We start from the raw sequence: 72,089 nt of genomic DNA on the forward strand, positions 1-72,089 counted from the left end.
TCTCTCTGTCTCCCTCTTTCTGTCTCCCTTTGTCTCCCTCTACCTCGCTGTCTCTCTCTCTCTGTCTCCCTCCCTCACCCTCCCTCTGGCTCCCTCCCTCTCTCTCTCTCTCTCCTTCTGTCTTCCTCTCTCTCTGTCTCTGCCTCTATCTGTCTTTCGGTCCCAGCCTGCTGTAATTACCATATTGTAATTTGTCACTGGGCCACCACTGGATACACATCATATCCTATCTAAGAGTCAGATAGTACCATGATCCAGCTTACCTGTACTCGCCACCGCCACTGTCTCCTTCCTCACAGTCTGTACTTCTTCTTGGTCCGACTCCTCTAGCGCCGCCTCCTCCCCAGATTGACCCTCGGACTCCGAGTCAATGATGACCACATCCGAGCTGGCCCCGCCACCAGATGTTCCACCTACAAAGTAGATTTAAGAATGTTAGATTACACCACTCCACTAGTATTTGGTCTATGAATGAAAAAATGTGAAAACAACTGAAAAAGTAATTGACTGTCTACTCTAGTCTAAAGTAAATGTCCCTCCTTCCAGGGAAAGCTGTTGTCTTGCTTAATTTTTTTGTCACAATTGTTGAATGCTTGCTTAATTTTAACACACATTATTTTTCTCTGAACAGACAGAAACTGGACTTCTAAGGACAAGAGGAACATCAACTTGAAACCAGGTGAAAGCTCGGCTCGACCACAAGAAATTTCTACCAATCCAGTACTCATCAACTCTGCACCAAGCACTTTTCCATTTCCAACTAACTTTATTTTAATATATGTGTTTACTTAAACTTTTAATAAAGCTTTTAAACTTGAATTGACTCTGTAGTTTTTCCTCCAGAGAGTCCAGACTAGAGTGACTGAGCGAAAAGTTTTGCAATTTTTGGAAGGAGGAATCTGTGCTGCTGACACTACCAGGTTTATTTATACAGTGTGCCAAACACGCCACTCTGAAATATTATTACTCTGGTCTTTGGTGTCCATAGTTCGGTTTGTGGAGAAGTGTCCCTGCAACAGTAGTATTATGGATTTTGCTCCTATCTAAACACTATTTCGAAACAATTAAATTAGGAATGCTTGGACAACAATAGGTCCTCTATATTTAAATGAAAACTTACTGGGGCCAGCAAAGGAGCACTCGCCGCCCTGGCCTGCATCCTCCTCCTTTGGAGCCACTGCTGCATCCTCCTTTTCCGCCCGCTTGCCCCTGGGCGGACCTGACGTACAACATGAAAGAAATAACAGAAAACATTGATGATTGCTGCTTGCCGATGTCCTTGTCAACCAAATCAAACATTTAGAAAGAACAAGAACCTACTATTTCAGCCAAAAAGAGGGCTACAATGGAAGGACTGCACCTGAGCCTCTACTCTAGGGGCAGATTTACAAGCCCCTTGCAGCTCTTCTGCTCCATTCTTGCGTCAATTTTGTGACGCAGCGCCACAAGAGAGGCGCCATGGTCTGGCGTATATTAACAACGTGACGCATATGGGAGATGCATCCCATTCTAAAACCCTGCGCCATTAGGGAGCATTCCATCGCAAGGGATGGCGTTCCTGCGCAGGAACGCATGCTAAAAGTGGCTATGGGGAATATATAAAATTTCAATCAGTCATTTAGGACAATGATGCGTCACTGAAACCCTGCGCCTGCATGAAGCAGACTTACGGCTTGACGCAGCATTGCTGGAGCTGCGCCATCGTTGCAACGCAACTCCATCAAAGAGCCGCCTTTACGGCACCGATGCGTAACGCTTCGGTGACGTTGTGGGACCATGGTGTGCCGCATTGTAAATACGGCGCACCATGGGTGGTGCTGCCGTGCCACACACTTTGCAGGGATGCGCAGGTAATTGCTAATCTGACACTTACGGGCATACTTACGAGTTCTGAGCTGGACACCTCCAGATGTGCACCAGAACAAATACGTAACGCAAAACTAACCTTGCGTCACGGCAGATGCGCCGCTATTACAATGCGGCAAACCCTGGCGCAAGGGTAGGCAGATGCGTAACGCATCTCGTGACGAAATAGGGGCGCATCTCTAGAGTCGCTTCGTGGGCGCAATGCAACTATAGCAGTGCTCAGGGCTGCCCAATACTCTACATACCGCATCAGTCCTTACGCCTGCTTCAAGCAAGCAGGCATAAAGAATTGACATAGCAGCGTCGCGGAAGTGCCTGCGCTAAATCTTGTAGATTTTACGCAGGCACTTTTGCGAGGCACACATCTGCCTGACCGGCACCACCCACCCCCCACAACCCCCCTGCGTGGGAACGCACCCATTGAGGCGCAGGCCCAGGCATTCACGTGGCGCATCTCCTTAGATGCATCACGTTGTACATGACTCGCAGGGATGCGCCACGTTTACGTCGCTGTGCGTCAGGTAAGGCAGTGTAAACGTGGAACAAGGGGCTTGTAAATCTGCCCCTTTGTGTCTAGCATTACGCAGTTCTGTAAAATACACTCATACTCAGCCCAATTAAATGAACACAAAATAGATAACAAATAAGCAGTGGCACCGGCACAGAGAAGGAGAACAGTGCACCTGAAATGCACAGAAGATTTTGAAATATTAATGAAAAAATTGCTACTACTACTCACCAAGACCGGGGACCTCCACTCCCAGCACGTCTAGCAGGTCACGCTCTCGGTCAAGGATGTCGGTCCAGCGGTGGGTGACCTGATTGTAGGTGCGCTGGACCCCCGTGATCTTAAAAAGGGCCCGGCACACCTGCCCCCACCGCTTCCGTCGCTCCTGGCTGTTGGTGTAACCAGCAGCAATCCTGCCGCCTGCCGCGATGGTCCTGGGGAGACGGCGCTGCACGTAAAAAACAAGTGCGCCCACCTCCTCAGGGCTGAAAATCTCCCGGGGCACCACCATTTCCGCCCTCAATCGACCACACGGGAGCCGGGCACGGGCTGCGGTGCCCGTCTTGGGCAGCTTGACTGCTGTCTTCACCATGTTCTGGGCAGGTAAGGAGATAAAATGAAAAAGAATAAGAGTAGAGAAGAAGGAAAGTAAAAGTTTAAAAAAGTAGTTCAAAAGTAAACAAAAATAGCCTAAAACACAAAAATATAGATCTAGAAAAATACAGGGATAGAAAATAAGTTAAATAGATCAAAAAAATAGTAAAACAAGCAAAGGATGGCAGAGATATAGAGAGGATAGAAACACCATACCCAGACACATAGGAATGAATGAAAAACAAGATGGCGGCCCGATCACGTGCGCGTAAGTAAGTTCGCACGCGATTTCTCTCGCGAACTCGTGCGAACTTGTATTCGCAAGGCGCGAGTCGGGCGAGATTACACTTAGCGGGCGGAAACGGAAATACGTCACGCAAACAAAATGGCGGCGCCCATACTCAACCTTGAGGTAACTCGCACGAGTTCGCGGCCTCCACGGGCCAGTTCGCACTACGACGCGCCCCGCGAATAGGGCGAAATTACCGAAAAACGAGTTTTGCAAAAGCAAAACGAACGAGCAGGTGCAAAAGTTCGAGCTCATCATTTGTAACCATTTACCTGTAGTGCTTCCTGAAGGGGCCCTCCAAAATCCGGTTGCCTACTTGCAACTATTGTGTGACCCTGCTCTGACAGTCACAGAATAGTTACAAGTATGCCATTGCATCCTGTTAAAAAAAATTATTTACTTTGCATTTGCAACAAAAAGGAAAGGGAGCAGACAAGCAGGTGCCAGCCTTCATTAATGTCAGTTGGGGCAGGGCAGGTGTTGTTGTTTGCAAAACTTAAGGCACTTAGCAGGTGTTTGTTCACTCAGTGGTCAATCAGAGGGTGTTGTGATGACACTGAGGGTGGCATGGGTGTGCCAGCCAGAGGGTGGCATGGGTGAACCAGAGTGCCAGTGTTGACAGAGGATGGCAGTGCTTTGCTTTGCCCCAATAATGTACACTGGTGAACTAGAGGGTGATGTGATGACACAGAGGGTGACATGGGTGAGCCAGAGGGTGGCATGGGTGACCAAAGAGAGTGCCAGTGGTGACAGAGGGTGGCAGTGATGAAGAAAGCTTAGCAAACAGGCTGGGCATGTAGAAACAACAAGTTCGCTAAACTGGCGACCCGACAAGTAAGTTCGCAATTTGCGAAATAGTACAAAACCCTCGCGAACTTGCAGAAACCCGTGCGAACATACACACCCCCAAAAAATCCGCTAATCCGCGAGAATTCGCGGATTTCGCGTATTTTCGCAATCCGCGAATACGCAAATCCGCAAATTCGCGGATTGCGAATCCGCAAAATCCGCCCATGCTTAATCTATTTCTCCTTATTCATCACCCGCATGCTGGTCTTGTCCCTGTGTAGATGCTGACCTAAAGCACATGCTTTTTGACTGCCCTCCCATTTCTCACTTCTGGAGCTTGGTCTCAAGTTACCAAAATCTTTCAAACCAAAATCTCCTTTTCACATACTAACATTTTCTTAGGTTCTTTATCACCTGGCCTGGCCTACTTCATCTCCTAACTGCAAACTAGTTGATTTATTATTATCAATAGCTTTACATCTGATTACCTCTAACTGGAAACAAGCAGACAAAGTCAGTTTCAACGCATGGTGGAATGCTGTTTGCTTTCATCATAGACTGGACACTAACTATGTTACTCCCATATCTCTTTCCATTAAAAGAGACCTTCTATGGCTCCCACTATCCTCCTATCTAACCTGTGTTGCATCTACCAACATTACGCCTGTCAACATTTCAGAATAAGGTCGCAAACCGCCTTGATGTACTTATGTCTTTTTGCTTTTCTCACATTTATACTTATGGTTATTCCTTTTGTTGTATTGTTTCAGTTAATCTATACATTTTACATTCTATTTTCTATGCTTATAAGTTTTGAGCTCAGGTATTATGTCTAATTTTGATGATGTAATACTTATTGTTTTTGCTTCCCTTGTTCCTCTTTCCTCCTTGACACCCCCTGTTTACCTCTTCTTTTTCCCTTTCTATCGATTGTTATTGATGAAGATTGTAATCTTATTATGTTTATATCTCATTTTACATATGAAATCTTCCTGTTATTCAATTTGTTTTCTTCAATAAAAATGTAAACTTAAAAAAAAGCAAAGTGCCACTAGCATCAGAGTTTGTGATGCACATTCAGTCACTGAGCATGTACAGATATATCTAAAATTATCCCATACACTATATCAACAACACTATAACATCAAATTAAGTAGATGTAGAGTTAACAATAGTAAACACATACTTAACTTATATTATATAGAGAAAGGCCTATACTGGATGAAATGAGTTTGTAGGTCAATATTGTTGACCTTGATATAACCTATTGTGACCTTGTAGACTCCTTCCCTTCCCATCTCCAATCCTCACAAATCCAACCAAATCAGCTGAGTGGATTATAGAGCTCTAAGTTCAGACACGTATGTATGTATCTGAAATTAATTGAGGTGCACTGACACCTTCATTTGCAAGCATAAACCTCCATTTGCTATTCCCAAAATGTGAACTTATCTGGTAAATGAGTATTCTCAGATGTAAAATAACACCTGTGGTTCTGAAGATTCTGGACTCGTGTAATAATTCTGGACTTGTGGTTCTGAAGATTCTGGACTCGTGTAATAATTCTGGACTCGAGAATTATACTTCATCGAAACATGACGAATTTGGTATCAAAAGACCGAAAATGACAAGTACACTATGTACAAGCATTTTCAGCATATTCGAGTGACGATTTCACCTCGAAATCGCCATTATCGTTCTGAACCCTCGGCTTCCATTTTGTGTATGGCAGCCATTTTGTGAGTTGCCCTTTACATAGGCTGTAATCCAGCCAGATTCGATCCCAGAAGGACACGTACACCTTAATCGACTTTCCTATGACCTGTGCAAGTTGGAACCATTGCCCCAGGCCAAACCTGTTAGGTCAGTTCCCTCCCAGTGGCCGAACAAGATAACATCAAAGCTCCACAAGCCATAAAACCTTCTTATCGCACACACACCCTGCCGAATCTTGCTCACATCTTTTCTCTCACTTGCTTTATGATGGGGAGGTGCCCGTTTTTATTGGGGGTCCACTGATATCTGATGGAACTACCGGACCTTGCCGGGTAATTTATTTTGGGCTGGATGAAGTTAAATATGGGCTTGTCACCATGACTCTGCTTTCTCTTTGTAAACTAAAGTATGTTAATAGTGTACTGTAAATTCCAGAATGTTTGCCTGAAGCTGAATATTTTGTATAAAAAGAGAAGCCTGGTTTTATGAATTCGAGCAGTCTCCTGAGAATATACTTCCCGTGTGTTGTACTTCTAGGACACTTGTTACCTTGGTTGCAGCCAATAAAATTGATCCTTGACTTCACCTAGAAGACTCTGAGTTTCTGTGGTCTGAATCAGGAAGGACTCGAGGTCTCTGGGTGTACCCTGACACCGCTGGGTTACCGGTTCTATACCGGTTCTTAAAAACCCAGTACCTCAGCTGGCGCCCAACGTTTGGGGCGATTCCAGTGGTACCAGCCCAGCCAGATGTTCGTGAGGAGCTTCATGTGAAAATTCCGGAGGACAGCCAACCACCTCATCGACCCCTGCATGTCGACGTGGTCCGAAGGTCTTTGCTGCGAGGTTCCCCGCTTCCTGACGGCTACGAAGGTCTGCTGCCCTGGCTATCGCCCTGATTTGGACCCTTGAAGTTTGGTAGAGCGAAACACTAAGACGAGTCTTCTGGTGACATCATCGATATCTCAGTTAAGTATAAGTGGAGCGTCTCCCAGTCCTTAGTTGGTTCTTAGTTTTGGGTATCCTTTGGGATAATTTTTGGAGCTTGCAAGCACCAAAGCGGAAGGACTCGTGTATTCACGAGAAATATCGTAATCGATAATCCTTTGAAGTTTGGAGCTAGACTAGAGAGCGAAGATGCCTGGTCTTAGACTTGGAAATTTGTTTTGCCTTGGTTGTAATAATAGGGACTCCCGATTGGAGGACTCATGTCCGGTTCCTCCGGTTGGAACTCCAACTTACGAGCTATATGTGAAACATGGGGTAGGCCCCATCACATACAATGAAGTGTGGATCAAATACACCAGAAAAGATGGTGTTTTAAAATGGCCCCAATATGGTAGCTTTGATACCGAAATCCTAGATAACCTCGAAGTAAAACTCTTTAAAAAGAAAGCCCGGCCGGCGATGTTTGACTCTTTCCGCCTATGGCGTAAGGAGGCCAAACAGAAGGAAATCAAATTAGCAAAGAAAAACAAGAGAGAAGGGGGAATTTCGATAATGCAAGCTGCTATGCAGTATAAAGACAATGAAGAAGAACAGATGAGTGAGCAGTTGCACAGGCAACGTAAAATGGTAATAGATAAATGCTATCCAGTTTTGCCACCTACTCAGCAAGATGCAGCAAAAGGGCTTGAAAAAGATCCCTTAATGTCGCATTTATTAAGTTCACCACCTCCCTATGCGCAAAATGCTACAGCGCCCCCGCAACCTTTAGTTGCGCAACCTGTGATTGCTGTGCCTCCTGTTCCTCCACAGCACCCACCAGCTGTTCTTCAGCTGGCTCCTACTCCTTCGGTGCAGCCTTCTCCAGGCCCACCGACCACATCTGCTTCACCTGTACTTTCTACTTCTCCTAATGTTCCCTCTACTATTTTGCCTAGTGCACCTTCTATTTCTCCTGATGCTTCCTCTGCTATTGTCTCTGCTCCTGCCTTATCTCACCCTGTTTTTGCACCCGTTCTCCCATCAGTTTCTCCTTCCGTTCGACAGAGAATGGCCAACACTGTTACTAATCTTTTCTCACCTCTTTTCGGGTCGCCTACTACGACCCCTAACATGGGACGAAGACAGTTGCGAAGTCAACTGCCTGACTATCAAGAGAGAGATTCACTGAATCGTTTAGCGCATAAATGGGTTATGGACACTGTAAAGTATGATGTAGAGTCTGTCATGGAGGTCTTCCGTCAATGGGAAGCACCAACACAGAGATATGTTTTTGAACAAATGTGTGTTTTTCTCTGTGGGGATTTGGAAGACAATGATCTGGAATACAACCCGCAAGAGTTGTGTCGTGTGCGGTTCAATTTCGCAGAGGGCATGATTGTAGGTCGCGATGTCGAGAGAGCGCTTGAGATATTGTTGTCATACCGGAGTAAGGGAGGCCCTTCTCAGTCGCTATTTGAGCAAGGTAGGAAAAAGGCACGACAGTACCCCATGAGAGAGGTTCCTCCACAATGGAGAGAGGGTGACACAACTGCTGATCCACCTATTCTGCCACACTTTCAGCGTGTGTGGGTACATGTCCCGTGGAGGCGAGCTGAAGTTTTAGGCCTTAAACAGACATTACCCGATCCCCGTAAAAATCCTGCAGGGTATTACAAAGAGTTGTCACAGACTGCTGGGTCTTGTATCATGAATTTAGCGGATATCGACATGTTATTTGGGAATGTTGTTCCACAGCCTTTATGGGGTAAAATTCGTCATACAGATCATGATCAGGAGTTAGGTGACTCATGGGCTAATATTACCGCTGCAGATGCCCGACAAGTTGGTGGTGCTAAACCTGAGCCTTTAGTAGCTGAACTGCCTGGTAAAATAATCGATTACATGAAAACGATAATGCCTGCAATACGTGTAAATTGGGACAAGTTGTCTGCATGTAAGCAGAAGAAAGATGAAACAGTGTCAGATTTCTTCACCAGGTTTGAAGAAACATTTGTCAACCACAGTGGTCAGGATATGAGCACAGAAGGTGGTCAGCGTTTGTTCGTCGATAAATTCGTGCACAATCTGCTTCCAGAGTTGTGTAAAAAGCTAAAAGATTCAGAGAGTTCTTGGGCAGTTTCGTCTTCAGCACAGATATTGGCTACTGCACAATATTACGAAAATAGAGACAAAGACGAGAAAGATAGAGCAGAAAAGAAAACTAAGGAGCTGAAAATGAAGGTTTTGTTACAGCAAGCATATCCGCCACGTGGTGGTGGCGGTCAGAATAATGGTGGTCAGAATAACTATCAAAATAATTTTCAGCAGCCTCAACAGTATCAGAGGAACTCGCAAAAAGTCGAGTATACTCAACCCCGTGTTCCTGTAGGCCGCAATCAGTGTTCATATTGTAAGGAAGAGGGTCATTTCAAGTATAGTTGTCCTATTTTGCTACAGCGTGCAAATGCTGCTTCTGGTGTAAGAGGTCGTGGTGTTCAGCAAGCGTCTAGAGGTAGAGGACGTGGAAACGTCCCCCAAAACGCACATCCCCTTCCACCTCAAAATTCTATGAATAGGTTCGATCAGCAGAATAACGCATCTGGTAGGACAGCTCAGTACTATGCGGATGATTACTATACAGAAGATGAGCATTGGGTAGGTAATGATTGCTAGGACAGCCATAGACAAAGAGAGGGAGTTGTTTCAGTTCCAGTAGATCAGAACAGACCATACGTTGAGGTGATTACATCCGGTGTGTCAGAACCTTTTCTGTTGGATACCGGTGCTACAAAGAGTTCTATTATGCACTCTAAACTCCCTGGCGTACCTTTGTCTGGCGAAATGAATGTTTCTGTAGGTTTTTCTGGCGCCCCGGTTAGGAACCCGATTTCTAACCCTTTGTCTCTTTCTGTTGGTCCTTGTGAATTCGAAGCACCCCTTATTCTGACAACAGGTTTTGGTGAAAACTTGTTGGGATTAGATCTGTTAAAAAGGTTGTATGCAACTTCGTACTGTTCTCCTTCTGGAGTACAACTCACTTTAGGTAAGAAAGTGGTTTCTCCAATGTATTTGTCAAGGGACAAACTTCCAACAGAATTGTCATCTCTCCCTGATATTCTTTGGGCTACTGGTCCTAATGATGTGGGTCTTTTAGAAATACCACCATATGTTGTAACATTGAAAGCCAATGTTAAAATACCACGAATTCCCCAATACAAAATCTCTAGTGAAGGTGAGAAGGCTTTGTTAGCGATCGTTTACGATCTAATTGGAAAAGATGTGATTGAAGAAACACGAGGCAACGTTTGCAATAGTCCTGTTCTGCCTGTTTTAAAGCGAATTGATCCCTCTCAGCCACCTGTGTACAGATTTGTGATTGATCTCAGAGAGGTGAATAAAATAGTTGTGCCACAATTTCCAGTCGTCCCCGACATTACTGCTTTATTGACTATGATTCCAGCTTCTGCCACCTGGTTTTCGGTGATCGATCTGAAGAATGCTTTCTTCAGCATCCCGATTGCTGAGGAGAGCAGGGATATTTTTTCCTTCAGTTTAGGAGGACGCAGCTTCCGCTTTAAACGCGCTCCTCAGGGCCACTGTGAAAGTCCGCCAATATATAGTCAATCTCTAAAAACACAGCTTGATACAATTGTTTTACCTGAAGGTGCTGCCCTTATTCAGTATGTGGATGATTTGCTTATTGCTGCAGACACTGAGGAAATCTGTAAAAAAGCCACATTGTCATTGTTGCGTCATTTGTGTGATTTGCATCACAAGGTGTCACTTTCCAAACTGCAATATTGTCGACAAGAAGTGACCTACTTAGGTCACCTCTTATCAAAGGAGGGAAGGAAACTGACCCCAGAAAGAATTCAGGCAATAGCGAAATTGAGTGTGCCAAGAACACAGAGAGAAGTGCGTGCTTTCTTGGGCATTACATCGTACTGTAGACAGTGGATTCCAAATTTTTCGTTATTAGCCAAACCTTTGGTGGCATTAACGTGTAAAAATACACCCAATCCCATTCCTTGGTCTGAAGAGTGTCAGAAAAGTTTTTCTGAATTGCGCACAGCATTATGTTCGGCTCCTGTGTTAGGTACCCCCAACTACAGTAAGCCTTTCACATTGTATGTCCACGAGAAAGAGGGTTGTGCATTGTCAGTATTGACTCAGTTGTTTGGAGGCAGGCAGCGTCCATGCGCATATTTTTTGTCGACTTTGGATCCGGTAGCTAGAGCATTGCCAAGTTGTTTAAGAGCCACGGCAGCAGCAGCTGTTTCTATTCGACAGTCTGCTGGTCTAGTAATGAATAATACACTGATCGTGATGGTCCCACATGCAGTAGACACGTTGTTAAATAGAACCAAGACACAGCACTTAACTAGTGCTCGATTGTCAGGTTACGAATTAACATTGTTAGCGAGTCATGTGCACATAAAAAGGTGCAACACCCTAAACCTAGCCACATTGTTGCCAATTGTAGAGGAATCAGGTGCTTCAGAACAGCATGATTGTTTTCTTAGAACGGAAGAAGAGACAAAAGGACGAGTTGATCTTTACGATACTCCTCTTGCTGAATGTGATGGTACATTGTGGGTGGATGGTTCATGCTTCAAGCTCTCGAATGGTGACACGACTGCAGCATATGCTGTCACGACTTTGCATACAATTGTTGAGGCTGCACGAGTCCCACATAATTCAGCTCAAGCAGCAGAATTAATTGCACTCACGAGAGCATGTGTGTTGTCTAAAGGAATGAAAGTGACTATCTACACTGATAGTCAGTATGCATTTGGTGTGGCTCACAGTTTTGGACGATTGTGGAGAGAACGTGGGTTCCTGACTTCGCATGGAGCTAAGATTCAGCATGGTCAGTTGGTGAATGAGCTTCTTGAATCACTGACAATGCCTCTGCAAATGGCGATTGTGAAATGTAGTGCTCATAAGAAGGTGACTGATGATGTTGGTCGTGTAAATGCATTTGCTGATGAGATCGCGAAAGAAACGGCAAGGAATGTAATGAGCCGAATGTATGTTGCAGGTCCTGCAAGATGGGTTGGTGATGTTGGAATGTGTGAAGACACGATAGAGAGTGTGAAGTCCATTCAAGCTGAGGCCACAGAGAAAGAGTTGAGCACGTGGAGAGAAAGTACGGGTAGAATGGATGCAAATTTTGTTGGGTTGAATTGTCAGAGCATCAGAGATGGTTGTTACCCGATGCATATGTGCTTGCAGTGGTTACAATGGCTCATGGAATGGCTCACATCAGCGTGAAAGGGATTTGCAAGTTGTTGGCTCCAGTATGGCAGAATTCAGGGATTCCCAAGTGTGCAGAGAATGTCGTCAAGAATTGCATGGTGTGTCTGAAACACAATCCTGGTAGGGGAATCCCAACTCCAGCTGGTCATTTTGCACCTCCTACGTATCCGTTCGAGGTTTTGCAGCTAGATTTCATTCACATGGAGAGGTGCAACAATTTAAAATACGTACTCGTTGTTGTTTGTGCCTTCTCAAGATGGGTGGAAGCCTATCCCCTAAAAGACAACACTGCCTTATCCACAGCGAAAGCCCTTGTGAATGAGTTCTTCCCCAGGTTCGGAATGCCTAGAATGGTCTGGAGCGATAATGGAAGTGAATTTGTAGGTCGAGTGATGAAAAGAGTGTGTGAAGGGCTAGGCATTCAACAAAGGTTCCACGCTGCAAATCACCCCCAATCAGCTGGATTAGTAGAATGTTACAATGGCACGCTTAAGTTAAAACTGGCCAAAATTCAAGCGAGCACAGGTCTTAAATGGCCTGATGCTCTACCCTTAGCACTCCTGTCCACCAGAATGACTGTGCATTCACGAGTGAAACTTAGCCCCTATGAAATCGTTTTTGGCCGGCCAGCCAACAAATGGGGAGTGCCTAGGCCCACCAAATTCAGCGAACTTGAACACCCTGTTTTGCTTGATTATCTGTATGAATTGACAGCTAAATTGCGTGTTTTGCATCAACAGGTTCACGACACCCTGCCTCCGGTCTCTGAGACTCCGGGTCACGCCATTGACCCTGGTTCCTGGGTTCTTGTTAAGAACTTCCAGAGAACGAAGAACGACCAGCCCAGGTGGACCGGACCGCACCTCGTCCTTCTTTCCACAAGATCAGCCGTTCGCGTGGAGGGGAAGGTGAACTGGATCCACGGGATCCACTGCAAACGGATCCCCCTGCCTCTGCCATATGACCAGTGGGTCCAGAAGGGTGTCGCTGACTCAGAAACTGACACCGTGCCACGTTTCCTACCTTTCAGCGATGCACGTGTAAAAGGAACACTGACTGAACAAGAGAGCGATGAACTTTTGCAACCAGCTGTATCACTGTCAATCCCATTGGACACTACAGAACCTGAACTTTTGTTCCAAGACAACACCATACCAGGAAAACAGCGGTACAATTTGAGGCCGAGACCTATGGACAAATAAAGTAATTATTTTTCCTTCCAAGTACTTTTTTTAAGTGCAGCTCTCCCATCTGAAGAAAACTTGCTTATTTTTGTTTTTTTGAACCGCCATCCGGGTTCCGCTGCTAGGGCCGCGATTGCTTAAAGTCTTTTGAGTGCAGCTGACGACGTTAGGTCGGCAGTTCTGGTTGGTCTAAGGGAGTTGCCCTGGACTGACAGAAGCATTCCTTAGCAGAATCAACCTCCCGTCGCGGGCAGCACTTTAGAGAGGATGGAGTTTTCCGAGATGGAGAGACCTGCCAAGGAAACAAACTTTAAAACAAGGATCTGCAATATCATGACAAAGAATTTTTTATTGATATTGTGCATTTTCATGCTATTCAGTCTAATGATATTTTTAATAAGTTATGTATTATTCTCTTTTCGAGTAACGTTTGCACCCACTTCATCGCCTATACCTCCCCCTTCTACTGTTTCCCCACATTCTTTTCAACCACTTCCTGAACACGAATCAGCTAGGAGATTAGAGTTCATTAATAACTCCTTTGTTCAGCTCCTGCACCAACACCAACTTGTAATGAACACAACTAACTGCTGGGTGTGGCCTTATGCCTCACACAACGGATAAAGGTATCCCTTATCTGGTCCTGCCCTTCAGCCACAATGGTTCTGTGTGGGCGTACAGAACAATGTTCATATATGCGCATGAAGTTCACCCCCTACGTTCTGTAACAGACAATCCTAGAAAAAGTGCTCTAGTCAAGGGTATAGTAGACATGATTAAGGAAGGTATTTCTTATGAGACTATCCCGAGAGATGAGACACTAGTATACATAGGATGGAACATGACTGGATATGGAGCTACTCTGAGTGAGAAACAGCAAGCTAAAAGATCTTCCCCGATGTGGATTGTACCCCATCAGGGTCATCTGTATCTGCAAGGTAATGGCACGAATCCCAGAGCTCAGTTAGAGAAGAGTATCTGCACTAAAACGTATGTTTTTGCAGCCCAGACTTCCCCTCCGTTTTTAGCAGCTAAGGATACCTATTTCATCTGCCATGATAGAGCCTATACATGGTTGCCCCCTGACTTTTCGGGCTCATGTTTTGTTTCGTTCCTGTTGCCTCCCACCTACACAGCAGCGGCAGATTACCACAAGACGAGGATAGTTAGAGGTGCCTTGAGTGAAGAAGACACTGCCGGACAAGAATTTGGGGACTTCGTAAAGGGTTTTCTGCTTTTCTGGGGACCGATGGCTAACAGCAGCAACATAAGGCAATTGACAAGGGTGGTTGAGTCCACCGTTATGGAAACTGCTGGTGCCCTTAGTAACTTGACTGCTGAGCTCCAGCCGGATCGACTTATGACCCTTCAGAACCGGGTCGCTTTAGATGTCATACTTGCAGACCGAGGTGGGGTATGCAGATTGATCCAATCGAGTCGCTGTGTTTTCATCCCTGATAACTCTCCAACAGTGTACCAGGCCATCTCTAAACTGCATAAGATTTCAGAATCTATTCATGTGGATAAAGGAGATTGGTCATTAATGGGATGGTTCTGGGAACTGCTGTCCGCCTGGGGATGGAAAATTCTGATGGTCATTGGGATGGTCTTAGCCATTCTTTTCCTGTTCTGTCTGTGCGTACAGTGTGCTCCTGCAATATGTGGCCTCTGTGTTACATCATGTGTAAGGAAGCCTGTATCAAGAGACGAGCTAAGTACTAGAATGATGTTACAGCAACATCTCAATGACTTTAGGAATATAGATCTGGACTCAGATTAGCATGAGGATAGATTAATTGCCTATGTAAGGGCAAAAGGAGGGATTTGTGGTTCTGAAGATTCTGGACTCGTGTAATAATTCTAGACTTGTGGTTCTGAAGATTCTGGACTTGTGTAATAATTCTGGACTCGAGAATTATACTTCATCGAAACATGACGAATTTGGTATCAAAAGACCGAAAATGACGAGTACACTATGTACAAGCATTTTCAGCATATTCGAGTGACGATTTCACCTCGAAATCGCCATTATCGTTCTGAACCCTCGGCTTCCATTTTGTGTATGGCAGCCATTTTGTGAGTTGCCCTTTACATAGGCTTTAATCCAGCCAGATTCGATCCCAGAAGGACACGTACACCTTAATCGACTTTCCTATGACCTGTGCAAGTTGGAACCATTGGCCCAGGCCGAACCTGTTAGGTCAGTTCCCTCCCAGTGGCCGAACAAGATAACATCAAGGCTCCACAAGCCATAAAACCTTCTTATCGCACACACACCCTGCCGAATCTTGCTCATATCTTTTCTCTCACTTGCTTTATGATGGGGAGGTGCCCATTTTTATTGGGGGTCCACTGATATCTGATGGAACTACCGGACCTTGCCGGGTAATTTATTTTGGGCTGGATGAAGTGAAATATGGGCATGTCACCATGACTCTGCTTTCTCTTTGTAAAGTAAAGTATGTTAATAGTGTACTGTAAATTCCAGAATGTTTGCCTGAAGCTGAATATTTTGTATAAAAAGAGAAGCTTGGTTTTGTGAATTCGAGCAGTCTCCTGAGAATATACTTCCCGTGTGTTGTACTTCTAGGACACTTGTTACCTTGGTTGCAGCCAATAAAATCGATGCTTGACTTCACCTAGAAGACTCTGAGTTTCTGTGGTCTGAATCAGGAAGGACTCGAGGTCTCTGGGTGTACCCTGACACCGCTGGGTTACCGGTTCTATACCGGTTCTTAAAAACCCAGTACCTCACACCATTAATTCTCAAAACACTTGTCTTCACTAAGCATGGGCGTAAAATCCGCTCCGCTCGCGGATTTTTCGGATTTTCGGCAAATCCGCAATCCGCGAACGCTCGCGAATTTGTCGAAAATCCGTGAATCCGCTCGCGGCGGATTTTTTGCTTGGTTGCGGCGCGCGGCGTGGTGCACGGCGTTCACTTTCCGTCATATTAGCGTTTGCCGAGTTGTTTTTCTTTGCGAGTGACGCGCCATTTTAGATCTTGCTGCGTGTTCCCGCGGGAGTTTGTCGCCCGCGAATACGTACTCGCGGCTTGCCACCTTGCACAGCACACCTCGCGAGAGTTCGCAATTGCGAACACGTAGTTGCGGCGGAAAGGAACAATCTCGCACTTGCGAAATAGAGATTTTGCAATTTCGCACAAGAAAATCACCAGCAAACAGGATAAACCTTCAGAAAATTATGATTTTTATCAGAATCACTCCTCAGGTTGACATTTGCATGGCCTTTTTTTTTGCAAGGAGTCCATTTTGGGGGGGGGGGGAGTAAGGAAGTGCCCCACAGTCTCCAACTTCCTGTTCCTGTCCAGCAGGCTCCTCCCAGTGCTTTGTCCATCTCCTGGTCACTTTCATTTGGATCTGGAGCTGGAAGGATTACTTTTTGTGGGTGCTGCTGGATATTTGGATTTGAGGCCTTTTTGACTGTCTTTGGATCACTTTTGGATTAGAAATCAACTTTCACAAGTAAGTTTGTTTGGGGCATTACAGTTGCTGCAAGTACAATTTTTGAACTTTTTCAGAAAATTAAATAAATTATATTGTGGGTAGCCACAGTATCCAGTAGGACCAGGGTTGGTTATGGGTGCATGATACAACTGTTTTGTTGAATTTAAACACCATTGAGGCCATGGATGGGCTGGGATTGTGCAGATTTTATTGTTTTTTGTCGTTTTTTTGGGCCTGCTGGTGTGGCCCTTTGCCCAGGGGTGGTGAGTGTTGCATGGGCCTAGTCTTTCTGTGGGGTGTCTTCTTGAATTTAAACATAATTGAGGCCATGGATGGGCTGGGATTGTGCTTATTTTATTGTTTTTTGTCGTTTTTGGGGGGCTGCTGGTGTGGCCTTTTGCTTGCCCAGGGGTGGTGGTGGTGCATGGACTGAGTGTGCCTGTGGTGTGGTCTCACTCTCTTTGATGTAAACATCATGGATGGCATTGGATTGTGGTGATTTCTGGCTGTTTTTCTGTTTTTTGGGGGTGTACTGTTGATGTGGACTGGCCATGTGGGTGGTGGTGGTGGCCATCTTGAGTGCTGGCTGGTACAGGCAACATGTGCTTGGGGTGTAAGGGGGCCATTTTGAGGAGAGGCAGTGTCTGAGGCCTGCACTTATTTTGCCTACTTTTCATCCCTTATGCCCAGGGGTAGTGAGTGTTGCATGGGCCTAGTGTTTCTGAGGGGTGTCTTCTTGAATTTAAACTCTATTGAGGCCATGGATGGGCTGGGATTGTGCAGATTTTATTGTTTTTTATCGTTTTTTTGGGCCTGCTGGTGTGGCCCTTTGCCCAGGGGTGGTGAGTGTTGCATGGGCCTAGTCTTTCTGTGGGGTGTCTTCTTGAATTTAAACATAATTGAGGCCATGGATGGGCTGGGATTGTGCTTATTTTATTGTTTTTTGTCGTTTTTGGGGGGCTGCTGGTGTGGCCTTTTGCTTGCCCAGGGGTGGTGGTGGTGCATGGACTGAGTGTGCCTGTGGTGTGGTCTCACTCTCTTTGATGTAAACATCATGGATGGCATTGGATTGTGGTGATTTCTGGCTGTTTTTCTGTTTTTTGGGGGTGTACTGTTGATGTGGACTGGCCATGTGGGTGGTGGTGGTGGCCATCTTGAGTGCTGGCTGGTACAGGCAACATGTGCTTGGGGTGTAAGGGGGCCATTTTGAGGAGAGGCAGTGTCTGAGGCCTGCACTTATTTTGCCTATTTTTCATCCCTTATGCCCAGGGGTAGTGAGTGTTGCATGGGCCTAGTGTTTCTGAGGGGTGTCTTCTTGAATTTAAACTCTATTGAGGCCATGGATGGGCTGGGATTGTGCAGATTTTATTGTTTTTTGTCGTTTTTTTGGGCCTGCTGGTGTGGCCCTTTGCCCAGGGGTGGTGGTGAGAGTTGCATGGGCCTAGTCTTTCTGTGTGGTGTCTTCTTGAATTTAAACATAATTGAGGCCATGGATGGGCTGGGATTGTGCTTATTTTATTGTTTTTTGTCGTTTTTGGGGGGCTGCTGGTGTGGCCTTTTGCTTGCCCAGGGGTGGTGGTGGTGCATGGACTGAGTGTGCCTGTGGTGTGGTCTCACTCTCTTTGATGTAAACATCATGGATGGCATTGGATTGTGGTGATTTCTGGCTGTTTTTCTGTTTTTTGGGGGTGTACTGTTGATGTGGACTGGCCATGTGGGTGGTGGTGGTGGCCATCTTGAGTGCTGGCTGGTACAGGCAACATGTGCTTGGGGTGTAAGTGGGCCATTTTGAGGAGAGGCAGTGTCTGAGGCCTGCACTTATTTTGCCTACTTTTCATCCATTATGCCCAGGGGTAGTGAGTGTTGCATACTTGCATGTCCGTAGTCTTTCTGTGGGGTGTCTTCAATGTAAACATCAAGGAGGGCATGGGATTGTGCTCATTTTTCTGTGTTTTGTCGATTTTTTGGGGTGTATAACTGAACTGATGTTCCTCTGTCTTCCATTGCTTTTAGGTGCACAAGAAGACTCAAGAGAACCACCAGTGCCAGGAAGAAGTCCTGCAGCGGTGTGTGCAGCATAACGTCACGCGACGTCACGTCTGGACACAGAACCCTCTGCAACTCGTGCAACTGCTGCCTGCTGACCTGCTCTGAAGAGGATGGCCCCAAAAAAAGTAACCCGTAGCTCCTCTAGCAAGAAAGGTGCCAGTAAGGAGCAGAAGAAGCAAGTTACCAAGGAGACTGGTGTGCCGCCCGCCCCTTTTTTTGGGAGTAAAAAAAAAAGTATGCCTGCAGCAGCAGCAGCGGGATCTGCTGGGGACCAAGCTGGCAGCAGCACCCCCGCTCCATTGGGCTCAGTGCCACCACCACCACCACGCCAACTTAAGTCCAAGCCCTTGAGTGCTGCAGAGGCAGCCAGTATAGTTGTTCAATCACCATCGACCAGTGATGTTGGCTCATCGCAAGAAAGCAGCAGCAATGTCCCTCAATCAACACAGGTTGTTGTAGCTCATCTGACGAGTGTTGAACAACCACAGCCGCAACAACAATCACATGTGCAAGTACAAGCCCAAGTACATGTGGAAGGAGAGGCAGCGCAAGGAGATGCGCAAGCAGAGGTGCATGGAGGGTCACAAGTGCCCACAATAGTTGTTCCTCCCGAAGTAGGGGCACATCAGGAAATCGACAATCAAGGCGAGGTATCATTTGAGGAAGCCACTCCTCCTGCTGATCCTTCATTGTCTTCCACAACCCTAGCAAGGAAGAGATCAAGGGTGGTGTCTACATCCTCTTCAAGCACACCTCCTTCTGATGATACGGATCAAACTTGGGAACCAGCACCACAGCCGTCTGAGAGTGAGGCACACCATGATCCAACAAAGGTACTTAAGCGTAAAAGGAAGCTCGTCCAAAGTCTCAGACTTATGGAGTGTGATGAGGCTCAACAAGAAGTGGCGGATACTGCTGCTGATGAAGACTCTGCCAACGACGACCCAGTCATCATAAAGGTCACTGCAGCCCCAGTGGGCATGCAGCAAACAGACATTTTGACCCTAGCCCGAAGAGCTGCTGCGCGTGATGATGATGATGATGATGTTGTCGATGAGGAGGCAGTGGAAACACCACAATCATTGGAGTTAAGTAGTACACCAACTCGTCCCGCTTCCATATTTCTTTCTGGCAAGAAGAGACCTGCGTCAACCTCGACCTTAATTAGTGGCGGTGAAAGTGGAAAACGTACAAAAGTTGGGCAATCCAGATCCTCCACTTCATCTGGCATTAGCTTCATGACCACCACCACCAGTATCGCCGCCTCCTCCAGGTCCCACAGACACTTCAAGTCCCCAGTTTGGGACTTCTTTACTGTTTGTCCCAAAAATCCAAAGTTTGCCATTTGTACCCTTTGTAAGCTTGCAGTTAGTCGTGGTAAGTCAGGTACCAACTATGGTACCGGCGGCCAGAGTGGTCATCTTGAGAGAAAGCACGCTGTCCAATGGTTTGCGCACCTAGCTGCGATCAAGAAAGGCCAAAATCAAGGAAACGTTGATGTTTCATCTGATGTTGACGAGCAGGAAGAAGACGTGTCAAACACTTCCCTTACACCCAGTACCCCTGTCAGCAGCACACCCAATGTGAGGCACACTAAGAGTGTTGGAGCGAGTGAGACACCAACGCACAAAAGTTCACCAGCGAGCAAAATTGGGTCAACGAAGTCATTATCAGCCCGTAAATGCTTGGTCCAGGCCAACATTAGAACAATGCTTACTTCAGACGTGCCATATGAACGCAACCACCCACTGACGCGTCTGTATAACACTAAGCTGGCTAAAATGCTAGCTGTGGACCTTCTACCTTTTTCTTTTGTAGAAGCGGTAGGTTTTCTTGAATTAGTTGCAACGCTCTGCCCTAAATGGAAGGTTCCGAGCCGGTTCTATTTTGCCAGAGTTGCGGTTCCAGCACTACATGAAGATGTGCTGCAGGCGATTGGGGCAGCTTTGCAGAAGAGTGCTGTTCACACAATACATCTGACAACAGACATGTGGACCAGTGGCCCAGGCGATGATTACATGTGCATCACTGCACACTGGGTCTCTTTTTCAGGTGTTATAGCAAAGCTAAACGCAGGTGTTGACCCGGACCAAGTTTTCAAAGCTGCTCGGAAACATGCAACACTAGCCATGTTTGCCTTGGAGAAAAGTCACACAGCAGAAAACCTTTTGGAAGAGTTTAACAAAAAGGTCTTGACAATGCTATCCCCCCTAAAACGCAAGATTGGTTATGTTTCCACGGATAATGGCGCCAATGTAGTTAAGGCCATGTTCATGGGTGACCATGTTAGAGTGCCGTGTTTGGCGCACTGTATCAACCTGGTAGTTCAAAAATTCTTGAGTGATAAAGAGAGTCCAGCGTTCGAGGTAATGGCCACCTGCCGCAAAATGTGCAACCATTTCAGCCATTCTTTTAAGGCCCGGAAGCATCTGCGGAGACTGCTACTTCAACGTGGAATGCCAGTGAAAGCACTCATCCAGGAGGTGGCAACACGTTGGAACTCAACCTTCTACATGCTTGAGCGTCTGCATGAGCAGTATACGGTACTCGATCACTATTTCTTGACAGAGGCTACATCTCAGAAGGAGGACCTGCGGATGAGTAAGGCGCAATGGGCCATAGTTAAAAGCCTGACAGACATGCTTCGTCCTTTTGAGTTCTTCACGCGTGCAGTCAGCCAGGAGGACTGTAATTTGGGAAAAGCTATCCCATTGTTGTGCATACTGGAGCACCAACTGATGGCGGTTTCTTCTGAGTTTGAAAAAGATGAAAAAAAAAAAAACCATTTCATTTTGTCTGAGAAATTATTACATCGCCTACGTGGTGATGAACGTCTTAAAAACATCAACTCAGATCAGCATTACATTTGTGCTACTATTCTGGATCCACGCTACAAAAAGGCGCTGGCAGACAACGCATTCTTTCCTTTCGCTGATGCAGATGTTCAAAAGTACAAACATTGGTTAGCCTGGTCAGCCAAGAGGTTTGAAAAAGAACGGCAGGTTATTGAAGGAGAAGCCAGTACATCAGCATCAGCATCAGCAGGCCATCCGCAGTCACAAGAATCCACTTCTGCACCTGTGGCTGGGGCACAAGTGACCTCTCAGCCGTTAAAGACACCGGCAACTGGATCATCTGCACCACACACAATGACAACACTAACAGTGGCTGGGGAGGAGGATTGGCTAAGTTTGATGGGGTATGGTTCTCGAAAAAATGTCACAGGCACAGCTAAAAGTAAGCAAAGTGGAGGAACAGTTGATGACCTTGAGTCGATGGTGCAGGACTATCTGAATGACTCAACAGTGGTCTTTCTTAATGAGGAGCCATTGCAGTATTGGCATGGCAAAAAACAATTGTGGCCACAGCTCTACAACCTGGCTATAAACTATTTGTCTTGCCCACTCGCAAGTGTGTCTTCTGAACGTGTTTTCAGTGCTGCTGGTGGCATTGTAACTGCCAAACGGAGCCGCCTATCGCCCAAAAATGTGGAGCGGCTGACAATGATCAAGATGAATCAGCACCTCATACCACCAGATTACAAAGTGCGAGAAAGCACGCCACATGAAGACGATGAGGACAGCAACGTAGATGAGGGGATTTTTTCTCTGTTCGGTGCCACTGACCTCATCCAGCCTGAATTCGCAGAGTATGATGACGAAATCTTGTTCTTATTCCCTGACACCGAGCCCTGAAAATGAGACAATCAATCAAGAACTTTCTTTTTCGTCCTTATTCACTTTTATTCCTGTGTGCTTTGTGTCTCTCTTTCTTTGTTTTGCACAGTTAATTTAATTCAAACTTTAATCACCTAATCCCAAAAACAAGACCATCATCAGAACTGTCTTCACTTGTTTGCTTATTGATTTGAAGGTGCCGCAGTCTACATTCCTCAGGTTCACAAGTTCTGAAGAACATGCTCCTCTATCCTCCTCCTCCAGACTGCGATTTCCCTCCAAGCAGAGTGCTGGATTACGCACAATGAAGAAAGACTCAGCACTTGTGGGGGTGTTGTACTTCTTTGCGGGTGAGTTGACGGTTTTGGGCCCATTGCTGTGAAGCTCTAATAATGGACAAAAGTGTTTTGGACCAAATATGAGGTGGAAATTTCTTGCCGTTTTTGCTGACTTGCTTGCCTTTGAGGTGCTCTTTGGCGGGGTTCCGGGGGTTTGTGTGTAATTTTTGGTGTCTGTCGAAGCACTGCTGCGACAGTCTAATCTTGATTGCATTTGCTTTTCAGGAAATCCGTGGTGGAAAACAGGAGTTATGATGATTGATGATGATGACCTAGCTGAACAGCGCGGCATTTGGAACGAAGGCCGAGAGATATTGTAAGTATGAGATTTAGCTTTTTCGCTGTTTGGGGGTGTTGTCGGGTGTTTTTTTGCGGGTGGGTTGGCGCCGGCGGGTCTTGCCTGGGGCATTCCTGGGAAGGTCTAATACCGGATACAAGTGTTTTGGACAAAATCCATAAGGAACAGCCTTTTTTTTGCCATTTCTTCAGACATCTTGCTCAATGTAGCGTTTTGGGGGGCTTCCTGCTGTTCGTGGGTGGGTTGCGGCCGGGGTCTCTGTCGAAGCACTGCTGCGACAGTCTAATCTTGATTGCATTTGCTTTTCAGGAAATCCGTGGTGGAAAACAGGAGTTATGATGATTGATGATGACCTAGCTGCACAGCGCGTTACTTTGGACCGAAGGCCGAGAGATATTGTAAGTATGAGATTTAGCTTTTTCGCTGTTTGGGGGTGTTGTCGCGTGTTTTTTTGCGGGTGGGTTGGCGGGTCTTGGCTGGGGCATTCCTGGGAAGGTCTAATGCCGGATAGAAGTGTTTTGGACAAAATCCTTAAGGAAAAGCCTTTTTTTTGCCATTTCTTCAGACATCTTGCTCAATGTAGCGTTTTGGGGGGCTTCCTGCTGTTCGTGGGTGGGTTGCGGCCGGGGTCTCTGTCGAAGCACTGCTGCGACAGTCTAATCTTGATTGCATTTGCTTTTCAGGAAATCCGTGGTGGAAAACAGGAGTTATGATGATTGATGATGACCTAGCTGCACAGCGCGTTACTTTGGACCGAAGGCCGAGAGATAAGTATGAGATTTAGCTTTTTCGCTGTTTGGGGGTGTTGTCGCGTGTTTTTTTGCGGGTGGGTTGGCGGGTCTTGGCTGGGGCATTCCTGGGAAGGTCTAATGCCGGATAGAAGTGTTTTGGACAAAATCCTTAAGGAAAAGCCTTTTTTTGCCATTTCTTCAGACATCTTGCTCAATGTAGCGTTTTGGGGGGCTTCCTGCTGTTCGTGGGTGGGTTGCGGCCGGGGTCTCTGTCGAAGCACTGCTGCGACAGTCTAATCTTGATTGCATTTGCTTTTCAGGAAATCCGTGGTGGAAAACAGGAGTTATGATGATTGATGATGATGACGACCTAGCTGCACAGCGCCGCGTTTGGACCGAAGGCCGAGAGACATTGTAAGTATGAGATTTAGCTTTTTCGCTGTTTGGTGGTGTTGTGTCGCGTGTTTTTTTGCGGGTGGGTTGGCGGGTCTTGCCTGGGGCATTCCTGGGAAGGTCTAATACCGGCTAGAAGTTTGTTGGACAAAATCCATAAGGAAACACCAGTTTTTGCACTTTTTGTAAGTTAGGGTTCGTTAGGGTTAGCCCTAGCAGCAGGATTGCATGTGTTTAGGGGGGTTCTATTGCAACGCGGTTCTGTTGTTGTAGAGCACTGTTGGAGCGATGCTGGCTATGGATACTTTTGCTTGCAGGCAAGTGGTTTGAATACAATCCACGGTCTGTATTTGGGTCTACTGTTACTTTCAAAGTACGTTTTGTAACCATTTTTCTGCTAGGCATCGTTTTTGGAGATATGATTGGGTTCTTCTACATTTTTGCGACTGGCTTTAGTAAGGGTCTTGGTGGGAGCATTGCTGGGAAGGTCAAATTTTGTTCTAAAACACAGTAGTACACCCACCTTGAGGGGAAAGATCCGCTATAATATTTTGGCCATACTTATTGATCCTTAAAAAGGTGACTCAGACAGAGCACGCAATTTCAAAAATATTGTACTGTCTATTAGGGAAATCAAAGTGTCACTTTTTGAACCACACAGCGTACATACCTTTTATTTATTTATCAGTGGTATTGTAATAGCACTTCCTGTTTTCCGTTCAATAATTACAGGCCGGGTTTCAGTCAACATCCGCCAGGCAGGCAGTGGACAGGGTGTCTCTTCTGTCAGTGGTCACCACCACATTGATGGACGAAGCGTCAGCTGGAATGGAGGAGTGCCGCCAATAAGAGGAATTGTTTGCTGCATGCAACTTACTTACCAATTTCAACAGGACAACTCCAACAACATACGCAATACAGATACAGTATCCATTGTTGTCTTTTATTCTATGAGTGTGACTGCATGTGCTTACCTTTACTTTGTAACCAAAGATTGTCTGTAAACTCTGTATCTTCAATTATTGTTTGTCCATGCTCTGCTTTTTTTTTCTTCTCTCAACAAAACCTACCCAAAAAGAAACCCCCATTCCCATCCATTTTACAAACCCTAACCCTCTTCCCCCGGGCTGTGTTGTTTTGCTTGATGTCTGACTAAAATGACATCAATAATTCCACACACTTGCTGGGGAGGATAAGGTGATAGCAGCAACAGGCTGGTGAAGGAATACGAGGATATCTTCTAGACTTACTCAGCTTCAGTACTATATCTTCTAGTAGTAGTAGCCAATGTCAAATAAATTCAACGCAAGTACTAGTTATACTTGCAATACTTTACCATTTGTTAGGCTACATTATGGCACTGTTCTAGTGTACTGTCACCTGCTATTTTCTCGATCGTACCGTAACCGTTGTAATGCTACAGTAAGGAGTACAAACAAGGTTTCGTTTTCTTTTTTTCCATAGGCATGCAACTGCCACTGTGTCACACCACTAGTAACACCGCAATGAGGAAATGTCACCCGCCCAGGAATGACAACGTTAATCCCCATTTCACCTGGAGCCAGCCCTGGGCCTAGCCCTAATTTCTAACACAAATTACAGGTAAGATAAGCGTTTGGTGGGAGGTAGTATAATGGAGTATTATTTCGGAGTAGACAAGAGATTGACGGTTGTACTACTAAAGTCCTACGACTGTTCAGGAAAACAAAGTTACTGTTACACTCCCGCCCCCCACCCACCAGACTGAAAAGCAGTAAAAAACAGGTATGGTCAGATAAAGTTGAAAAATATATTTATTTATCCCTAACAAAATAATCTCCCTCACCCACCCTAACCCCAACGATTGTCTCTGAAACGTCCCAAAACGATCCCAACTCCCAAATCCCACCCCTCAAAAGTCTATAAAAAAAGGGCAAGGGACACTCCACTACTGGAGGGTGCTGGTGCTGGTGCATGATGCGGCATGGGCATCATACTCCTTGCGGAGGGTGGCAAGCTCGGAGCGGAGGCCCTTAACCAAGGTCTTATACCTCAGGACCTCCTGCTCCAGGTTGGACATGCGGACTCGTAGGCGGCGTTGGCGTTCCTTGCAGCTCCTGTGGGGGGCAGCTGGTATTTCGGGTGCTTGGCGGTGGCGGTCGGCTTTCTTAGCCCGGCTCGGTCCCGCTGGTTTAGTCACGGAGGAGGATGCAGTGGTCACAGTCGAAGATGTTGCCCCGCTCGACTGCGTGTCCTCCTCCTCCTCCAGGGCCACCAGCCGCCGATACTCGGCGACTGTGGCCTCCAGCCTCCGTTGCCGGGCCAATCTAGCCTGCTCCCTCCTTGTTGTTGATTTGGAAGGAGCAACTATATGAAGAAAGAAAGACATAGTCTGTAACCAATGCTCCTTATTAATAACACAAAGTGATTGAGCCGAAAGTTGGGTCACAGAGTACAAGTAGCAAATTGAAAGCACAGTACATAACTATTGAGGACAGTATCTATGTAACCTCCCACTTCTGCATCCTTGCTCTAACAGTAGTGGTAGTTTAATGAACTAATTCTACGACCACTATGGACTTCCATTACAGTCGACTATGACAGTACACCAGTCTTATTCTTCTTCTTCTCTCTTGTTTAGGGAAATGGGTACGTTATCTTATGCAAGCCGGCAGAATGACATGGACACAGCACAGTGAAGTTGCACCCGAGAAAAAAAGTTGCACACCATGATGATGGAGACAGACTTGCGTTACTGTACCGGTCCAGTACATGCAGGTGGTGAAGCTATTACTTTTCTATTACGGGTGGCACTGAGAATACTCTGTTACAAGGGCTACTGCTTAATTAATTTACCTTTCACCCTACAGTGCAAATGAGTACTAGAAAAGGAAACTGAAGAAGCTAACTAATTTGATTATCTATCACTTCACATGGGACGTATTTAATGACAGATGAGATGACTTTAGGTGCTTTGCTTAATATTGAGTGAACACAGTGATACACCCACACATGAATGACGTACTACAAGTAAACTAAAGTTATTAAGAGAGGTACGGAGTGTCCACCGTAATAACCAGATATATGCTGTGAATGCAAACGCAATACAAAGTACTGCTACTATTCATGGTAGTATTGGACACATTTACAATTTCTTTTCCTTGCCTTCCCTGCACTGGGACGGACGTGCGGGTGCGGTGGTACATGCTCTTCAAGGTAACACTTACTTCACCTGGCGACCATCTACTCTCTCTAGATACACATTTGCTATGTAAGAGTCAGAGAATACCATGCTCCAGGCATCCATTCATTCAAAGTATACGCACACATAGAGTTTCTGTTTCACCCACCCAGGCTGCTGTCCTTCCACCCATCCTTGCTTCATCATTGACCCAGTCATGCACCATACCATATTCTTTCCTTCCCAGCCACCTCTGGGTCCAAGCAAACACATATCGTTCTTCTTTGCCAGCCATCATACAAGTTCACGTCCCACTTACTTACACCCTTCTTTCGCTTTTCGTTCATCCCACCATCACGTTCGTCTAAGAACTTATTGGGATTCTTCTCACCAAAAACTTCACAGCTAAGTCGAAGTACATTTCGAGGAGGCTACTACCTGGTTGATTTGTAATTGTAATACACCCGTGCAGAAAGCACACTATGCAGTCTTCAATCTCAATAAGTAAGGAATATATAGCTTACCTGTTTCCGCCACCACCGTTTGATCCCCCACAGGAACGGCCACCAGCTCTTCTAACGCCGCATCCTCCCCAGAGGCCTCCGAGTCCAAGTCCAACACAGCCACCTCCGCGCTGGCCCCGTCACCAGATGTTACACCTACAAAGTACATTTAAGAAAGTTAGAATACACCACTCACTACTATATAATATTTGGTCTAGGAGAAATGTTAAAAAAACAGAATACAATGTAATAATTTGTGACTGTCTACTCCATAGTAAAAATGTCCCATTTTCCAGGGAAGGCTGTTGTCTTGCTGCACTTTTATGCACAACTGATGAATGCTTGCTTTTGATTTTTAACACGCACCACTTTTTCTCCTAACAGACAGAAGCTTGACTCCTGAGTCCTAAGAACACGACCAGGATCAAGTTCAAAGTAGGTGAGAGTTCGGCTCGACCACAAGAAATGTGTCCAATTAATCGTCAGCACTAACCACTGTTCCGTTTACAGTTAAATAGTTTTATGACAAAGTAGATTTTAATAAATGTGTTTACTTTTAATAAAGCTTTTACACTTAAATAGACTCTGTGGTTTTTGTTCCTCTAGACTAGAGTGGATGAGCTAAAGGTTTTGGAATTTTTGCAAGCATGAGTGCCTCTGACACTTCTTGACTGTGCTGTGACTCCGTACTACTCTCTTGTCCTGCGTACGATAATCTAGAGATCATTGGGGATCTATAATCGGTGACTTCGGGAGCTGAATGACTCTGCCACACTATCTAGTCAGTAAGGAGACAGTGCATAGAGGTATTGCTGAATATAATGGGAGTCCAATGGAATTGCCAAATGTCCAATCTTAGTTAGCTACACAGACAGACTAATAAGAATAGTCTAGTAATACCACAGGGAGTCATATTCGAGGCAGGATAAGAATTTATATCCAGTCTACAAGAAGATCAAAGACGATTTAGAAAAAATCGAATGAGGAACGCTAGGAAAAAATAGGTACTGTTTAGTAAAATGTAAACTTACTGGGGCCAGCAAAGGAGCCCTCGCCTGCCCGATCCTGGCCTGCATCCTCAGCACCCTCCTCCTGTGTCCTCTTGCCCTTGGGGGGAGCTGATGTACAACATGAAAGAAAGAAAAACCATAAAACATGGATGAGATTTTTCAACCAAATCAAACATTTCAAAAGAACAATAACAACATATTTTGGAAAAATAGCAAATAGATAGACAACTATTCCACGGGATCTATCTCATGTGGTATACTACGTTATTCGTATTGCCTGATTTGCGGAACGTTGACTTAGAAAGTTCCTATGTAACTCAATAAACAGACTACTAAAGAGGTTTGCCTAGGCCTGGCACTGCAGGCAGTAGTGCGCAACACGTGACAGACAAAGTCCATCCTGCTTGCAGATCAGTGAATACTCAAACTATCAATCCACCCGCCACCACCGCCACTATTTCTTCTGATAGCCATGTGACTGTCTAAAGGAAGGACACTGGACTTCAGTCTGTTGGGGCTGATTTATAAGTCCCTTGCGGAAGTTGCGGCTGATTTTCCTCCATTGTTGCGTGCCTTTTCTGACGCAGCGGCAGAACAAAAGACTCGCCATGGTGTTGGTGCGGCGTATATATTAAAAAAAAAAACACATATGGGCATATGGGCGATGCATCACGTTGTAAAGCCCTGCGCCATCAGGGGGCGTTCCGGCGCAAGGGAGGGCGTACCTGCGCAGGAACGAACCCTAAAAGTGGCTGAGGGAAATCTACAAGATGTCAATCAGTCACTTTTAGGACAATGATGCATGACTCAAACCCTGCGCGCTTGAAGCCGACGTACGGCTTGATGCAGCATTGGGGAGATAGGGTACCCCAGAGCATTGCTGGAGCTGCGCCATCGTTGGCACGCAACTCCAGCAATGCGCTGCCTTTACGGCACAGATGCGTAAGGCTTCTGTGACGTTTTGGGCCAATGGGTGGTGGTGGCATGGCACACAATTACTGCCGCATCCCTGCTACTTTGCAGGGAATCTGCGCCGGTAATTGAAAATATGACCCTTACTGTCTAGCATTACGCAGTTCTTTTCTTTACAGTACACTGATACATAATTTCTCAGGCCAATGAAATGCTTCTGAACACAACATACAAAACAAAGAAGCATAGTAGCAAGCAAGGCTACTGAGAAGGAGAGCAGTGCACCTGAAAATGAAATGCATAGAAGATTTTGAAATATAATTTACCTCAATGTAATCGGCAGCATTATTGCTCTTGGTAAAGAACAAAGATTTGCAAATAACAGAGCAGGATAAAACAGAGTAGTAAATGTACTACTACAACTACTCACCAAGCCCGGGGACCTCTACGCCGAGCGCGTCCAGCAAGTCCCGCTCCCGGTCCATGACATCGGTCCAGCGGTGGGTGGCCTGGTTATATGTGCGCCGGACCCCAGAGATCTTGTACATGGCCCGGCACACCTTCTCCCACCGCTGGCGGCGCTCCCGGATGCCATAGCCGGTCGCGATCTTGCCGCCTCCCAGGATCGTCTTGGGGAGGCGGCGCTGGACATGGAAGATCAGTGCCGCCACTTCCTCCGCGCTGAAGATCTCCCTCGGGACCACTTGCTCCCCCCTTAAACGCCCGCACGGGAGCCGGGCACGGGGTGCGGGACCCTTCCCCTTCTCAGGGTGCTTCCCGGCTCCCTTTACCATGGTCTGGGCAGAAATAAACTTAAATGATAAAGAAGAAATAGAATAGTGAAAAAGAAAAGAAAAGAGTTTAAAAAAGTAGTTTAAAAGTAAATAAAAGCTGCAGAAAACACAAAAATATAGAGCTAGAAAAATAGAGGGTTAGATAATAAGTAAAATTAGATCAAAAAAACTTCAAACAAGCAAAGGATGGCAGAGATTGAGAGAGGATACAGAAAGCATGCCCAGAACCATAGCAATGAATGAGAAACAAGATGGCCGCGCCAGTTCACGACCGCGTGGGTAAGTTCGCGCGAGATTTTCCTTGCGAGTACGCGCGAAATTGTACTCGCGAGCAGCACACTTTGCGAGATTACACATAGCGGGCGGAAACGGAATTACGTCACGCCAACAAGATGGCCACGCCCGTGTACGACCGATAGGGTAACTTGGCAAACGAATAGCTAGAAGCGCCTCGCGAACACGCGCAAGATCACGCGAACATACACGTCGCAACAAAAACAATTTTGTATTCGCACGTATTCGCGGCTTCCGAAATCGATCTCGCACGGATTCGCGCCCCAAATAACGCGCGAAATTGCAAAAAAAACGATTTTAGCTAAAATGAAAGCAATGAGCAGGTGCAAAAGTTCAAACTTAACATTAGTAACATTCAAGGTAGTGCTTCCTGATGGGCCCCTCCAGAGTTTGCAACAATTCTATGACCCTGCTATGACCCAAACAGCAGGCTCATAGAATAGCACCATAAAGGTCCTGTAAAAAAAAAATTTCACTGCAACAAAAAGCAAATTACAGATAAGGAAGGAAGCAGGTGCCAGCCAGACTGGAACTTTCAAAATTACTGACACATTAATGAAACACAAATTAATTGATGGCAGTTGAAGAAGGGCAGGTGTGCTAGCTTTTTTCAACCACCATAATCTACAGTAATAAATAAACCTAATAGGTGCCTGTGAGGATGTACTAGAGGGTGGCATGGGTGTCCCAGAGGGTGGCAGTGGTGAAACAGAGGGTGCTGTGAACCTGTGATGATAAACCAGACGTAGAAACAACATAGTCGCGGCCGTTGCAAGCCGAAAAGTAAGTTCGCAATTGCGAACTTGTCCCAAAATCGGCGCGAACACGCGCCAACACAAAAAACGGAAAAATCCGCAAGTCCGCTAGAGTTCGCGGATCTTCGCGGATTGCGAATCCGTAAATACGCAAGTTCGCGGATTGCCAATCCGCAAAATCCGCCCATGCTTAGTCTTCACAAACTCCTGATATTTACATTTCCACCCCAGATGCAAATGTAGACTTACTACTTTTCAGGGCAGAAATCCGCTTCTATCCAAGGTAGAAATAGGGAAGGGACACCGCCAAAATTGGTGGGATGCTGGTGTAGGCATTCCTCCATTGGTAAAGGACTGTTTTGCTGTGGAGAAAAGTAAACTGTGAAGTGCACTATTATGGCACATTTACAAATTGGCGAGTGCAATAGGTTGAGTTCCATTGTTTTGCACAGACGTCAATAAAGTTAGCAGGCTGGCCAGCATATCGTTTTGCAGTAGTCAATCCCAGTGGTGGCTGGTGACATTTGAAAGTAGTGAGGCATAAAAGTTCAGGATGAGTGCTCTGTGGCGAGTGAGCGTAGTGAGCGAGCCCAACCATCTTCAAGGGGGTCCCCCCAGGAAATGTTTTAAATAGAGTGGACAAATGGTTCACTTTCAAGCAAATTTGAGAAAGCAAGAATGTTAATAAAGCAAATGTAGTAAGGACATGTTTAGGACACAAAGGTATTTATGCCTATAACATGTGACACAGGCTGATACTACTTTGCATATCATGGGGCCTCTGGTGGTCTTTTAATTAAAACACCTCTGTAATACGAACAGCATCCATAGTCCTATTGTAAGGCAGAATACAAAACCTATGTAACAGAGGGACCAATGTCAACTGGCCCATGCAGATGAGACCATGGGGGAAGATATTTACGAGCCTACACTGTGAGCAAATGCGAATGGTCTGCTCACAATTTCCCCTCAGAAAAGGTTTGAAAACCTTGAGCTTCACACAGTGGTGTAACAAAGGTGCCATGCATATTCTAACTTGTCAGCTAGAAGGAGTAGGGTTGCGGGGACGGAGCGCACAAGAGAGAGAGAAAGAGAGAGAGAGAGAGGGGAGGGTGGGGGGGGGATCAGGAGTCAGAGAGAGAGGTGGGCAGAGAGACAGTAAGGCAGAGAGAGCATCATGTGTGTGTGAGGAAGAGAAAAGAAGAGAGCAAGATAATGATAGGAGGAGAGAGAAATTTTAATTTACCCCATCTTGGTATTAGGCGTGCTGACATTTCAAAACACTGACCGCAGGTGAGGGTGCAGAGCTCTGGGCACCAGCATTCATCCCATTACAAATTAAGTACTAAAGTCACTGACACATGGATGAGCATCTATTCATCCAGCCAAAGACTGGTCTGCATTCCCCAAAAGCACATAAAAAGACTTTAGGTATGAAGCACATTTTACATATGAACATCCATGCGGCCCTCCTAAAAGCAAACCCTACGGACAGCCACTGAGACCGTCACTAAGAGTGTCTGTAATTGATTTTAAAGAGCAATCTTGTATGCCAGTGGTGTTGTGATCACTTCTAAGGTGCCACAACACTCAATTCACAGCCCCCGGGGTCTCCAGCTGCACTTACCACACAGCAGTACCTGCAGCAGCAGCAGTGGGACAGCTCCTGGCTCCATGATCTTCTCTCCCGGCTCTGCTCAGCCTTCTGTCCCATGGTATGGGGGTCCTCGCTTCCCTGGAGTCCTCGTCCTCCTGTGCCAGGGGGGCAGGCTGTAATTTGTGATACACAGCCCATTAGCCCATCATCACAGGAAAGAACACTTGTGGTGTGCTGCCTCTAGGTGAGCAGCTCACCTCCCCCAGGTTCCGTTTCCACCCGCAAATCCAGCCGCATGAGGATTGGCTGAGCGTTGGCAAGCCCCATACCCTTCCAACAGTCATTTGGAGCCTTGGCGACTGCCGCAACAATCCCCCTTGATCCAACATTGCAGAGCCTGGCGATGCACATGTCGGGCTGGTCGGAGCAAGGCACCTGCCCAACCCAAAATGTGGCCTTCACCCCACGGGGGCTAGGCACCTGCAAATCATCTAGCAGACTCAGAATAGAGGCTTCTTCCTATATTCCACCCTCATGTAACTTCTTTGCCCAAGTGATGGCCATGCCACACACTGCAGAAAAAAAGGTGGAGTCATCTATTGAGTAAAGATTTTTAATCTGGCAAAGAAACAGGGGGGTAACGCTCCTCGCCCATATAAAGACTCTACCATAGAATAAAGTTGCTTATTAATACTGTTAAACCTACACTGGCAGACTGAGACACAGGAAGTCACTTTCCTGAAACATTCGAAGTGATACAAGTTTACCCGATGGCCGTGTGAATAGGCCGGAGATTGAACGCGCAATACCCGATACACTTTGATCCCTGAATGGGACAGGGATCATGGACCATTACACTTTGAATTTAAACGTCTTTTAGACTCTGCATTTTGAAATAAAAACACTAAAGAAAGTGCTGATCGGTTTGGGCTTATATCATTTGGAATTCCCTTTCTGGATGGTGGGAACTTTTTCATTTCCCTGACGAAGCCCGCAAGGGTGAAACACATTGGCTGTTGTATATTTAATAAATAATAAAAGGATCTACAATACCATCTAGTGAAAGACTGGCCATTTCTGTTGTCGGTGTCCTTCATCATTTGTGAGATTTAAACCCTATGAATTCTTGCCCTTGTAACAATGCCTCTCTCAGTTTTGGTGTTTTCATGTTGTATTTGAAACCATAGTAGGTGGCAGGTTTCGGGAGGAGGGCATTGATTGCTAAAAATTATATGGAACATTTTCTGAATTAATTACAACAAACACTGGCAGTTAGTGCAGCAAGTTATACCCTGCTGCTGTTCTTGTATGAAGAAGATGAAACACAGGAAGTGTGAAAGACTCAGATATTTGATGTGACAAAAGGTCTCACGACAACTTGTCAGAAGACTGAACAGAAGCAAATGCAAGACCTTTGAAAATATCCTTAGACTATCCTTTCCTTATCATAAATCAGATTGAGCTTAAAACCTTCTTTTTGAGATATGTGACGCAACAAGATAGCAATACAGTTAGGAGATATGAGAGCAGATGTGTCACTTGCCAGGCTGCTTTTTAGAGCTCTCGTAATGCAGTATCTGCAAAGCAACGTGGTATCCTTCTGTCACCCATTTCGCCGGCACTGTACAAAATACCAGAACATTGTGGAATAGAATGCCGCAGCGAGGGTGCTTCTTCATATTCCAGGGCGTACTAGTATATCTGAGCATTTGAAGAAATTGCATTGGCTGAAACTCACCAACGGAGTGAAATTTAAAGCACTCTGTTTTATGTTCAGGATCAGTATGAATGAGGTCCCCTCCTATTTGTGTAGATTGGCTTTGAAATATACACCATCACGCGCTCTCCGATCCATGACACAAGCTAAATTTTTTGTTCCTAGAGTCAAGCGAGTAAGCATGGGTGGACGGTCATTTTCCTATCTGGCTCCTGTCCTGTGGAATGCCCTTCCCCTTAATTTGCGGTTGGAATCGAACTTCCTCAAATTTTGTAGGGGAGTGAAATCTTGGCTTTTTGATCAGTAGCTCTTCCCTCTATTAAGTTTCAGTTCCTTCAATTAAATCCAAGGCGCCGGGAAACCCTCTGGGTAGCTGTTGCGCCATATAAATGCACAAAAAAAAAAAAAAACTAGAACAGCGGAAGTTGCTGTCATATAATTCTAGAATGTAGAGTGAGGAGCCTGTGCAATCAGGAATTAGCAGTTGGTGTGCTGTGACTGAGGTGTATGGAATAAACCTGAAGCTTCTCTTCTCTCTATGATCTACATAATGAGTAACCTTCTTTTTCAGCGACGAGGACAGGATCCGTCCAGGTATACCTCAACATGCACTGAATGCAACAGGAAAATTGAGTGTGGCCCCTCTTAGGAACTGAACAATATTCAGGGAAGTACCCTGGTCACACGACTGAGTCCAGGATTGTGTGTCAAACCGACTCCAGTATATAGTGAGTACATTTGCGGATGGTCTCTGGCAGTGAGCCTGAGAAGCGAGTAAGTCACTACTGGAGGCGGCAAAAGTGGTGACTTAACAGTCATACCGACATGACCCCTTTTCACCACTTGAGTTATTGACCTGGGAGAAAACTGTGTCCCAGAGAGATGTGGGGATTTTAACTTTCATCTGGCATGTTGACATTATGAGAGAGAGCTAACTGTCTGATGCCACTCTCCACTCCTGAAGTCAGCATGAAGGCACCTACAGATTTTTGATGATTGTGCGCACTGTACATAGGGAATCTCATGCTGTTGTTCTTACGAACTTAAGCAGCTACAGGCGTTTGGGAGTGCGTATGATGCCTTGTACATGCATCAATTAATTGTTGTGAGTGTGAGGGCAGGGGCAGCTCCTCCACTATGCTTTTAAGCAGTGAAAAACATAAAATGACAATAACTTTTAGATATTGTCATTTTATGTTTTGTGTCCTGCTGCTTTGCGGTGGGCGGGTGGCTGGGGCTGCTCTGATCTCCAAACAGGACAGGGGAAGAGTGGTTTGACAACTCCTAATATGCACAATGACTGCCCAACCCAGTCATGCACAATTCCCTGTTCTCCATGCAGGCTGGAGAACATGCCCACCCCTCCAGCTCCTGACTGAGCGCTGTGTCACGGCACTCAGACCAATCACAATGCTGCATTGCAGCCTGGCTGCCTACTTCCTGTTCCTGTTGGAGGCTGGAGAGCAGGAGCAGAGAAGAGGCGAAACCCGGCCTTGATGTAAGCTATTCATTTTCATTTATTTCTGATCCCCACCCCCTGCACCCGCCCCACCACCCGCGAGCCTTGCCAGCCAGTAAGGTTTGAGGGGTGTGTGCTGAGCACAAGAATTCACAACAGTTAACATTCTTCACTCACTGGAGGTGTGCGTTGAACATGAGAATCCGTCACACAAGCGATTATGAACTGGTTTGAGGGATACATCACCATTAACTTATTTTGATCCGGGTACAATGAGGAGAATTCAGTGCCCAATTACCCGAAGTAGAGTCTTTCTCCAGTAGGACCACTCACCTTCCTTAAATCTGCCTTCTGGTGTGCAATCGGTGAACGGACATAATATTGAATAAAAAATATCGATATGAGATAATATCAAGATTTTAATATCGAATGGGTTAAAATATCAATGTTCTGTATATCGAATGCAAAAACATTGTTTTTCTATTTCAATAAAAAATATTGAATCCTATAATATCGAGTACAAAATATCGTGATGACAAACTATAGTTATATTGTAAAGGTAAGTAATATCGAAAATGATAATACAGAATGTTAAAAATATCGAAATTTTTAAATATTAGAAATGTTAAAAATGTAATAATAAGCAATGTAAAAATAGTATAAATATTATTTGTTACTTTTTTTAGAAAATAATTTGTAATATACATTTTAGGAGCGGGATGTTGGGTTATTAGGGGATAAGGGTGGACAATGTTTGTTTTAAAAATATAGAGATTGATAAAATGATATAAAAACATGTATTTTGGTGACAGTAAATAAATATTTATGAAATGTAAAAATTTTTAGTTTATTAATTTTAAATATTTAAAAATTAAGAAATGTAAATTTCACAATTAAATGTGTTGATAATTAATACAGTTTTGTAGAATTATTTGTAAATTGTGATGTAATATATGTTAAGATTATTAAAAAATTAATATTATAATATACATTTTAGGAGCGGGATATTGGGTTATTAGGGGATACGGGTGGGGCGTGTTTTAAAAATAGAGAGATTGTTAACATGAAACTCAAACATTTATTTTGCTAACAGTAAATGTAAAAAATTTACATTTTATTTTTTTACTGTTTAAATAATGTAAAAATTTGGGGCAATAGATATTTTTGACATTGTTGAAATTTCCAACTTCTACATGTTAAATATTTTAAATTAAGAAGTGTAAATTTCAAATTTTATTTTTTGAGAGTAAATGATTAATTTAGAAATAATAGTAAATTGTTATATACATTTAAAAAAAAATGTAAACATTTTTAAAAAATCTTTTAAAAACATTTTTTTACATGTAATTGGATTATTTAACTAAATGTGTTATTTTTAATGATGTGTTTTTGAATGTATAATTTATTGATTAAAACATTTGGGAATGTAACATTTTTTAAAATTGTATAACACTTTAGCGTATAATTACAATATAAAATGATTTGTTGAAATCCACATTGTGGGTAATTAAAGTAGTCTAATATAGTTGTTATAAATTTAAATTTGATTTTATATTGTCAACATAGCACATTTTAATTAGTTAATTTTAGCTGGAGTGGGAATACTAAATTATATTTTTTTTACGATCCAGCACCTTCCTTGATTTTATACTGACTGGAGTGAGAATAGTAAATTATATTTATTTACTATCCATCACCTTCCCTTATTTAATACTTATTGGAGTTGGAATGGGAAATTATATTTATTTACTATCCAGGACCTTCTCTGCTTTCATACTGCCTGGAGATGGAATATTAAATTATATTTATGTACTATCCAGCACCTTCCCTTATTTAATACTGACTGGAGTTGGAATAGTAAATTATATTTATTTACTATCCAGCACCTTCCCTAATTTAATACTGACTGGAGTGGGATTAGTAAATTATATGTATTTACTATCCAGCACCTTCCTTTATTTAATACTGACTGGAGTTGGAATAGTAGATTATATTTATTTACTATCCAGGACCTTCCCTTATTTAATACTGACTGGAGTGGGAATAGTAAATTATATTTATTTACTATCCAGCACCTTTCCTGATTTCATACTGACTGGAGTGGGAATAGTAAATTATATTTATTTACTATCCAGCACCTTCCCTGATTTAATACTGACTGGAGCGGAAATAGTAAATTATATTTATTTACTATGCAGCACCTTCCCTGATTTAATACTGACTGGAGCGGGAACAGTAAATTATATTTATTTACTGTCCAGCACCATCCCTTATTTAATACTGACTGGAGTGGGAATAGTAAATTATAGTTATTTACTATCCAGCACCTTCCCTGATTTAATACTGACTGGAGTGGGAATAGTAAATTAAATGTATTTACTATCCAGCATGTTCCTTGATTTCATACTGACTGGAGTGGGAATAGTACATTATATTTATTTACTATCCAGCACCTTCCCTGATTTAAGTCTGAATGGAATAGGAATAGTAAATTATTTTTAATTTCTATTTTTTACAATAAATAAAAAAAAATGGGTTGAAATTGTTATTGATGTATAATAGTTATTTTGGTATATACAAAATGCATGTGTTTATAATGAACATGTAATACAAATAGAAAGATTGTTAAATAATCAGACATTGAATTTGGATGAACAAAGGTTTAATTTTTTTAGGATTCAGTTAGATGAGATAGTTATTTTTTATCAGGTAAATCATATATTGATGAAGACATATGTTGAACATGTTTACATTTATTTTTTGGCATTACATTTTTGCAACATATTACAATGTTTACAATACATATTTTTACAGATATAATTTATACATTGTTATGTTTACTAATACATGTGCAGATAATTAGTAACATAAAATTGTTTTTTTTAATGTTTGTGAGGAACATATGTTTAATACAAAATAATGTTGGTACATTATTATCAGTTAATTGTTCCATTTTTCATATTTTCCAATGTAAAATAAAAATATTGGTTTACAGAATATTGCATTTTAATATCCTTGTATTTCAGAAAACATATTCTTATTTTTACAGTAAATTTTTACATATATAGAAGAAAAATGCCTTTTTAATATGTGTATTATTAATAATATTATTAATTACATTATTTACATTTTTATTATTGTTGTAAGAAGAATATTGCATTTTAATATACTTCCTTTAGCAAAACATAATATTAGTTTAATAGTATTTTTTTTTAATATACACAACATATTTGTATTACTTATATTAATATGTTTTTTATTAATAATATTAATAATGACATAATTTAAGTTTCTATGTGGCGATTACGATGGCTGCAATAGGGAACACCCGCCATAGTTGTGGCGGTCCCGCCATACGAATTATGATGCGCCCGACAGTGTGGCGGGCACATCCTGTATATTTTACATTGTGGCAGGCGGTGCTGTAAGCAGCACCTACAGCAATGTAAAAAATACATGTCGTGCTTTTACATGCACAATGTGACAGGCACCGCTCGGTGCCTGCCACATTGTACATGCAAACATTGGTACCCCCCATGTGCACCCCCCAACACCCTGGGGGCCTGCAATGGGCCCCCAACAGCAGGAACCACCAAGCCTTTCCAGGTCGGCAATGCAGCCATGGAAAGGCTGATCAGAGCCTGCATTCTAATATGGATGGCGGTGTCTTCCAGACACTGCCACCATATTAAACCTGTTTTCCGCCAGTCTGTGAGTCGACTGGCGGAAAAGCGGCGGACGGTCTTTCCATCTGCCGCGGACCCCCCAGCCATCATTATATGGTGGGAGTCTTTGCAGTCAGGATGGCAGGTGAATCGCCCCCGCCGGGCCGGCGATAACCACCACCGGCCCGGCAGGGGCGATCCGCCCGCCATCATTATCGGCCCCTATGTTGTTTGTCTAAAGGTATGTATTAATTTAACATTTTTATATATTTTATGCATATATTTCAAATGTATAGTAAGTAATACAATTTATTTTTAATAATATTAAATAATATATGTGGTACATTATTTATTAATTAATTAACAATGTTGCAAAAGTTTTACAATACTTTCTATTTATTTATAAAAAAATTACTTTTTTAGAAAATATATTTGTTCAATTTTTGTAAGTTTAGTGCATGTTTTTATATTATTTAAGTTTTCGAATTATATTTATTCAGCCATTTTTGTTTAAAGGGACTGCTTTTGTAATCGCTTACTGTTGCTTTGGGTCATTTCTCAGGGGATTAGATCGCGGTTGGGAGCTGTGTCGCTTTGAGCCAGTTTAGACTTATTTATTGTTGTTTAAAATAAGTTTTAATTTAATTTGGATGTAGTTAGGTGGTGTGTATTGTCTTTAGTTCTAGGTAGTTGTGCTTTTGGTGTGTTTTAGGTGTAGGCCCCATTAGGATGACAGGCGGGCTTTGTCTACCCACCATCCCATCGTACAAAGGGACTGCCCGCCATAAGGGCGAGGGTCCCGTGGCTGCCACTCAGCACCGCCCGCCACAATGCCAGGAAGGCATGTTGTGCATTGAACTGCTGAGGGGTACCATAAGTACCCCCATGTGCACACCCCATGTGCACACCCCCACCCCCCAGAGTCCCTGGGGGCCCGCAACGGGCTCCTGCAGTCTATTCCCACATGTCTATCCGCACCCATGGTAATATGGCTGATGGTGTCTAACAGGCACCAGCACCATATTAAACCCTTGACCGGGCGTAAAAGCGGCAGACGGTCTTTCCGTCCTCCGTGGTCCCCCCTCCATAGTAATATGGCGGGGGAAATGGATGGCGGGCGGGGAAGGATCTCGGGTGGAGCACCACCGCCATGCAGACGGTGGCGATTCGCCGGAGATCCTAATGGGCCTCTTGGTGTTTGAGGCCAAGGGCCCCATTAGGATGTTGGACGGATCGCCACCGCCATGCGGGTGGTGGCAATCCACCCGACATCCTTCCGTGCCCGCCACCCATTTCCCCCCACCATATTACTATGGCGGGGGGACTGTGGCGGACACAAAGGCCGTCCGCCGCTTTTCGGTCCGCCGCCCGGTCAACGAGCTGACCGGGCGGAAAAGGGTTTCATATGGAGGCGGTGTCTGTTAGACACCGCCATCCATATTAGGATGTGGGAGGGAATGTATTGTGGGGACCCGTTACGGGCCCCCAGGGACTCCGGGGGGTTGAGGTGGTGCACATGGGGGGCACCTATGGTACCCCCTGCACTTCACTGTACAATGTGGTAGGCACCACACGGTGCCTGTCACGTTGTGCATTACAGTGCGCTATGTGCATTTTTAGCATTGCGGCGGGTGGTGCTTTCTGCACTGCCTGCCGCAATGTAAAAAATGCAGGATGCGCCCGCCAGTGTGGCGGGCGCATCCTAATGGCCCCCACGGGACAGCCGCCCTTATGGCGGGCGGTCCCATTGTCCGCCTGCCATCCTAATGCTGCCCCTATTGTTTCGAGTGTAGTATATGTCAAAAAATGTATGTGTATTGTTTTTAAAAGTTATTACAATTATTTTGAAGTTGTATCTGTGTATTTTTGTGTGGGTGGGTATGTTTTTCTTTTTTCTTACAGAATTTCGATTTACGACGTCACGTTTTGTAGAAGTTTGCCGTTTTTTTTAAGAGGTGTGTATTAGTTTTGTAAACTAATCGTTATTTAACACCCTCTTCATTTTTTGAGTTTTCATGGAGCGTTTTTTACTTTTACTACATTTTTGGGTTTTTTATGGGATTTGCCAATTGGACTTATCGAAAGAGAAATTATTTTTGGAGATATTTGCATTTTTTGGGGGGTTTATTTTCAATTATCTTCGAGAAATCGACAACTGGATGGATCTTGAAGTTGTGTTCTGTTAGCTTTGGAGCTACAACAGCTGTAAGTAATTTTTAAAATGGTATGTGGGAGGAAAATTTAATTTTATTATAATATATGTTATATTTTGTAAAATATTATTATTTTGTCAATATATATTTAGAATTTTATCAATCATATATATTTGACACATTATTAATGTTTAGTAAAATATGAAAAGATTTTATATATATGCATATGTTGTGTTTTGGAAGAAAATGTTTTAATTACTATTTGATTTTGAATTAAAGTATGCTTTTTGCAATTAAGGATAAGTATTCTAAGCCTCTAGTTGTAGGAACGAGTATGACTTGACTTTGTAAAAGGTCATACATTTTATTTATTTGTTTAGTTAGTTTTGGTCCAATTAGTGTAATGGATTGTTGCATTTGTAGTTCTTGGTAACTTTTCTCCTTTTGGATAGTGAAGTGTAGGTGTACCTCTGCCTGTCGTTGATTGGAAGGCATTATGCCATCCTTCAATGGCGTTGTTAGTTCTGGCTTCCTTGTTCAGGGTACTAAGGTATATGTAAATGTAAATGTAAATGTATGTGTCTTGTAAAGCGCACTGCTGCCCTGAGGCATCGTGGCGCTGTAGACCGCTGGGGAACCCGTCCTGGCTATCCCTGTGAGATGGTCCCTACTGGGTATCTCCAAGGTGAAACCAGGCATCCCCGGCGAATGTGGGGGGCCTTTGTAGAGATGAGGCAAGCTAATGCCCAGAGTTGCCGAGTGTGATCCCTGGTTAGAGTAGGCACCAAGGCGAGAATTATCGAGTCCGCTGACCCTGGTCCACGACCCTGCCGGGAATGCCCACCATTGGTGTGGGGGTCCCGTTGCATACATTAGGATGCGCCCGCCACACTGGCGGGTGCATCCTGCTTTCCTGACATTGCGGCGGGCGGTGCACTCAGCACCGCCCGCCACATGCCAGGAAGACATGCACAACATGGCCGGCACCGCGTAGCGCCTGCCATGTTGTGCATAGAACTGCAGGGGGGTACCATAGGTATCCCCCATGTTCACTCCCCCACCCCGGGAGTCCCTTGGGGCCTGTAACCGGCCCCGCAAGCAGACTCCGCATGCCTTTCCGTGGCAGCAATGCCGCCATGGAAAGGCATGTTCCTGCCCACATCGTAATATGGCTGGCGGTGTCTAACAGACAACACCGCCATATCCGGTCGACTTGTCGACCGGGCGGAAAAGAGGCAGACGGTCTTTCTATCCGCCTCAGACCCCCCTGCCATAGTAATATGGCGGGGGGTCTTTGTTGCAAAGATGGCAGGCGGATCGCCCCTGCCGGCCCGGCAGTGTTGACTTTTGGAGATATCTCCACAGGCACTGCTCATTGACAGATAAAACAGTAGTTTCTTGGGTTATGGCTCTTCCGTAGCAGTTGTTGGCATAGTTCTTGCTACATTTCCAGAAGATTTTTAAAACTTTTTGCTTTTCCTGTGTATAAAAATAAACCATATACCATAGGAGATTTGTTCCCTTTTGGGACTCTGAATTCTGCGCTTCCAGTCATTGTGGTGTCTTTAGTGCTAAAGAAAATGTATATATAATTAAGTTAATATAATGCAGTGTATCATTTTGTAAGGAAAATATACATTTGTAACAATATACTTACAATGTTGAAATAGATGTTGAAAAGATTTTTCTTTTGATGTTTGGTAGCTTTTATCTCTTGAATGTAGAAGATATATCTGTTGATATAATTAAAAAAATGATTAAGATATTTTGAAACATTTGATGTAGGTGATAGGGGAATTGGGAAAGGGTTTGTTTTAATTAGCTAAATTTTGAGTTTTGTTTAAAGTTGTTATTTCATATACTTACATTTTGATTAACTTTATTTTCTTAGCTGTTGTAGATAATTATTCCTGTAGCTGGAAAAATATGTAGTGGAGATATAAATAAATGAAAGTATATTTTAGTTTATTAAGATTTAGATGTATTTTTTAGAGAATGTTAGCAGTATTAAAGTCTTAAAAAAGTGTATTTACTTACTTATTGTAGTTTCAAAATTTTCTTTTTAAAGTAAATGTTTTATCAGGAAGCAATCTGGTAGAGTTTTCTCTTCTCTTTTCTTGTAGTGTTGAAGTGGAAATGAACAAACCTTTTCTTTGGCTTTTATACTGTTTAATTAATTAGTTAATTTATGTGATTGGTTCTTTTTGTTAGTGCTAGAATTCAATTTGTCATTGTGCTCAGTTTTAAGTTTTTGTGTCCTTATATGAAAGATGCTAATTAAGGAGTTGTATTTTTTTAAAGTATATTTTCTTGATGAAATGTGTTTTAGAATTAATTAAATGTTATATATTTTGTGAATTATATTTGTAAAGTGTTTATTTATTTAGGTTTTAAGTGATATTAGCAATTATTATTTATTTTGGTGTTAATGTGTTTAGAAAATATCCATTTATATTTATTTTTGTATTGTGTATGTTTATATTGAGAAAATGTTTGTTTTGTATGAATATATATATATGATAAAGTGTTTTACATTTATTCGATATTATTAATGAATCAATAATGTTGGTTGTCTATATTTTGATATTCGATATAATGGTTCTTTGTTAATTATTTGATTGTATTTCGATATTTTTAATTTTGATATTTTGTTGTTCGATAATGTTAGAAACTATATTTCTTGTAGTCGATATAGTGGGTTCGATATTTTAGTTTTTTTTAAATTCAATATTAGTGGTCGATATTGCAGTTTTCTATAATTTGGCATCGATATTTTGTCAAATTGATATTTTGTCTCTCGATATTAAGTCACGGATTCTGTGACCTGCTGCAGAAGCCTGGAGGAAGGACCATCTGTGGGCAGTCTTGGGAAGACTTTCTGTGATATGCCACTTACTGCCTTGTGGTTGCTGGGTTTTGTCCTAAGCCTATAAGTAGCACTTGCTTTATTGATTCTGGGCTGCAGAGCCATCTTCTGTCTAAACAGAGCCCTAACCTCCTAGAGGCAGTTGAGGAACACAAATCTGATATTGGCAAGGATAAAAAGAGAATACATTGCGCTTTGCCAGAGACCTTAGCTGCTACTGGTGAGGGTAGAGGGGTTGGAGAAAGAGGGATGTGGGATAATTTCTGCGACAAAAGAAATAAAATGAGTATGCAGAGTGTTACTCCTTCATCATTCTTTTTAACATACCCTGGGAAATGGAAAAAAGTCTGTCATAATTATTCCGTTGTTTGTGCAGCCAATTTGGGTCTCGGGAGGAAGACAGCACTATTACAACATTGTCTAGGAGCAGAGGGGCAAGAATTTCTAGAGCATCTACTTGTCTAAGGGCAGATGAATGCAAGGGGTTAGAGTATTAAATAAATAACAATTCTTTTAAAAAAAATGAATGCAGGGGGTTAAATGAATACGAAATAAGCATTAAGAAATTAGATAATCATTTCCTACCTAGGATCAGTACAATCATGGAGCATTATTATTTTTGAATGCCCTCACAAAAGGAAGCAGAAACAGTAGAGGAATGTGTGCCTGAGTGACGTAACTTGGCAGCATCATTTAGGTTTGAAGAAGCAAATGATGAACGCATGAGGGACCTAATTTTGTAGAAATTCAGCATTCAGCATCATTTAGGTTTGAAGAAGCAAATGATGAACGCATGAGGGACCTAATTTTGTAGAAATTCAAAATTAAAAGGCTACAAGAGGAACTTTGGCTAAAATATGTTCCTCCATTGGGGGATATGTTGATTATGGTAAAACAAGCAGAGCACATGATGCGATGTCTGAAAAAAGTAAGCAAGACACGAATAGTAAGGAAAATGTATAAATGGTTGAGGATGAGAAAAATGAGGTACAAGTAGTTAAGGGAACTCCTATGACAAAGTACAGGAGGAGTGTCAGCATCTTTAAGGGGCAAATGTTGGAGGGTTGGCCACATGGTAAACAGTAAGGAATGCCCAGTAATTATAGCTGTATATGATAAATGTAGGTGGAAAGGACATGTTATGGTGGTGTAGAAGTAGCTCTGATAGCAGGAAACCTGAGAAACAAGGTGTGTCTGAGTGGTGAGAAAAACAATTGCACAACAGATGACTGATGTAGGGTCTAGCAACCCCAAAGATGGAGTAAGGAAAGAAGACCTCAAGTTTGAAGTCATGCTCTATTTATGCTCTGTACGCACACTCCGGAATTGGCAGGTGGTATGCTGTGGCTGAGGTGTATGGAATAAACCTGATGCTTCTCTTCTCTCTCTGGTCTGCTTAATTAGTACCCATTTTATCTTGCTTTTGACAGTAACCCATCCACATCTTTGTGCAGTGCTGGATGTATCAATCTGCACAGCACAAAGTGGTAATTCCCAAGAATTCTCTTAAATCCTCTCTCATCAATATTCATGAAGCAGGGTTCAGAGGTGCAATCCTTGCAAACAGCTCTAAATTGAGAGATGAACGTCTGCAATAGACAGCATACCTCTAACTCTGTATCATACATTGGCAATGTGCTGGCACTGTACATCTTCTTGTTAAAAGGGACATGTGTAAAAATGGCAAAACATTGGCACACATACTGAAGGAGACATTGGGGAAACTTAAGGCAGTCTATTAACCTGTTGATTAATTTCCATGGTTTCCTCACCTGCCATTTACACAGTGAAAGCTGCCTTTCATGGACAGCATTTACTTTGTGAATGCTTACTGACTGACAAGAGCAGTCAGAAATCATTGAATGCGTTTAATTAAACGTGTGAGTGGAAGGAAAAGAGTGAGTCTCTATGGCACCTGTATTGTGATTTGTAATGGCTTGCAATGTGTGCTTTACTGGTCATAATGACAATTGTCTGGCACAATGCTCTTCGGTATGTTTAGTTTTGCATTTCACTATATGTAGTACATGCATTGCAAAGGAAACATACTTTCATGCACCAATCTCCATGAACTTAAAGCATTGTTAAAAAAGACGACTATTTAAGAGTTATCACAAAAGTAAAGGTTAAAATATACAACATAAATGTGAACGCTCTCAATGAAAGTTAAACAAACCAATTGTTAAGAAGAAAGTTAAAGGGGACTGTGCAAGTCAAATGGAAATATAAAAACAGAACTAAGCCCACAAAAGGAACATTTTATTCCACCTAATGTCTAATCAAGGCTCAACCATGATTGATTGTTCATGTGCTATTTGAGAGGTTGGTGAAGGTCATGTCTGTAACCTTTGAGAGTACACTCTTCCCAGTGAAAACATGTATCTGGGATCACTGGAGGGCTATTCTAATAATGATTATCAATATCCGGCATGTACTATGGAGTAGATTGGGTGGTAGCAAATCCTGGGCAGGCAGACTGAGAATGAACCCTCAGGGTGATGGAGTATAAATATATAATACATTTGGAGAAGTTTGACCTGACTGGTCTGAATATAACCGAGGAGTTCATAGCTCATTTGGAAGAGTAATAAATGATGGTTTCTCAGTTGCATGATGCACAATTGATCATTTTCAACAATCTCTGTGTAGGATTTTATTTAATTTTAAATGTTAATGATTTAAATTTTTAAAAATTATGTTTCAATCAACTACACTCCGGGTTACATAATGGTGACAGGAGTTATATGGATTTCGATGTTCAGTAGAGGCTTTTCACAACTGTCTGTGAGACACGGCCTGCTGGCTGCAGGCTAATTTGCTATGGTGTCTGCAGTCCAGCCGGCCACTTCTGTCCGCAACTTAGGCATCATATTCGAAGATAAGCTTACCTTGGAAACTCAGGTCACAAGAACAACTGCCTCTTGTTCTGCGATCATCAGATCCCTTTGGAAACTTTTCCCTCTACTTCCTCCTCAGGCACGAGCACAGGTAGCCAGATGTACAATTCTCAGTAGACTTGACTACTGTAATGCTCTCCTGTTGGAATCCCCTCATTTGCTGCTGGACAGATTACAACGAATCCAGTCGGCAGCGGCCAAACTAGTCTTAGGGTGGCCTAGAAGCTCCTCCACTACTGCAGCCTTATTAGAACTTCACTGGCTCCCCCTGAGACAGAGAGTGCAATTCAAATCTCTATGCCTTGTTTTTAAGGCCCTTCAAGGAATTGGCCCCTTGCGCTTGCGCAAAAAATTTGATTGGTATGTCCCGTCAAGAGCATTGCGCTCTTCATCAGCAAGATTAGTGAGGGTTCCCAGGTTTCGAAAGGTTTGGTCAGGAGGCAGATTATTTGGGGTGGCAGCGGCTGAATTGTGGAACAGTCTTCCCTGGGAAATCAGGGAAATCAGTGAGATCCTTCCTTTCAGGAAAAGTGTGAAAACCTGTCTGTTTCCTAAATCTTAGTGGCCGGTTTCCTGCTTTCCTCTCTCTCTCCCCCTTGAGCTACTTTCTCAGAGACAGGATTCCTGCTAGGTGATAGCGCGCTTTACAAATTAAATAAATAAATAAAAAATAAATCAAATGGACAATGTATAGTTTCTGCTCATTTGGGCAAGAATGTATCTGGAGTATAATTGACACATTAGATGGATGTCATGTAGAGACATGCTGTGATATTTCATAAATTAATCTAGTCGACCCACTTGGGTGAGGAAGTATTAGGTGCAGAAGGGTGTAATAGCCCATCAGGGAGTTTAAGTAAGTTGAATATGATAACATGTTTGTTTATTATATTGTACAAACTTGGGGGGTCATTATGATGGCGGATTTTCCGCTTACTCCGGGCCGGCGGAAGACACCGCCGGCCCGGAGTATGCGGGAAATCCGCCGAGGAGGCCTGAAAGACACACCGCCAAATCAGGATGGCTGGTGGGTCTCACAATCTGTCCGCCGCTTTTCCGCCGCGGTCGGAAGGCGACCACGGTGGAAAAGCACTAACATGGCAGGCGGTGTCTATCAGACACCGCCAGCAATATTAGGATGTAGGAAAAGTCATGCTTTTCCGCGGCGGCTTTTCCGCCGTGGAAGAGCATACGGACAATCACTTTGGGGGCCCGTTGCGGGCCCCCTGGGTGAAGGTTGCGTGGGGGGTGCACATGGGGGGTACCTATGGTACCCCCCTGCCTTTGCGTGCACGAAGCGGCAGGCACCGCGCGGTGCCTGCCGCTTTGTGCATGCAAATGCACAGCTTTCGTTTTTTACATTGCGGCGGGTGCTGCTTCAAGCAGCACCCGCCGCAATGTAAAACATACAGGATGTGACCGCCAGGGTGGCGGTCACATCCTAAATGCCATGGAGGGACCGCCGCTGCCCATGCGGACGGTCCCTCCTACTCAGGGGTGGCGGACGGACGCAAGTCCGTCCGCCATCCTAATCGGCCCCTTGATGTTTAGAATATTTGTCAAATATTGAGGACAACCAGAACTCTATCAGTTATATTTTTCAGAGGCGATCATATGTGTCAACAATATTGGCAGAGATGTTTAGGCTATCCTGTAATGAAATAAGTTAAAGCCAAGCAAATTTAATACCATTCGATTTTCTTAAACGGACTTGCATCAGATATACAGAATCATCTTGATTGTTCCAGTTAGGGTATTGAGTTAGTCACTCATGTTTAATACAGTCAATCAATTACAATATAGTAGCAGTGAGTTAAATCCCAATGTCATTCTATTGTAGTTATGAAGTTCCATATGACCTTATCTCCCAAAGCATCATCTACAGTTGTAATATTTCAGGTCCCCTTATATTCCACTCACTGGATCCAAATCTGACACATAATGTTGGTCTGTTTTAAGTCTTCACATGTTCACTCATGTGGGTTTATAAAGTGAGGGTGTACTGGTGATATTTATCATGAACATGTCCTTTGTGGCCAAAACACGTTTGTTCCATTGTTGAAACTGGAATAAAGTCCCTTGCATCAACATTTGTGATGATTCTTCACAAGTGAAAACATGCTAGTGGATATTCTTGGGCTGCCTAACCCGTATGCATCCACCCCCCCCCCCCCGGGCGGAATTGATGGATTTGGAAATTTGTGTGTGTGTGTGTAATCAGGACCAAATTTCCATATGAAAAGTGTTTTTTGACATGCCTATATCTTTGATGCCGTTTGACAAATCTTCATCAAATTTACCCCTGAAAGTGTCTCTGTGATTCTTGTCGGGCTTGGAAAGTTTTGTGGCAATCCGTCAAGTGGGAACCAAGAAAAAGGAGGGTCAAGAAAAGTGTTTTTCCAAAGTAAATTCCCATAGAGATTTTAGTCAGGACTACAGTCCGAACCGCTGGATGGAATTACACTAAATTTGGCAGGAAGGTAGATCTTGGCCAAGAAAGAACCCTTTTTTCTCATTTGGTGTAAATCCATTCAGGAGTTCGGGAGATAATAAAAATAACAAATTTGCATATGTAGGGAGAGCCACAAATTCCGGTAAGAATTAAAATAAAATAAAGAGCAGGCTCCCCCGTATGTTTTGATCAGCCCTTTTTTTAAATGGAGGGGGCCCACTGGGACCCCGCCTAAGGTTTATTGAGCACCAGAGACCCCCACCTCCCCCAGGCTTTGTTGATAAAAAAGGAGTGGGGCACACAGGGCACCCTCCATGGGCTCTATAAGCTTCGGGATCACAGCCTCTCCAGGGCTAAAGAAACATTGATGGGGGCTCCCAGACCACCCCAAGCCTCAGGGACCATCACCTTCCCAGTGCTAAATAACACATAATGGCGACCCACGGACCACCCCGGGTCCCGGGGACCACCACCTCCATGGAGCCAATTGTTTTTTTAATGGGAGAGGGGCCAATCAGCTTCCTCCCGGGCCACATAGGGCCCGGGGATCACCACCTACCTGGGCCCAGCCCAGAAAGGTAAAGGAGGGGCCCTGGAAACCAACACCTCCTCAGGGTTGGCTCCTGCTATGGACTGGTGTGCCCACCCTGGGACATAGCTGTTTGCTTTGGCTTAGTAGGAGCTCACAGCTCCCGCCAAGCACAAGCAAAAATTCTGGTTCCAGCGGGTGGGAGCTGTCAAAGTGCTCCCTCCTGTTGGAAGTGGAGGTTTCTGCGGGCAGGGAAAGAGTTGAAACAGATTGCTTCTGAACCCAGGGAGCAACATTTCCAGAAGCTCCCTTCGTGGGAGAGAAATGCCGGCTCCTGCAGGAGGCAGGGAGCGGGCTGGGACCGTGGGGGCCTTGAAGCTCCCACTGCAGTCCCAGGAAGGTCAGAAGGGAGCAGCAAGAGGCAGAATTAAGGTAAGAAGTGAGCAGAAAGAGGCAAGAATAAGGTGAGAAACAAGCAGAAAGGGATAGAAAAAGGTCAGCAATGAGCAGAAAGAGGTAAGATAAAGGTGAGAAATGAGAAGAAAGAGGCAGTATAAAGGTCAAAAAAGGAGCAGAATAAATGTCAGCAATGAGCAGAAATGTGGCAAGATAAAGGTGAGAAACAAGCAGAAAGAGGCAGAATAAATGTCAGAAATGAGCTGAAACTGGCATAATAAAGGTCAGAGGGGAGTAGAAAGAGGCAGAATAAAGGTCAAAAACTAGCAGAAAGAGGCAGACTAAAGGTCAGCAAAGAGCAGAAAGAGACAAGATAACGGTTAGAAACAAGCAGAAAGGGGCCAAATCAAAATCAGAAACAAGCAGAAAGAGGCAGAAAAAAGGTCAGAAATGAGCAGAAAGATTCAGAATAAAGGTCAGAAACAAGCCAAAAGAGGCAAAATAGAAATCAGAAATGTGCACAATGAAGCAAAATAAAGGTCAGAAAGAAGCAGAAAGAAGCAGAATAAAGGCTAGCAACGAGCAGAAAAGGCAAAACAAAAGTGAGAAACAAGCAGAAAGAGGCAAAATAAAGGTGAGATGCCAGCAGAAAGAAGTCAGAGTAAAGGTGAGAAGGTAGCAGCAAGAGGAAGAATAAAGGTCAGAATTGACCAGAAAGAGACAGAATAAAGGTCAGAAATTAGCATGAAAAGCCAAAATAAGGATCTTAAATGAGCCCAAAGAGGCTAATTAAAGGCCATGAATGAGCAGAAACAGGCAGGATAAAGGTCAGAAACTAGCAGAAATGGGCAAAAAAAGGTCGGAAGGGAACAGAAAGAGGCAGAATAAAGGTGAGAAACAAGCAGAAAGAGGCAAAATAAACATCAGAACCCAGCAGGGAGAGGCAAAATACGGTGAGAAACAAGCAAAAAGAGGCAAAATACAGTTCAGCCACAAGCAAGAAGAGGACAATTAAAGGAGTAAATGAGCAGAAAGAGGCAATATTAAGGTCAGCAACAAGCAGTAAGAGGCAGAATAAAGGTCAATAGGGAGCAGAAAGAGGCGGAAGATAGGTCAGTAAGGAGCAGATAGAGGCAGAATAAAGATCAGAAACAAGCAAAAAAAGGCAAAAAATTGGCAGAATGAGCAGAAAGAGGCTATGTAGAGGCAGAGACGGACAGCAAGATGAAGAATAAAGGTCAGGAGTGAGCAGAAAGAGGTAGCATAATGGGTAGAACAAGCAGAAAGAAGCAACATAGAAGGCAGGAGAGAGCAGTAGAGAGCAGAAAAGAGACAGAAAAATGAGGGGAAAACAAGAAGGGGAGGCACAGAACCAAAGGCAGCAGAAAGTAGAGGATTGCAAGCAAGCTGGACAAGAGGACTGTCACAAGGGGAGCTGGCACATGGACCTGCTCCCATGTGCCCCCCTATATTTTTTACTTCGCACCCACTGACAGACCCACTCATACACTCATATACCCACTCACAGATCCATTCAAGCACTCATTCACCTGCTCACAGATCTACTGGGAGACTCATAAAACACACTGACAGACCCACTCAGAGACTCACACACACACTCACGCACTTACTCAGAGACTCACTCAGAGACTCACATCCACTCAGTCGCAAAACCACAGATCTACTCAGACACTCATGCACCCACTCACAGACTCACTCAGAGACTCTTGCACGCTCTCACATACCCACTCTGATACTCATCCACCCACTCACAGATGCACCCAGACACTCATGTTTCCATTCACAGACCCACTCAGATACTCATACACCCACACCCAGATCCACTCAGAGACTCGCGTACCCACTCTCAGACCCACTCAAACACTTACACACCCACTCACAGTACCACTCTGATGCGCACACAACCACTCACAGACCTACTCTGACATTAATACTCCCACTCACTCACCCACTTAGAAACTCACACAAGCACTCACCTACCTAAACAGCCACTTACACACCAACTCTCAAAGGTACAAGTTACAGTAAGGGACTAAACTTTTTTTAAAAACATCAAAATTAACTGAAAAAAGTTACAGGGACATTATAGGTAGGAAATAAAATTGTAAAACACATAGAAATTTACAGAAAAATCAAAAGTTACAGCTAAGTTATAGTTAAGAAATAGAATTAAGAAAGCTTTAGGATTCACTGAAAACAACAAAGGTCACAAGGACAATATAGTTAGACTGAGCTTTCACTCACACAAACATTGAAATTCAGCAGTTATAGTTACCTGACCTAACTATAACTTAGTCCCCGCAATACACTGCTTATGACCTCACACATTACATCATTCACGACATTGTCAGTGACATCAATGATGACATCTCAAATGACATCAGTGATGATATCATCGACAGGCCCACTCACACACTCACTCACACCCCCATACAACCTCTCATGCACCCACTCACATACCCACTCACATACCTATTCAAAGAACCATACAGCTACTGACACACACTCACTCATATATTCACTCACAAAACATTTCAATCACCCAAACAGATGCTCACTGACCCATACAGTTACTTACCTACCTACCCACAAACCCCCATTCCAAGAGCCATACAGCCACTCATTCACACACCCATACAGCAACTCACATACCCATTTACACACCCACTCACACAACTACTCATTCACCCATTCAGGCACTCACACAGCCACAGAGTCATACAGCTACTAGCAGAGCTATTCACTCACCCATACAGCCACTCACACATCCATTCACTCATCCACAAAACTACTTACTTAAATACCCATTCATATATCAATACATTCACTCACACACATATTCACTCATCTATACAGCCACTCACACACATAATCATTTACCCAAACACTCAGTAAAAACAGCCTCGCACTTACCCCTACATCCATTTACACACCAAGTCACTCACCATTATGCCATTCAGATAGCCACTCCCTCACACACTCATCAACCCATAGAGACACTCACACAGTCATTTACTCACCCATACCTCTACTCACACACCAACCTATTCACCCAAACAGCAACCCAGACACCAACTCCTACACTGATACAGTCACAATGCCACTAGGATGACATATATTAGAAATAGTATCACTTATTAGTGATACAAAAAGAGTAGTAATTTAACTTATGCAGTAGCTTAGTATATATCTTTAACTCTCAGAATCTTTTACGAAACACTTACACTCACTGGATATCAGTGGCTGTATTGGTGAGTGACTGGCTGTATGAGTGCCTGTATGGGTGAGTGAATGTGTATGTACGTACTGGTATTGGTGTGTCAATGGTTCCAATGGTAGCCTGAAATGCGGATTGGGTGTATGAAAGGTTATATTGGGTTGTGAGAAGGTGCATCAGAGAGTATGTGGATGATGTCATCAGTGATGTCATTTGAGATTTCATCACTGACTATGTCATGAGTGATGTATTATGTGACATCATCAGCAGTGCATTCTGGGGGCACAAGTTCTATAACGACTGAGTTTCTCTGGCTTTATACTAGTAAAATTAAAATGTCAGCCTAAATAAAACGTTCCTGAAACCTGTGTTTTTTTCAGTGAATTTCTAAGGTTTTTTAAAATGCTAATTGGCAATTATAATGTGCCTGAAACCTGTTTTTTTAGTAAATATATATATATACATATACATTACAGATTTTTAAAATATATTTGAATGTTTTTATATGCAAATTGTATATAATTTATATATATATATATGCAGTAAATCATTTTTTTTTTATTAAAAAATGGCCATGACACAGGGAACTGATTGGATGAGTGGATAGGTAGTGCCCGAATGATTGGATAAGTGTGTGGGTTGTACCTGAGAGAATGCAGGAGTGTATGCATAGTGTCTGAGTGAATGGTTGAGTGCAAGGATAGTGCGTGACTGATTGGATGAGTGCTTGGGTAATACTTAAGTGAATGATTGAGTGCAAGAGTAGTGCCTCAGTGATTGGATGTGTGCATGGGTGGTACCTGAGTGAGTGCATGAGTGCTAGGATACTGATTGAGTGATTGAATGGGTGCATGAGTAGTGCCTGAGTGAATAGATGAGTGCAATGCTAGTACCTGAGTGACTGGTTGATTGCATGGGTATTGCCTTAGTTTATGGTTATGTGTAATAGTTGAGCCTGGGTGATTGTATGAGTGCATGACTTGTGCATGTGTGATTGCATGAGTGCATTCAGAGTGTCTGATTGATTGGCTGAGTTCATGGGTAGTGCCTGAGAGAGTGTATGTGTAGTTTCTCTACAAGAAGGTGTATGTATTCATTTCCGCTCATAATACAGGGCATGTGGATATTCAACAGTCTATTAGAGGGGTTCTGTGATACCTACATAGTTAAGGCATGTCTCCCTCAGCGACCGAATAAGATTTGCGTACCTGTATGAGACGCTACCAAGATTTTAAGCTAGGATCTTCAGACACATAGCATGTGTCAGAATACATGTACAAGTAGACACATACCTAAGTTACAAGAGCACACAGACCTTTAAACTTGACAGTGCACTTACTATTGCAAGCAGACACCTAAACTTATATGGCCTATTTCAAGTGTACCTTTCCAGAAACTTATACTAAGTAGCGTAATCCCTAATCCCTCTGCCAAAATGTCTTAAACCTCACTTTTCTCTGCCAGCCTCACTATTCACCGACTGCTCAGAATGTTGGGCCTAGCCAAATATAAAACAGCAACCCTTCCCATGTCACTGTTGTAAGTCTCACCAAGTTTCCGAAGACGAACTGACTCACACTATTGCAGAATATTTTATACACCCTCTGCGGCTCCCACACAACTATTCACAAACCCACATCATAAAGCCATACCAGTACTTACACACCCACTCACTGATTCATTGATCTATACACACATTCACTCGCTCACCCATACTGCCTCTCATAGACCCACTCACTCACTCACTAATACAGCCATTGACATATCCACTCATACAGGCATACAGGAGTTGACACACTGAGTGAGTCACCCTTAAAACTACCCACATACCTAGACACTCACCCATACAGTCAATCATACAGCTACTTACTCACCCACCCACTTACATGCTCATAGAAATAGGAAGACATACTCACTCAGCTATACCATCAATGACAGAAGCATGCACTCATCTATATAGCCACTCTTACATTCACTCACTCACGCAGTCACTCATATACCCCATCACTCATGTATACTGCCTTTTACATACTCAGGTACTCACAAATATTGACACATGCACTCAATCACCGACACATATCTATACAGACACTCAATCACTCATACAACTTTTAACACACGCAACAGTCCCCCATACAGCCACTGATTCACCCACTCACTGATCCATACAGGCAGTTACACACCTCCTCACCCACAAACACTGACACCCAGACAACAATAGACGTAGTTAAACAACCAATCAATCATCCATATAGCCATTCACATATCCACTAACACACTCATACACCGACTTTGACATTAACTGACAGACAGATATACACATTCATACAACCAATCACTCACCAATACGTTCACTGAGACACCTAGTCACGCACACACTGAGTCATCCATACCGTCACTCATAAACCCACTATTTCCCCACTACACCCTGGTATATATATTTAACACTCACAAACTTTAAAAAAAACAGTCACAGTCACAGGAACAAGTGTTTAGGAATTCCGCTGCGTAGGACTTACAGAAGGTACCAGGACATATAATTGGCCCCTAAGGTCCCTCAGGAGTAAAGTGGACTTCATCCCCTAACCATTAGTGCGCCACCCACCACTGACACCCAAAGAAGTCAATAGGCCCCCGGCCAGGAACAGCATAAGACCTTTAGATAAGGAGTCTGGAAGCCTTAGTAACTCATCAAATGACTCATCAAAGCTCCAAATATTATCTTGGAACGTTGCAGGCCTCCGCTCCAAAGTGGATAACCCGGAGTGGGGTGCCTTTATTCAAGAGAAAGACATTTGCATGTTCCAGGAAACTTGGACCATGGAGACATTCATAGACTTGGCTATGCAACTTTTAATTTACCATATCTGGGGAAAGGGTAGACCATCTGGGGGCCTCAGTATCTGGATTGCAACTCACTTAGGTTGTTCAGTGAAACTGATAGAGACATCCTCTAGCGACATCTTTTGCGCTATCTTGAGTTTTACAGCTAGGACCAGGATAGTGATTATCAATGTCTACTCACGGCCAGGAGGGTATGGCCAAGAGTCTGCTATCCTTGATATATTATTGTCATTTTTGCCTACAGTCATTGATAATGATTTGGTGATCCTGGCTGGCGATTTAAATTGCCAGTATGAACCACTGAAAGACCTGGATGCAGGTGCACCTAATGAGGAGGACCTGCACTGGGCTATTCCAATGCTCAATGTCCCGCCAACCCGGGCTTGGACACCACTGGTTATACAGATGAATACAGATGAACACTCTCGCCCTAAATCAGTCGCTCAGGGCGTGTAATGGGCGCTCCAAATCTGACCGCCCAGCTAATTTTACCTACAACAGACTGGGCTGTCCTTCCATTATTGACTATATCCTGGTGACCACTAAATCATGGCACCAGATGATTGATTTTAAGATTGTGCCCAGACATGACAGCGACCATAACGCCCTCATCTTAGAATTGGCCTCGCCCTACATAGGGAATATCCCAAAGGGCAAATCTTTGAACAACCTAGGGCCTGCCCTAATTAGTTGCAGGAGGAGAGTAAGATGGGGTACCCTAAGCCAATCTCAAGATAGAATGGCTTCGCTCTATCAAACAATCTAGCCTTATCTGGAGGTTGCAAATCAACTGAGTGAGCTTGTTGATTCCACCTGTACAAACCGTGAAATTGCAGAAAACCACCAAGGCCTAGTGGCGGCCCTGGCTGATAGCTTTTCCTATGTATCACGATCAAAGGAAGGCAGTGTACCCAGGCATTCCTGGTACAATGGCAACTACCGTAAGGCCAAGGAAACCCTGGTATTAGCTATTAAATCCAATGATAAGCTGGCAATAAATGCCAAAAGGCTATTCTATAAAAACATAATTAAGCTAGCTATAAAGAAATTGGGAAGTAGAAAAATGGGAGAGTTTGAGACTGGCTCTAAATATTAGGGACATGCGGACCTTCTGGATACTAATAAATACAGACTCCAAGGAGGACAAACCAGCAGTCGAACCGAATCTAGAGGCTGAGGTATGGAAGGTTCACTTTCAGTCACTTTATTCCAGAGTGGGGGACGACTCAGGGCAAGCAGCAACCTACTGTCCACAGCCACAGTTAGCTCACCTGCATATCCCCAAAATTTACCTTGGACCATATTCAATGCCATTCTACAGGGAATGGACATTCCTACAACATGGTTAGGGGTGGAAATCATCCCGATTTTCAAAAAGGGATCACCCCTCCATCCTGCGAATTATCGGCCCATTAGCCTCATTGATTTCACACAGAAATTTTTTGCTCGAGTGCTCGTGGATCGTTTACAGAACTGGTTGGAAGAATTTTCCATTCTAAGTCCCTATCAAACCGGTTTTAGAGCAAAAATGTCCACAATCAATCAAGTTTTCAGGTTGCAATTATTGCGCTGGAAAACAGTAATCTTGGAGGGTGGCAGCCTCTATATTATCTTTGTGGACTTAAAATCGGCTTTCGATGTAGTCCCCAGGGAGAAATTATGGGTTATTCTATTAGATTTGGGAGCGCCCCGTACTTATGTCACATTTTGAAAAGATTGCATGAACATAACTTTGCCCAAATCAGATATGGAAAGAACGGAGAGCTCACTGATCGCATACCTATAGAGAGAGGTATGGGGCAAGGGTACGTTCTGGGTCCAACCCTCTTTTGTATTTTTATTAATGGTTTAGTGGGGGCCCTGACAGCAGGAGGGGACATAGATGCTCCCAAGTTAGCGGGCCACAAGGTACCTGCCTTGATGTCCTGCTGTCGAGGTCACCGATGGGCATACAAAGTGCATTGGACATCTTTCACTCATTTTACAAGGATAGGGGTCTGGAAATTAACACCTAGAAAACCAAATACATGGTTTTCAACGCAGGGCACTCTAAACGACCCAATCCACAACTAGATGGGGAACTCTTAGAGAAAGTCCATGCATGCAAATATTTGGGATTGTCTCTAAACGAGAAAATGGAGTGGGGTGTTCAAATTAAAAAAAGTTTTTCTCAGATTAGCGCAAACATCAGGGGGGCTAGCGAAACAGCAGAGGAAGAGTGTTCATAAGATGCTGGAGCTAGCCCTGGAAATATAAAAGGCACAAGCGAGAGAATCGGCCTTATAAGGGGCAGAAATATGGGGTCCTGGGTCATCTGAATAACTTGTTAAGACCGAGAACTCATTCCTCAGACAACTTGCGGGACTTTCCAAAAGCACACCACTCACCCTGTTCCGAATGGATCCTGGAGTTAGCCCAATTGCACTGGAGGTTGCCCTCAAACCCTAGCTAAACTGGCACCGTTTATGGAGCACTTCAGAACTATCTATGTATAGAGAGGAACTGAGGGAAGTGTCAAACCTTAATGGAGCAAGTAAAATATTTTGGCTTACCCACATTAAGAACTCCTTGATAGCCATTGGAATGAGAGATTTATGTGACAGTGCTGAAGCTAGATGTCCGTCAACACCTAGGAAGATTTTATAAAGAATTTCAAGGATCATAATCTTAACCTATTACTGAGGGTTCCAGGATAGGTACACTTACATCATCTTTCCTAGAAGTCAAACTGCAATATAGTTTAAAACCCAGCATAGGCAATATATGGCCGTCTCTTGCCCAAAAACTTTATTTGCAGTTCAGGCGTGGTGCACTTTTCTTACGTGCCATCACTCATAACTGGGGGGGCAGCTCCACAAACAATTGTCCGACCTGTAATAATAGTACGGAGACTGATCTACATGTACTGTTTTTTTGTCCAGCATATAAGGAAGTAAGACATCGCTGGCTACGACGGCAATGTAGGAATCTTGGAACTTCCCATTGTTCACAGGCATTTAGGATCCTAAAATATGATTGTAGTACGCCTTTTGTTTATTCAGTGTCCCGCTATCTGTTTTCTATGTGATGTGTACGCCGAGCAGTTTTAAAGAAAGAGCTAGTCCAACTAATTCACCCTACCTCCCAATTATGATCAGTAATCTCGCTTTTTTAATATATGATTTTGCATAGAATGATTGAAATAAATGTCTTTGTTTAGAATATTTATTATACCCTACAATTTTTTAGCGATCAAATATCTTAATGTGTACGCCTAATTTTCATTTTGAAAAAGTCGTATTGATTTCTATGTCTTTTTATATGTTTTACCTGTGCTTTTATGGTCATAATAGGCCGAAATAAAGTATCTCTTGAACTTGAACTTGGGTAATGTGCCACAAGACGCATTTGCAGAGTAGTAGAGAAAGGCTGGCATGGCCGCCAAAAAAAGCTTAGCAAACCCACTATGTGGGACTTACTGGGGGCCAACCACCACTCCTATTACGTTCAGTAAGTCCCACACAGCAGGATTGTTGAGTTTTGATATGAGGCCATGCGCCCTTTGTTCACCACTCTGCAAATGCTCCTCCTGGTGCACTCTTGGTTGGGGGATGAAGTGCCCTTCGCTGCTGGGGTGCTTAGGGGCCAACTAGACTACCTATTTTCTCCAGTAAGCCCCACACAGTGGGATTGCTAAGAGATGGTACCAGGCCACACCTCCTTTCTCTACCATTCTGCAAATACACCTCCTGGTGCGCTCTTGGTTGGAGGTACCTTTGCAAAGTATTGCAGAGGGGCCTCCTGTGAGTTGCCGGTTCGAATATATATATTTTTAATATAGGAAAGGGGCTGTATGGCCCCTCTTCCCTTGTCGCTTTTGGGCCCCAGGGACCCCATACCCCGGAGCCTGACCCTTATTATATAAATAAAAGGGAGGGGGCCGAGGCGCCCCTCCGAGGCCAATATATGCCCAGGGGGCCCCCTCCCCCTTGGCCGAGCCTTTTAATTTATAATTTTTGTAAAGGGAAGGGCGCTGTGCCAGCCTCACTCCCCACGACCCCGGGGACACCATCCACCAAGGCCCAGCCAATTTGTTTTCATTTTCTATGTTTTTTAAGGGATGAGGGCTGAGCCTCTTTCTCCACCCCTCTTCCCTCTTTCTGCATCTCTGTTGCTTCTTTCTGCACTTATCTTGCGTCTTTTTGTACATCAGACTCACCTTGGACTCTGGCCGGTCAGCCATGCTCGTCCTACTCGACCTATCGGCCGCCTTTGACACCATCTCACACGGAACGCTCGTTAATTGTCTGTGGGAGATGGGAGTCAGAGACATGGCCTTGAATTGGCTTAGCAGCTTTCTGGCTGACCGGTCTTCTAGGATACTTATGGGTTCCTTTGTCTCTCACAGTCATGTTATAGACAAGGGAGTTCCCCAGTGTTCCATCTTGAGTCCCACGCTTTTTAATCTATATGTGGCACCCCTGCCCAGAGTGATTAGATCGCATGGCTTTGATACCTTGGCATATGCAGACGACACGCAATTACTGATCACTCTTGGCCCTGACATTACGGACACCAAACTCTGTTTTATGAACTGCATGACTGACATCAACATCTGGATGCAAAATAATCAACGTAATGGCCATAAAACAGAGATTATTCTTTTTGGGAAAGCACAGACTCTGTGGTCCAATGACTAGTGGCCCCCAATCACGGCCCTTGTCCTTCTGCGAAATCAGTAGTCCGTAACATTGCAGTGCTGATTGAACCTCTCCATGGCAGACCATGTTAATCATGTGATGGGCTTCTGCTATTGACATAGCCTTCGCAAAATATTCAAGTGGATCCCAGTTGAAACCAGGATGCCACTGATCGAGGGACTCATCATTAGTCGACTTGATTATGGAAACGCCCTGATGACTTCTATCAATGAAGAGCTGTTCACTAAACTTAAGGTGCTACAAATTAAAGCCGCCAGGCTTGTACTAAACCTACCTTCTCGGACCCTGTCGGCACCAAGTGTGAGAGCTCTCCATTGGTTGCGCATCAGGAAATGCATCCATTTCAAGATTACTTGCCTGGTCCACAAGACTATCCATGGGAACGGACCTTGTTACAATGCCAAAAAACTCATCTGGTACCAACCGTCCAGAAAAACTAAGGTCCTCTAGTAAGTATCTTCTCATCCCTCTTAATACCGCCAGGACTGGAGGCAGATCTTTCTCATATCTTGCCCCCTTTATGTGGAACTCTCTTCCACTACAGTTACACATAGAAACTAATCATAGACTATTTCGTAAAGCTCTAAAAACCTGTCTGTTCTAGTTTGTACTTATCCTTTCTTTTCCTTTACTGGCACTCTTTTCGCTTTTATTTCCCTTCACATTTCTCAGGATTTAGGCAAGCGCTTTGAGACCCACGGGTGATATGTGTGCTAAACAAAATCCAATGACTATGACATCTCTTGATTCTTTCTGTACCCTCTGTGCCTCTTTCTGCACCTCTCTTTCTGAACTCCTCTTCCCTCTTTCTTCACATCGGTTGCTTCTTTCTGCACTTCTCTTGTCTATTTCTCCACCACTCTGCTTCTTTCTGCACCTCTCTTGCTTCTTTGTACACCCCTTATACCTCTTTCTGCACCCCTCTTCCATCTTTCTGCACCCCTCTTGCCTCTTTCTACACCCCTGTTCATTCTTTCTGCTCTTCTTTTGTTTCTTTTGTACCTCTCGTGCCACTTTCTCCACCCCTGTTCCCCCTTTTGTATCTCTGTTGCTTCTTTCTGCACGTCTCTTGCCTCTTTTTCTACCCTTCATCCCTCTTTCTGCACCTCTGTTGCTTCTTTCTGCACTTCGCTAGCTTTTTTATGCACCTCTGTCCCTTCTTTCTGCAACCCTCTTCCCTCTTTCTGCACCTCTTTTGCCTCAGTCTACCTACCTGTTCTCTCTTTATGCACCCCTTTAGCCTATTTCTGCAACTCTCTTGCCTCTTTTTGCAGTTCTCTTGCCTCTTTCAACAATTCTCTTGCCTGTTTCTGTACCTCTCTTGCTCCTTTCTGCACCCCTCTTGCCTCTTTCTGTACCTCACTTGCTTCTTTCTGCACCCCTTTTACCTTTTTCTGTACCCCTCTTCCCTGTTTGTGCAACACTTTTGCCTCTTACTATGCTTCTCTTCCCTCTTCCGGCACCTCTGTTGGCTCTTTCTGCTTCGTTCTGCTCTTCACTTGTCTTTCTGTATCCCTCTTGTCTCTTTCTACACCTCTGTTGGTTCTTTCTGCACTGCTCTTGCTTCCTTCTGTACCTCTCTTGCAAATTTCTACACCCCTTTTGCCTCTTTCTGTACCCCTCTTACCTGTTTCTGCACCCCTGTTGGTAGTTTTTGTACTGTTCTTGTTTCTTTCTGCACCAGTCTTGCAAATCGCTGCACCCCTCTTGCCTCTTTCTGTACCCCTTTTCCCTCTTTCTGTACCTCTTTTGCCTCTGTCTGTACCCGTCTTGCCTCTTTATGTACCCATGTTTCTTCTTCTGCACTTCTTTTGCTTCTTTCTGTACATCTCTTGCAAATTTCTGCACCCCGTAACACTGTGTGCACCTCTCTTGCCTCTTTCTGCACACCTCTTTCCTCTTTGTGCAACTCTTTTGCTTTCTTAACTTCTCTTGCCTCTCTCTGTACCCCTCTTGCCTCTTTCCGTACCTCTGTTGGTTCTTTCTGTACTTCTCTTGCCTCTGTGTACATCCCTGTTTCCTCTTTGTGCACCTCTTTTTCCTCTTTCTGTAACACTCTTGCCTCTTTCTACACTTTTCTTGTCTTTTTCTCCACCTCTTCTGTCTCTTTCCGAACTTCTCTTGCCTCTTTCTGCACCCCTCTTCCCTCTTTCTGCACCTTTGTTTCTTCTTTCTGTACTTCTCTTGATCTTTCAATACCTCTCTTGCTTCTTTATGCACCTCTCTTGCTTCTTTCTGCACATACAGAGCTACTTTTAAACTGACCTCAGGCTCAGCAGTGCACACATGCAAGTCCAGAAAAAGGTTGCTGGCCTCTAAACTTCCATGCCCTATTATAAGCTAGGGACTTAGAGGTAGTTTTAATCCCTCTGCCCTAATATGTACTAGGGCATTACAGTGAAGGTCATGCCAATCACAGGGGTACCCCAACCTATAGTGTACCCTAGTGTATGTAGGATTTTTAACTGTATTCTAAGTGAGAGAGAGAGAGAAACTTTGTTTATTTGGACCATAGTCTTTTAAACAATACAAAACACAATCTGGATCCAGACAGTGTAAACAATCTAAATTCGACTGCATAATAAATAATTAAAATACTATACATGTTAAAAGAAGGTAACACCCTCAAAGACGTACAATTCATTAAACACGATTTACAGAAATCTCTAAATTCCTAAAAAAAATTCACATTTGTGGGAGAGCCCTAAAAACATTTAAGATCAATGCCCCTCCTTCAGTTTCTCCCTTACAAATTCTTTTGTGGCCTTCAGGAAATTTCCCAATCCTATTGCGATTTCCAACGAGGGTATATCTGTAAGTAAACAAACCGCTTGGGCACGCGAATTCATCTTATGTGATAAAAATATTGGGCGTAAAAACAATTTCCGTATGGCAAGGACAAATGTGCAATCAAGCAATATGTGCAAAATATCAAGCAATATGTGCAAAATGTATTCTAAGTGTCTTTCAGCATAGCACAGGCTCCGGGCCTGGTTAGGCAGAGCCCAGGGTCAGTCAGAGTCAATTACCACCAGTACCAGTCAGCAAAAAGTTGGCGGATGCCCAGGGCACATGATGACTTTGCAACAAGGCCTCTTTCTGCACCTCTGTTGGTTCTTTCTGCATCTCTTTTTGCTTCTTTCTGTAACTTTCTTCCTCTTTTGGGACTTCTGTTTCCTCTTTCTGCATTACTCTTGCTTCTTTCTGTGCCTTTCTTCCTCTTTCTGCATATGTCCTACCTATGTTGGAATTGTTAAAAATTTACATTTAAAAACCTTAGAAATTCACTGAAAAAAACATAGGCTTCAGGGAAGTTATAGTTAGAAATTAGCATTTAAAAACCTTTGAAATTCACTGAAAAAACCATTGGTTACAGGGACGTCATAGATAGAAATTAGCATTTAAAAAACTTTTGAAATTCACTGAAAAAACCCATAGGTTTCAGGGACGTTATAGTTACTTACACGTGCATGGCTTCATCTTTGAGAGAAGTGTATGCTACTGGCAGGATCAATCAATTAGCCGCACCTGCTGACGGGGTGGGTTCGGGAAAGCTGCGTGCCCGTCTCCCTGACTGGCAACCTTCACTCACCCCTCCCTCTCGGGAGCCTGCTACGGGAAGGAGGCTGCCCACCTGGGTATGAGGCCTTGCTGGAGGGGTGGAGAGGTACGATCGCATGGGAACCGGTGGACCCAGCCATCACCCCAGAAAAGAGAGGTGGGCTGAGGCACAGCCTGAGCGAGACGCAGGGGTGCTGGAGCCTGGCGGTGGCAGCACCCCTCGGAACGGTCATTCTGAGCTGCTTACTTTTGGTTTGTTTCTAACTTTTCAATATTAAGGGCCTTATTTTGACTTCAGCACTCTGATGTACCATCAAACCCAGGATGGTGGTATGGCTACTGCCGCACCGGTGGACCAGCCACCCTACAACAAGTTGGGTGGTCGGACTACCGCAAGACCGCTGCTGCCGCTAGGGATCCGTGATCCCTGGAGGTCTCATAGCAGCCTGAGGCCACTAACATGCTGGTGGTGCACTGACAAGTATATTTGGAGTTTCCTCACTACCACAGTTTTCATGAGTCTGCCATGAAAAGCGTGATGGTGAGAAAACAAAGGAGGCCCTAAAGGGCCATCTGGCGCCTCTGCACCAGGAGATGCATGCAGAGAGGCACATCGTGTGCCCTCTGTATGCACACACTTAAGGCATGGACTTCACATTCCATGCCCTGCAGGAATGTGCAATGGAGCTCCTATTGCAGTGCAGTGCTAATGCTCATTTATGAGCCTTAGCACTTTACCGCTGTGGGCCAGCCGCCGCAGGATCGCTTGACCTGGTTTCCTGTTTGAATCTGGCAGGCAGTCCCTTTATAGCTTTTGCAGTGTGGCAGCAGCATGCTTTTGTTGTGGCCCACTGCCACACTGCCAAAGGCCCTTAGACTTAATAGCTCTTTCCCTCACCCTCCAACAGACCACAGCTTAATGCCAAGCTACGGTAAGGTTGCTCTACTTCAAGTCACTCTAATCTTAATACACTGGTACCTACATTAGACCATCACTGGCCTCTGTTTGACCATCATTAAATTAAACCACTACCCTCTGCTTATCATCTTGCATACAGATGTGGATTTTACATGGCCTATGGACCCTTGAGCATCAAGAAGGCTTTATGGTCAAGACCCAGAATCTGGGCAGGAACATGTGTCAGTGTCCATCAATGATTTCCACAATGATGAAAATAACAAGACGGTTGGTTGTCCAGCAGAAATCACAATCCAGTGGGTCAACACTGGCACCTCAAGCTTCATGAACACTTGTGTACATGCATGCATGGTTGTGTGCATCTCTTGCTGCTTCCGTCTGTGATCTGTCACGGATGGCCATTGGGCTCCGTAGTAGACAGTGTAGTTGTAAATCTAAAACCAATCAACCATCTGTCAATTTTTTAGGCTGATCCATTGATGTTCTCTAATCATTACTTTTGAATGCCCTTCAAACTGATCTTAGAATAAAAGGAGCCATCATAAAAATTTTAAGAGATGGAACAACCATCTCTTCTGATCTGCTCCACTTTCCATCCGTCTTACCCTTCATAATCCGTTCCAGCTACACATTATCAATTAATCAGACACCAAATAACTATCCTAAACAACCAACAACATACTTGATTGCCACATTATCGGCTATCATTTTATCTCACCAAGGATGTAACACAACATCTTTTCATGCAAGTGAGGAAGGCAAAGTGAAAAGTCAATCCATAACTCACTCTAAGAGTCGCTAATGGCAAGCATCCAAAAATGTGTTGCATTCGGTCACGGTACAGTTGCAAATGGCCTGGTGTGTGCGGTACCACATGATGAACAGCCATTGCGTAGTCAAAGAAGGATCAGTATTCCACCTGCAAGTGCCAGTAACAAATGAAACCCTCTGAAGATGCTAGAAAAGATAGAATGAATAAAAGCTGGTATTACACCAAATATCGCCTGAAAAGAAGTCACAAGGCCGGATTCCACATTCTTAAAAAAATGAACAAGGCTTTTTGTGTCAGACGCATTAAATATTTGGTGTATGAGCTCCCCATAGTAAAGTCGGAGGTTAAAAATTCAGAAGCGACTGACTCTCGCTTGATGTCCTAGCCACCTGTAACTCAAAGGTCTCTTGAGCTGAAGTAAGGGCCACTTCCTGTTGGAATAAAAGCACGTTTAGCCGCCTTAACTTGTTGAAATCTGTTTTCAAAGTTGAAATGGGAGGCCAAATCGAACTATCTAATTTCCCATGGGGGGTGGAAAAGAACATTGCTACAACAAGTAACACGTTGTGAAAATGTTTCTAAATACACGATTCCTTTCCGTAAACCACAGCAGCCATGGTTATTCAGAATGAGATAACTGCTATTTGTAAGCAATGTAAAAGCAGGAATTAGTGATGGGACGAGAGTTCCTTAAAAAAAAAAAGCAAGATTAGTTGCTGATACATTACAAGCACCATGCAACTTAACATGTTTACAAACTAGGGAATGCCCAATTGTAGAATCGCAGTCCTCCCCTGCAAGAAAAACGTCCTTATCGTCTCGTTGATATCTGTAAGTGAAAGAAAGGGACCATAATTCATGGAGAAATGAACTATCCAGGGGCTCAAAGCAACCTATCTGAAAATGTTGCATACATGATTAAAATTGAAACAAAGAAAATTGGAGAGATATTACCCCATGAATTAACCAAACAGAGGAGTCACATTCCACCACAGAGAATGGCAAGGGCTCCAACTGTTCAATGAGTAATAGCGTGTATGTAGCATCTTGCATGGACATAAATTGCTGTTTATCAGTCAAATTAAAAGGTGAAAACAAAGCAGAGGAATTTAAGTAATCCCAAGGGACTTTTTCTATTTTGAGAGTTTGTAACCTCCATGCAAACTGCATTACTGATCTTAATTGATTTTGACCATGATACAACACAGATACATCATTCTGAACAATATCAATATCAGATGATACAATATTATCCAAGGTGTAAATGCGTGAGGACAGTATACTGATGCTATTGTCGACCACAGCCAAACTTTTTCTAAATTTGCCTGATCTATGTGAAGCTGCTTCCGCTCGAGAAAGATTCCAAATTTCATTGTAAGCTGCATACAGACATCTCTTATTTCTAGGGTCTCCGTGAGCCAGGATAAAAACAGCCAAATTAATGTCTCTCAACAAGAGTGATGAATGTTGTTTTACTGACTTCCCCTTAGGTGATGTGGTAACACAGAACATACATTCTGATGATTGGGATGTGCAAGCTGTATATTCATTGCTTTCTGATTTGAAGTATTATCCTGCCAACTATGCGGATTTGCTCTGCTATCAACATTATGGGCATCATTACTTACATAAAACAAGCACATTATGACCTGTTTTTAATTACACTCAATGGGAACATTGTCCGACTCCCATCCAGGGGAGTTCTGAAACACTTCGGGATAAGTTTGCTTCGTTTACCGATTACAACACGTCATACTTTTTTTAATTGCATTCAACATCGCAACCCAAATTTATTCTTACCCATACTTAATTCATCTATTCCACTTCCTTTAGAAATGAATTGGCAAAACAAGGTTATGATCACTGAAAAGATACCATTGATTTAAAATCAATTTGGGGCACTAAAGCTTGGCAGGTTCAGGGAACTGAAGCTCTGTATCGTGCATGCCTGATTCCGACTAAAATTTTATTTTTAAATGATACAGTACAGCAGACCACTTGTTTTAGCTTGGCAACTGCTAAAAATTTGAACATTCCATCAGTCCCCTCTTTGGCGGAATATCACAATTTGCAAGCACTGACTAATTATACAATCAATGTTTTACAAGCTTTGTTTCCCAATGACACTTTTAATATTTCTGAAACTGACCAATCCAGTTGGCTGGTCTGGCCAACAAGTTCGAACAAATGGCAACTACGTTTTTATAATGTAACTACTGGTTTCACGCAGACTAGACCGAATCCACATTTTCCAAATTCAAACACAGTCACCACATACTCTGTGGGTACATCATGCCAACAGTGGTTGGAACATTCCACTTCGTTGTTATAGGGCTAAATAACACATAATAGGGGACCCACAGACCACTTCAGGTCCAGGGGACCACCACCTCTGTGGAGCCAAATTTATTTTTAAATGAGAGAGGGGCGACACAGCCCCTCCCCGGCCATATAGGGGGCCAGGGATCACACCTTCCCAGGACCAGCCCTGAAAAGTAAAGGAGAGGGCCCTGGAGGCCACCACCTCCTCAGGGTCATCTCCTGCTACGTCCCGGTGTGCCCAACCTGGGACATAGCTGTTTGCTTTGGCTTAGTAGGACAGAGTCAAATTCTTAAACTTCTCCAAGCCCCTCTTTAGATGATAGTGACATGAAGTGGACCCACGAAACCCACCAAAAGAGACAAGGCAAAAGGAAGATTTCAGAAAGTGACATGGGATGGACCCCCTGAAATGCAAAGCAAGAAACAAGACAAACAGAAGATTCCAGAAAGCTTCACTGATATTGACGAAGATGAAATTGTTGACTGTGACACAGTGAAAGTATACTACACCTCTATTCAGCCTTCTCTGGTTCCACCACTATCTGCCTCCATCTTTTTTTTAAATAAAAATAATAGCAGTAATAACCCCCACTGAAGCCGGTCAATCGACCCTAAGCAAAAACAACATTGTCTAGCTACACCACAAGTTCTCAATAAAAAACAATTCTTCTCCCTAATTTTTGAAGTTTGCATGAATGCTGAACACATTGCAGACTATACAATATGCCAAAAAGCAGTCCTTTGTGGTGTGTCAGATGAACATTTTATCACATGGGATACATAGGCCCATATGAGAAAAAACATACAGTTAAATGTCCTTAGGGGGAATTCAATCCCTGCAGCACTTTGTGGAGCATTCACCGCAAACAAATTGAGATAATCTCCTCTAAGTGACAAATCAGCTTTCCTCCACAGAAGGCAGTCCATTGGATCTTTCAATAATTAGTAAAGCACTCTCAGCAGGGCGATAAAAGCCTTTTATTTTATTGGGCATGTTCTGAATGGGCTGGAGCCACTGGAGGCCGGTTTTGTAGGCCCACGTCTGCTACTAGTGCCTATGTCACTTCACCTGAATCTAGAGAGAGAGGAAGAGGAAAAGAGAGGGCCAGGAGAGAACATGAGATCAGAAAGGGAGGAGAGAAAGTTAATATTTAGATGGAAAGAGAGATAGGGCGTGGGGAGAGAGTTAGCAGGTGTGATTTGAGCTTTTTTGCCTGGGCTACTTTTCATTTCCAAGTCCAGCCCTGACTCTTAGGTTATGTTCAGCAAGGAAATACCATATCTCTAAATATCCCCTGAGAAACTATTTGTCATGTTTCGGTTAGGTGGGTCAGCAAATGAACTCCAATACATCTTAAAAGAAGACAAAGACAGTGACAAATCTTAAACAAACACAAACATAATGAACAGTACTCATGACTAAGACAGAAGTCCATAATACAATTAACTGTAATCAAGTGTCCTATATTTTCTAAACACAAAATTGTAAAAATAATTAAATATAACTATGTTTTATAAGTTATAACCCAGGGGCCAGCAAAGTATGTATTATTATTAAACTTGCATACAAGTCAGTAAGTTTTAGGTTTCAATGCAGATAAACCAAGTACTCCAAATTGTTACACTATGGGTTGTAAATTATACAAAGAAAAGTATAGACAATCTAGCCTTAGCCTACCCCCAAACATTTCCAACTCTAAGATATCTTCTGTTAACTTAAACTTAATCCTGTGCAAGAGTTCTCTGCCCTACCAAAGAAACATTATTATCTCTACTATAGTGTCACTGAACAATTTACCTTTATCACTACCCAGGACTATGCATAAATATTCAATACAATTCTTTGGATGCCATCACTTTGATGGACTGGTGGCATGGTTGCCCAGAATCACTGCTGATGTTTTTATATTATTACCCCTCACATCTGTTCAATCACTGATGAACAGATTTACGTGTGTGTGTGTGTGTTTGAAGTATATGTGATTTTAAATGTACACATTGTATAGGAGGGTTACTAGCCACCATTGGCATTTGCTGTACCTAGAGGCAGCATCTTCAATTATATGTATATTTACATGTCACCTTGCACATCACGAGTAGAGTGCCTGCCACATGAATTCATGGTATCACTCACTTAAGGCTGTCTTACTGCTTTTATTGGTTGGATGTTAATTGTCCTGCTCTGCACTAGGTGCAGTAGAACTGTTTATTATTGGACACACTCACAGCACCACCCCAGTCTCCGATCAGTTGTAGGGTAGGTATTCATACCTGGTCCTGATGAAATGCCATTTAACCTCCAGACATTGAGGCATGAAACCTGCTGACCACACATCACCCTTATTGAAGCTGTCTTGGTACATCATCATCAGTGACAGCTCCCTTGTTTTTACTTTGTCAAGAAGACCACTTTACTAATCATAGTCTCCCTGGTATACCTTAGGCTATTTTAATCGCCTGCATACCACCCTACACTTATACACCCCATCA

The sequence above is a fragment of the Lissotriton helveticus genome, chromosome 3_1, assembly GCF_964261635.1.
Source record: "Lissotriton helveticus chromosome 3_1, aLisHel1.1, whole genome shotgun sequence".
Taxonomy (NCBI): Eukaryota; Metazoa; Chordata; class Amphibia; order Caudata; family Salamandridae; genus Lissotriton; species Lissotriton helveticus.